The sequence below is a fragment of the Crocodylus siamensis genome, chromosome 10 (assembly GCF_052110815.1).
Source record: "Crocodylus siamensis isolate JL-2025a chromosome 10, ASM5211081v1, whole genome shotgun sequence".
Lineage (NCBI taxonomy): Eukaryota > Metazoa > Chordata > Crocodylia > Crocodylidae > Crocodylus > Crocodylus siamensis.
Window position 1 is genome coordinate 53,608,179 of NC_143404.1, and position 71,337 is coordinate 53,679,515.

Here is a 71,337-nt window from a genome sequence, read left to right on the forward strand (position 1 = left end):
GCTTCCTTGCATCCAAGGCCAGGCCCCGCACATGCTGATTTGCCTCAGGCCCTGCACCCTATTCAGGTCATCTCTACTGCCAGGCACTGGAGCAGGACCCTGGGGGACTTGTCATCCTTCTTCTTCTTCACTTCGAAAGACTGTCAGTATCACTCCAGGTTGATGTCCAATTGGTACATCCTTCTTTACCCTGTCATAGTCCAATGCATCCAGGCAGGACATGGCCCTGTAGATGGCCTGGGAAGTTATCTTAGGTACCTTCCTACGGAATTGCTGTCTGTAAAGAAAAGAGAGAGAAGAAAAAAACAAAAAGGAAATAGGACTTTAATTGGAGCATGGCCACTTATCTCACAGCCAGCTCATTCCCCAGTGTAGCTTCCAGCTGGCTCTGGCCATTTCTCCACCCTGGGTTTGAAGCTAGCATTTTTCTGGCTTACCAGGGCTACTCTGAGCTTCCTCACAGGGAATCATCAATCTGTCCATTCGGCAGCTCTTTTCCTCCAGCATCTCGGCGCTCCCACATCACTGCTCCCCCATGGAACAGGCCCCACCCATCTCCTGCTCTTGATGGGAAGCCAGAAATACTGTACAGCTGCAGGGTGATTCAATCTGGACTGAACAGCTGCTAATAAAGCACAGCTCCCACAGCATCCCTCTGTCTCCTGTCATTGCTGGCTCCAGTTAGGCAGGTAAGTTTCTTTCTCCAGCTGCTGCAGGTTTGAATAGGACTTTTCTCCTCTCTTCACACACTGCCCACATGCATTTGTATTAGTGAGACAGAGCAGAAGCCTGAATCTGTTTTGATCCTAAATATTCATCTCAATAAAGCCAGTAGTGGCTGCTACTGCTGCCTAGTAGACCAAAGGGGCCAACCTTTTTACCCTCTACCCTCCCAGGGTGCGTCCGGATGAGCCCACATGTGCCTCTTGCAGCATCTCAAACCCCTTTGAGATGCTGCAAGAGGCACATGCAGGAATGAGAAAGTGTTCCCTGCACTGCAAATTTGCAGTGCAGGAGCAAAATTAAACCCCTGGATATCCAGGGGTCAAAAAACCCTGCAGAGAAAAAAAGCAAGGCAGGACATGGTCTCAGACTGTGCCCTGAGACAACCTGAGGCTGGGTCCTCCATCGATGCTTTGGTTGCCAGAGCATCTCTGTGGTTGGCCCCCATCCTGGTGCTGAAGCACAGTGCCTGCCCATGCACGGCAGGCAGTGTGCCAGCAGCAGGGAGCTACACCCAAGCTCCATTGCCAGTAAGTAAGGGGTAAGAGCCCTGCTGCCCCCCCACTACCCTGTGCTGCCTGGGGGGGCTCTGCCAGGAGGCCCTGGAGCACCGCCAGCCCCTGCTATGGTGAGTAGAGGCTTCTTTTTTTTTTAAGTGCCGGAGGCTGGGGTTGGGGGAGCAGTCATAGGGGGCTTGGGGTACAAGTAGGGGATGGGGATGGGCGGGGCGGGACAGCCATTGGGGAGGGCTGCAGGAGCCAGCAGGGCATGGGACCAGGTGGGGCAGCAATTCAGGGGGCTGAGGGAGCAAGTAGGGGTAGGCAGGGCATGTGGCCCCAATGGGAGGGCAGCAAAACATATATTCATGTATTCATGAAACGTATTTAGGATTCACTTTATTATTATGCTAGAGACACTGGTGGTCTTCCAAGTTGCTTTAACACCATAGTTATTTCAATAAAACATTGCCCAACCGATTGATATCTCCCTGTCTCACTCTCTCCCTACAGTGATCTTTTGTTTTAATTTTGGAGATCACGGATTTTGGGGTATTTTACAGAGTGGCTTTGGGATTTATTTTTTTTTTAAATCAGAGATTTTTCACTTTTCCAATCAGGAACACCAGCATTCCTGCTAGGGAGGCCAGTGACAGGACCCTGCCTACTCAGAGCTGGCACCTTGAACCCAGCTGGCTGTGGCTAACCTCCTGGCCAGTTGGGGCCAGGAGGACATGCTTTGACAGTTCAAATCAGGCCACCACACTGAGAACATCTTCCAGGGGATAGCTGCCCAGATGGCCAGGCAGGGGGCATACACGGCAGTAGTGCCACACAAAGGCCAACTCTGCAGCCACAGCCCACTGCCAGCTGGCCCAGAGATACAGATGCCTCATCCAGGTCTGCCAGGTGCACAGCAGGTCACAGCCAAGCAGCAGGCCCCACTGCCAGACTGCTGAAGTGAGTAAAGGGTGCAGGGAACTCTCAGCAGTCCAGCTGGCATAAGGGGTAGTGTCCCCAGGTACCAACTGGCTGGGCCTCAGAAGCTCCTATCTATTTGTAACATTCAAAATACTGTGGGCCCTAAGGCCTACCTGGCTAACGAGTAGCCCCTATTATATGGGGGATAATGGGTGAATGTTACAACAAAATGCTTGGTACAACTAATGAAAAAAAAAACCAGAATAGGAGTGTCATGTGGGTCAGAGGATCAAAACATGAAAATAAGTGCACCTGAGGGAGCCTGCTGGTCCTGGGACATACTCCTCCTGGTCCTGGGGCTCAGCCACCGTGTGAACCCCCCAGTCCACTAAGACCCTAGACTCCGGTTGGGATTGGGAAAGCTTTGCAGCTTCTTGGGACAGGGATGAGGATAAGGGGTGGGGTGGGGTTCTTTCACAAGATGGTAGGGTAGAGCAGGAGCCCTACGGGGTACAGCTGGATCTGGGCTCTGTGCAGGGTCCCCAACAAGATCAGCCTGTTGATTAGGAGACCCCACTGTGACCCCCTCTGGGGAGGGACTATGGAACAGGCTGGAGGTGAGGTTTTTCTGGGAAGCGGAAGAAAGATACCCATCAGGCACAAGGGTGGCTTTGACATCTGCCTCAGTGTCCTGGGAAAGGGTACCTCCTCCCTTAGGGCTCACCAGGGCCTCTGTATCCCCCCGATCTTCAGAGGGAGAAGGCTCCAGTGCCAGGCCTTTGGGTAGGCCAAGGCCTCAGCCTCGGCACCCATGGTCTCATGGGGTCAACCCTGGTCAGCAGAATGAACTGCTTCTTCCATGGGCTCCTGTTTGGGGCTGTCTAGCAGCCCCAAAACTTCTTCCACGTGGATCACCCATTTGATCTTTCCTGGTGGTGGGATGTCAGGCACAGTTGGGGAGGCTCCCAGAGGCTGAGCCGCTCCTTCCCCACCATGTGGTCTTGGGAGGAAGAGAGGAATCCTCCACATCAGAGGGCCCCAGCTGCACCCAGGCCTTTTTCCTTCCCTTGCACCCAGAGGAGACCTGCACACACTCATCCATGGGGTGGTCCTCAGGTGTACAGGCTCCAGTAGGAGAAGGTGAGGGTCTGCGGGGTGGGGCAGCTATGACAGGGGCATGACTAGGGGCAGGGAAACCCTGCTCCCTCTCTCCCCCCAGTTGCTGCTGTCCTCCCTGGGACTCCACCAAACTTGGTTGGGGGCGGAGTCCCTTAAGCTCATGGAGGGGCTTGTATTTGTGGCTGGGGTGTCAGGGGGGACTGAGGAGGGAGGGGTGCTGGTGGTAGGGGCACCCCTCTTCCCAGTGGGACCCATGGATGCCCTTCCCACCTGGCCCATGGGGTACTCATGGTGCATGTGCCCCAGGGCATGGCACCAGAAGCACCACAGGTCCCCCAGTGTAAACAAAATCCTCACCAGGGCCCCCTGATAAGGAATTACCAGGTACCCCTCAGCCTCCAGCTGTGCTTCCACCACCAGCTCGATCATAATCTGGCAACGGAAAGAGCGCACGTTGTAGAGGCCAGGGTCTTGGACCCCCAGTGAGAGGGCCACCACCGGGGAGATAACTGTCCCCAGGGTTTGGAGCTGAGGGAACAGGGCCAAATTGGAGATATAGGGAGGGATGGAGCTGAGGTCCCTCCGAGGGGGCATGTTAGTGGGGCCTGAGCTAAGGTCAGAGACAGGCTAAGTGGGTGTGCTGGCTGTGCACCTGGTCCCCTCAGGCACTGATGGTCTAGGCCTGGGGGCAGGGCCCTTGCCCTTCCCACCCCCAGCTGTGGAGGAGGCTGAAGAGAAGCCCTTCACACTGCCCTTGCCCTTGGGCCCCAATGATGGGAGAGGGGGCTTGGGAACCCCTCCGGGGCAGGGCCTGGTGAGGGATGACTCCCTGGCCCTGCTGTCTCCCTACCGGAGTTCCACCTGTCCCTGTAGCGGAGGTTGCAGGTTTCTCGACCCCTGGAGGAGGTTGGTTGTACTCTGCCTCTGGGGTGGAGGCTGCAGGGGCATGCATCCCCTTGGGGGCTTGGCTGGGATGCACCCCCATAATGGGGGCTGCAGGAAGTTCTGTGGGGGCATCTGCCCCCCCCGCAAAGGTTCCTGCCCTGCCACTGTTTCACATGAGGGCAGGAAAGACAGTAAAGAAAAACAAAGTATCCCATGGGGCTGGTGAATCTAGTAAGTGCAGGCTGGGGGTGGGGGGCAGAATAGGGATAGGGAAGAGGGGAGGAAGGGGGTTGAAGCTCACTGAGCCACAGCCCCAAAGGAAAAAAAAAAACTGGGAGGCCTATGCTTTGAAAACATTGGGGGAGGGGGAAAACAAAAAACAAAAAGAAACACAAACACACAAGGGCTGAAGAAACTTGAGCTGGTTTACCCAGCCACACAATGAACACCAGGTCAGGGGAAGTGGACCACATGACTTTTATTAGTAGATGTTTTGGTTGGGGAATCCAGGAAAAAGATGACAATGTTAAGATGGAAATACAAAGCGCCCAAGCGAGGGACTAACAATCCAGGGTGGGGGAGAGGAGTGGAACGCGACTAGGTTACATACCATACAATGTTAGCCAACTAAGCCTGGGGGTGGGGGGGTGTGGAAGGGGGAGGGGGGAGGGGGGGATTGCGACGCTGAGAGGGAAAGAAGATAGATACACACATACCCGTTACAGTGGTCCGCGATGTTGAAGGAAGTGGCTCGGAGTGAGCGTCTCAGTCCATAAAGTCCGATCGCGGGGGTCCTCTTCGGGTGGGGCGGGGTCGTCCGTGGCGGCGAAGTCCTCTCGACGCGAAGCGAAGCGGTGGGGGGGCGGTTCAGGCGGCGGCGTCCTCCGGGTCCGGTCCGGCGGCGGCTGGTCTGGAGGGGTCGATGTACTGGCGGTGGTCCATGATGTGCTCCACGTAGATGTCGCAGGACCAGCGGATGGTGTCGGACACCATGAGGCAGCGCATCAGCTTGGCGTAGCGGCGGGAAACGCGGCAGGCGCGGAGGACGCTCTCGTTGTTGGGGTCCCAGGCTCCGAGCGTCCCCACGATGAGCGCGTCCACCGTCATGTCGTAGCCGCGGCTCCTCAGGGTGTCGGCCAGCGGGGCGTACTTCTCCCGCTTGCAAGCCCGGGCCTCGGTGAAGGCTTGGCGCCAGTTCTCGAAGGGGATGGTGACATCCACCATCACGATCTTCTTGGCCTCGTGGTCCGTGACGACGATGTTGGGGCGCAGCTGGCTCTCGCAGCCCGGGACGGTGCGGTTCACGGAGATCTCCCCCGCCCCGGCCGGGATGGCCCGCACCAGGCGGTCCTGGACAGCGTTGTGGCGCAGCTGCCAGGCTCTGGCGTGCGGCCTGCAGCTGCACAGCACGTGGGGGAGGGTCTCCACCGCGTAGCCGCACCGTCGGTACCTCTTGTCCCGGTGGCCGAAGCGCACGGCCCCATTCGGAGGCAGGCAGTTGAGGCGGGCGCAGTGGAGGAAGCGCCAGTCCGCAAAGCGCGTGAAGCTCCCGCTGGGCATGAAGTGGTTGCTAGCGTCCCACTTCGAGGTGACGTCGAAGACCTTGCCCTGGTCGGGTTTGGCCCTCAGGTCGCCGGCGTACTACACAAGGGCAAAGACACACAAGGAAGGCTGCTGAGGCAGATGTAAAAGATGTCTGGAACAGTGAAGGAGACTTTGTTTGTGGAAGATCTATCCAGAAGCCCCTCAGGGCTCCAGCCAGTCACTCAGCAGCAGAGCAGTCGGCAGGAAGACAAACCAGATGCAGTGAGGTAGCTGTGGGGGAGGGTAGGAGCAGTCAGTCCATTAGGAAGTGATCCAGTGCAGGTGTGGTGTCAGGTGGTGCAGCAGGGAATCTGCCTCTCTCCTGAGGGGGCATCCAGTTCAGCCACTCAGGGTGTGCTTCTGGTGAAAGTGGAGGTGAAGGTGGGGGTGGCCTGCCAAGGAAGCTGGGGCAGGCAAAGTTCCTTTAGGCTTTGGCAGTGGTGATGGGGGAGGGGCCCACAGGCAGTGCAGGCTCCCTCCCCAGGCTGTCCCCCAACCACGGCTTGGCGACAGGCTGGGCAGCAGACCGGAACACGGGTGCAGAAGCTGGGGTATGGTGCAGTGCATTGGGCCCCTTCCTGAGGGGGGTAGCAGTGTGCAGCAGAAGACCCACCCCCGGGGGGGGCAGTAACAGCAGCAGCAGCTGCTGCCCAAGGCAAGGAGGGGTACAGCCAACTTACTCCAAAAGCTCTGAGACCAAGCCAGCAGCTAATAGCAACCAGAGCCAGGAAAGGGTCTGGCCATCTTGTCCCCGGAAGCTCCTGAGACCAAGCTTGCAACAACCAGCCACAGCAGCAGCAGCCTAGAACAGGAAGGGGCATGGCCAACTTCCTCCTAGAAGCTCCTGAGAACAAGTAGCCCTGAGCTGCTTCCCGGCAGTTTTTTGTTCAGAGGGGGATAGCACAGGTGCTGGCCTCAGGCTCTAGCTCCCCCTGGCTGCATATCCAGGAGGAGCCAGGCAAGGTTATTTTGCCCCAAGTGGCACAATTTGCTCCACAACAAAGTGCACACTAGACCACATGCACTAAGGCAAAAAGCCCCAACTCAAATTTGCACCGCTGCTATTTGAGCTGCTGCAAGGGTACATGCTTGCATGTGTGGACGTGCCTGAAAAGTGATACTCCAGTCCCTTTCCCTTGTCTCCTCTGCTGCTCCACTTTCTGCTCCCTGCCCTCTCCTCAGTCTGCTGCATGCCACACACCAAGGCTGCTCATGCCACTTATACATGTAGGTTGGCCACTCTTGCAATAGACAATGATATAAAACAGAAGAAAGATAATCTCCCCACTGCTGAGGATATGCAATTTAAAAGACATGAAACAGACAAATGAAGACAGACAGGGGTATAACATACAAGTAAATCAATACAGTGAAGAATTGGCAAAGCACTCTAAGCTAAAAACACCTTTCACATACCCGTAGCTGTAATCTTGCTATAACCTGTTATAGGCATGTACAATTAATGGAAATGAATATAAACAAAATAATAATGAAAGGAACTTCTTTGAAAATCCAATTTGCTCCAAAGGTACATTATCCATTTATTAGGTTCTGACTCAGGAACAGGCTACTGATAGCAGTCTGATGTATTCTGACTGCTCTCCTCCAAGTCATTTATACTTAAAAGTGATCTTAAAAACAGTCCTTGAAAATGTATAATACATTTAAAACACATATATGATCAGTGTTTTTGTGGCTTTTGAAACAACCCTAAAGGATGGAGCCAGTTGGTAATCATTCCCACACAATGCAACTCAATGTTGCAGCACACAGAATGCAAAACATAGGACCTATAATAAACCTGACTTCAGATATTTCCACGTTCTAAGCAGACAGGGATGCAAAAAGTAAACAGAAAAAATCAAGAGACCAAAATATTAAAAATATTTTACTTTAAATGTTTAGGATTTCATAAAACTGAGTTCTGCTTTGATATTCAAAATCTGGCTTAATCCTGAATCAGTGAAAGAATCAAAACATTTGAAATTTTCTAAGCAGGAATATTCTGAAAAAAATAATTTAAGACAGTCAAAGTGCTTCTTTTTTCTATTCTGCCTTTTAACGTTGTATCGTTACCAAATAGAAATACTTTATTTAAAAAATGTCAAAAAGGCATGTTTTGAGATTGTTGAGAGTTTTCTGAAATTAAATTACGGAGAAATTTACCTGATTTTTCAAAGCATTTTATTTTCTGCAGAATTGCATATTCTGATGCAATATGGTTCCATCAGAAATTTTCTAGCCTACAGTGTAGGATTGTTGGTTGTAGCTGTGTTGGTCTGAAGGCAAGGGCAGACAAAGTTCTTTGGGTAAATGCGATATCTTTTATTAGACCAACTAAATAGTTGGAAAATTGTTCTTTGCAAGCCTTTGGGCACAAACACCCTTCTCCAGGCATAGGGAGAGTCCAGCTAAATCTAGACGCTTTATAAAAGGGATTGGATTTATTTAAAGAAAACATGTTTAAACTTGAGTGCCACTCTACATCCAAAACCTTTGTGTTCTTTTTAAATATGTTTTATTGTATTACTATTAACAGAAAACTGAGCATTTTCTTTCTAGGATAGTATTGCCAAAGACGTTTCACTTAATATGCAACTGCACTATTTCCAATGGCCACATGATGGCAATGCAGAAAAACATTTGCAGGGCTCTTCATGGGAATAAGCAATAAGAACAGGGGTGGGCTGGACGTATTTCTAAGAGTCACAGTGTAAAGTGTTCTCAAGTATTGTTATTTCTTTTAGCAGAAAAGAAAAATCTCTAATAGTGACAGTGTTCTCTGAATCAAAAGCAGACATAAAAAATGTGTAAGGTGCTGCATAGCCTCCTCTTGCATTTAATCCCTTGCTAGATTAAACCAAAGAGCCTTAGAAGACCACTTTCTATAGTGGCAATGGCAAATTAAATATCCCTAAAAGATGGGCCTCTGTGGATTTCTCACCTGGCAGTATCACTATACAAAGTAAATTATATTTAGAAGAAACAAATTGACAGTCACTGAATTCCAAAGATATGTACATGCCATTGAAGTCAAAGGGGTGGCTCTTATTAGCAATGTCAACCATGCACATGTCACAGGAATCCATAGTAACTGACCACCCTATGCTATTCAGGTTACTGAAGGCAGCTTGGGGTGAAGTTGTTTCCAGAATGATGAAAATAGGGAAGGGACCTGGTTGGATGAGTCTTTATAAGACTGATTGATTCAAAGCTCCTGGAGTTGCACCGTAATGATGATCGAGTAGAGTCTTTGAATGGGGGTCTTTTTGTTACAGAAATTGAAGTAAATAAATTAGTCTTACCGCATCCAGTATTCCTCCTCTCCTAATTTTCTCTTCCTGCATCTTCTACAGCCCCTAGTTGTGGTACCAACTCTGGAGTTAGCCTGCAAGCTCTTTAGAGCCTATTGTCTCTGCTGTGAAGGGCTTAGCACGTGTGGACCCTTGAAAGATAATAATGGATAATCAGCATAATTTGTGTTTTTAATCATCCTGCCACTGGGGGGTTAACAGCCAGGATGGAGAAATCAGACCAAAGAAAACAACAGGTTTGGTTGTCTGCCTTTTAATATCAGCTTGGATAGTTGAGTAAAGCTTCCTTCTGGATCTTTCCAAATGACTTGGATCTTTCTGCAGCCTGTTCGTTCAATGCTTTGCTCCCACTATTCACCTCAGAAGTGCAATAGCTTAGCTTTAATCTTGTTAACTGTCTCTCAACCAATACCACTTCCTTAAATATGGTACTTGGGCACATGACTTTTCAGTGCTAGAAATAATGATTAGCTGGCATTCCAGAAGCACAGGTAGGATGGCTGTGACAATGCTGCCAGATAAAGCTATAGTGTGTTCATAAACCCTTGGGTGCCTGCTTTGCTATGGACATACTGAGTGCATCTACATGAGATGCTAAATGCACAGTACACTAATTCTACTGTCCATTAGCATGTCCCAGCAAAAGCTGTGCTATTGCACTTAATGTGCAGTAGAATTAGTCTACCACTTTAGCTTCACTAAAAAGTTATACAGTATTACTACTGTGCAGTAGCACCTGTTACTGAGCATTCAGTTAGTACTTGTTATTACAGGTACTAAACTTAATGTGCAGTAACTACAGTGCATTAATGCACATGTAGACATGCCCACTGAAATGTAGACGTGGTTGGTGCCCACTGCTCAACATCAAAACTGTTGAGTAGATAGTATGAGCTGTCTGATTTGAGTTCCTCACACTTATGATTTTTATGCAAAGCCTATTTTATTAGAATCCTGCAGTAGATCACAGGTTCCTTTCCCTTGCTGTTGAACAAAAAGTGTCTATTTAGTATTCTCTCAGCTCCTCAATGCATGAAAAGTATTGACCATTTTATGATTAAATGAATTCTTTAACCCTAGATGCATTCCATAGTTCTGCCCTCATCTGATGTGCTGGAGGGCTGTAAGACGAGAGGGATATGGAAAGCTGGTCTTCCACATCTGCTCAAACTCACTCAGAGTCCTATATGGAAATACTACAAATCAGGAATGACGTAGAAATTTACTAACAAAATCATAAATAATAGTGTAGCAGGCTCAGTGCTTCAAAGACAGGCTGATAAGACGCAGGCCTCGTCGCCTTGAAGTCTGAAGCAGAGATACAGCCCCCCCCACCCCATTAGTTAACACGCAGCCAAAAACCAGTTTTGAAACAATTAAGAGTTTTCCCACACTGACCTAACATCTTGTTTTCCTTCACAGTGGAAAATTCCCACCTGCGCACGCATCTTGTCTGTAAACTATAAATCGCCTCTAACAGTTTTATTCGGGGCCTCTGAGTTCGCTCGGTGCCCAGCATGCTGAATAAATGTTGAGACTGACAGCGACTCTGTGTCTTTGGGAATAGCTCCGCAAGGGGTCACGAACTCCTCAACAATGACACATAAGGTGGTTGGTCTTGTGTTCTTCCATGATTTCATTTACTCATCACTAGGAACATGGAGAATCAAGGTATAAAGCAGACAGGGAAGTTTTTTAATTTTAAGCTAGGTTTCAGTAAAAACATTCAAAATAAGTTAATATTCTTCAGGAGAATCCCAGACCCAGGGCCAGCAAGACAACCAACAAAATACAACTCAAACAGACGCCATTACAGTCTGTTAAAAAGAGAAAAGGGCCTTGTGCACAGTGGGTTGGGAACGGGAGACAGGTCACCCCACACAGTCCAGATAGGCACTGTCACTCTCACCACATTACCAAGGTTCTCCACAGTACAAATTGGGCTCAGCCTCCCCCTGACATCACTGCATGATCTGAATGTACAATACACAATGAAGAACCATAACACAGCAAAAACACCTGCAGGGTAAATGCCAGAACTGGGCTTTACCTCTGGCATAGGGAATCTGCTCCACTGGCCCACAAAGCAGAAGTAAGGAGTGTGGGTTGACTGCTTTCCCAACATGCAGGAAAGTCACCAGAATTGTTTAAATCTTGCAGATCAGGGGTGCCAGTCTCAGGGTTCCTTCTTGCAGACAGCCTGCTGTCCTCCTATGTTGGGGGAAGAGCATATTGAAGAGCAGCTTGTTCTCTAGGTTTAAACATTGCTAAGCAAAATTTTAACCAGGGCTACCATTGCAACAGTAGCATGCAGCTCCTTGCAACCTCAAATTACATATACAGGTTTCCCTCCATTTATGTGGGCTCTTTATATGCAAATTCGCTCTTATGCAATGCGCATATTTAGACCCATAATTTGTTATATACAAGGTAAAATCGCTCTTATATGATCAGCATAAATGCCTCCTCCACCCCAGCCCAAGCAAGTAAGTCTCTGGGGGGAGGGGAAAGGGCCATGGCCCCATTCACCCTAGCCTTGGCTACAGTGGCCTTGGGAGCAGCCAGTGCCAGCAGCCAAGGGCTGCTCCAGCATGGGTTGGGGTGAGTGCAAAGAAGCAGAGCCCTGGGGGTACAGGGTAAGGCATTCACCCTGGCCCTGGAAGCAGCTGCCTGTAGCAGCTAGGCTGCACTGTGCCCCAAACCCCCAGGGCTCTGCCTGTCCCCACTGACCCCTTCCTGTGCTGGAGCAGAGAGCAACACCAGTGGGCTGCAGCGGCTAGGCTGCACTGTGCTCTGGCACAGGCAGCTGTTGTCAGCTGCTCCCAGGCCACTCTAGCATGAGCTGGGATGAGTGTGGATAGGTGGAGCCTTGGGCAGTGCAGGTCATGGCAGTCACCCCAGCCCTGGCTGCAGTGGGTGGGGTGAGTGGGGAGGGGTGACTAGCAGAACCCCAGGCAGTTTGGGGCACGGTGCATCCCAGCTGCTACCAAGGCCAGGGTGAGTACCACATCCCTGGGGCTCTACTTGTCTGCACTTAACCAAACCCATGCTTAGCTGCACCAGGAGCAGCTGACACCAGCTGCCTGGACCAGGGCAGCAGCCCAGCTGCTACAGGCAGCTGGTGTCTGCCACTTCCAGGGCTGCTGCACCAGGACTGGGCAAGTGCTGCTGTTCCCTCTGGTTTGCTGCCTTGTTTAGCCCAGGGAGTGGCACCCCTCCCCCCATCCCCTACCTAGTCCCAGCCTCACTCCCACCCTCACGCTCATGGGAACCTGCCCCTATTAGTTACATTATAAAGTGGATTTGCTTTATGTGAATTCAATCTGTGTGCCAATCCCTGGGAACGCATGCATCGCATAAATAGAGGGAAACCTGTGCTTATATTTCCCTTGTAAAATGCTACACCAGTGTCATTGCAATGCACAAATACAGGCTTCAGTCTTTTAAGGTATCTGCCAGCAACGAGCTGAGAACTTTAAACAGCTGTTTATAAATTAGGCCTTATAGCTAGCTGTTCCATGAGGTAGGGAGATATCCACATTTTACAAGTGGAGAAACTAAGTTATAGAAAGTTAAGGTGATTTTTTCAAAAACTGCCAATCACTCATTGCTTGGTCTGAGATCAGCTGGAGTTGTAGGTATTCAATGATTCTGAAATTCAGGACTGGTTCTGCAGTCTACATCACAGTTTGCAACTGTTCTGAGTATTTGTTTTCTGGCCATTCCTCCCAGAAGAAGCCAACAGTTTGTTTGGGTAAGCATTCCTAGAGAATCTGGCCTTTCCCTTAGCCTATATGATTTTTGTATGCATTATAGCACTTGCATCTAGGCAGAGGATTCCTCCTCTGAATCCCTTTTTATTCCACAGTCTAATGACCAGAGAAGCTAGACATGCATTGTACTTTAACTCTGCATTGTGTTCTGGTACTTCAGCATAAAATGTCTTTATGTTCTTGCTGCACACTTCTATGATGCTAATCAGGTTTTCTGCACAGTCTTTCTTTAATGCGTTGCCTCCTCCCTGCCTGAATAGCAGGTAGTCATTCTTCATCCAGCAGATGTGTCCTATCAGTTGGTACTTCCTGCACGTTGCCACACCAATGACTTCTCCCTTTCATACAGATCCGTTCTCCTTCTCTGAGTTCCCCGATATAATTCAAAAGAAGAACAGTCAAGGAGGGAATGGTTGTTACTTAGTTTAATAACCAGGCTGCAGTTTAGAAGTTACAGATTCCACTGTTGGGCCTACCACAGACCTCCTGAGCAAAAGCTACTGGTATTAGGTATGAAATTGCTTTGATTTGAGTTGAAATCACCATCCTGGATGGAAAGTGAACTTGTTGATTTGAAACTGAAAACTATGGGAGTTTGATGACTGAATTCCTGGCCCTTCATCTCTGTATGGCTCAGTTCCCATCTGTCAAAATCAGAACAATAATCTTTCCTTCTAAGCTCTTCAGGACAAGAGCTATCTCCTGCCATATATATGTACATTCTCTGGTGTACTGGAGCCCCAATCTAAGGTATTCTAGGCAAATGTTGCATTTTTAACTACTTCCAGTTTACCTCTATGTCTGCAATAATTCTTTCCTTCAACATTAGTTCTACAGTGTTGCTTGTTCTAAAAGTCAGATTTCTGTAGTTGCCCAGGTCACTCTTTTCCTTCTTCTTTTCTCCACTCACATGATACGCTGCCTGATATAACAGATTTATTAAAATTCCTTGCTACTAGACTGGCATTTTCCTTTGTTGGGTCTTTCAGAACTCTGAGATGGCCACAAGTAATGTTAAAAGGCTGACGGAAGGCTACTAATTGATTTCATCAAGGATCATTTTTGAAATCAGTCTTGTTTTATGTTTTCACTAATGACCCTGGCACAAAAGGGTGGAGTATGTGATGAAATGTGAAGAGGAAGGCAAAGTATAAGACAGTTATTTAATGGGAAATGGGAGTAAATGACAGATAATGCTAAGAAGGGTGAAATACAAGTAAATTATTTGCTTCACTCTTCACAAAAAGGGAGGAGAGGGGAATCAAGCTATAACCAGGAATTTTAAAAAAAAAAATTTGAACAAGATAGGATCATAGGCCAAAGACAATTTAAAAAAAAAACAGATTAAAGCATATTTAGATAGGTTAGATATATTCAAGTTAGCAAAGTCTGAAGAAATTGAACAGAATACTTCACTGATAATGGTTCATCTATTACTTTATCTAATTTATCTTGAAGAAGTCATGGTAGGATAAGGGATACTCCACAGGGCTGCCAAAATGGAAACAATGCACCTATCTTCAAAAAGCCAAAAAATGAAGACCTGGGAAATTATATATGTCACCCTAGCTTTGACATGGAAAGATACTAGAATGAATAAAACCATGTCAGAACAATCTAAGTTCTCTTTGCACTGGCCTACTGGATAAGGGGAAACCAGGAAATGAGATTCAGTCTGACTGCAGTAAGATTCATGACATTGTCACAGGACATTCTCATAAAGGAAGGAAAAACGGTCTACATGACATCACCATGAGATGTGTGTACTCTCTGTCAAATTGGGAGGGTATTCAAGGTGGGTTTTGCTTTGGACTTGGTTGAAACAGTATTTTCATTCATCAGCTAAATAATGAACTACAGGGCACTTACAAATTTGTGGATGACACTACTGGTACGGGTTGAAAGCACTCTGGAGGACAGATTCAGAATTCAAAATGATCTTAAACTGGAGAAATTGCCCACAGTCAGTAAGATGAAATTCAAAAAAGACAAGTGCAAAAAAGCTACACTTAAGGAGGAGACATCAAATACAAGTTATAAAATGGTAAATAACTGGCTAGGCAACTGCTACAGAGCTAATGGATCACAAACTGAAAATGAGTCAACAATATGTTGCTGCAAAAAAAGGGCAAATCTCATTCTGGGACCTATAAGCAGGAGTGTCATATGTATGACACAGAAGGTAATTATGCTGCTCTAATGAGTGATAGTGAGCTAAATTACTCTGTCTCGTTTTGGGTATCACACTTAAGGTGTTCACAAATGGGAAATAGTTCAGACAAAAGCAACAAAAAATGACAAAAGAAAACATGGCCTGTGAGGAAAGCTTGACAACACTAGGTTTGTGCAGAAAAGAGAAAGTGTTAGAAGACTGTTATCATATATTGAAAGTTGCAACGCAAAGGATGGTTCTAACTTCTTAATTCATCTCCATATGCACTGAGGGGCTGGACAAGAATAAACTGGCTAAATCTGTAGTAGATTTAGTTTAGGTATTTGGGGAAACTATAATTATAAGGCTAGTAAAGAATGAGAAATGCTATCATGGGATATTATGAAATCTCCCTCACCAGAGGTTTTTAAGAACAAGTAGGACAAACATTTCTTGGGGCATGACTGAGTACTTATCTTACTCAAAGCAGGAGCATGATGAGATAACCTTTTGGAGTCTCCTTCTAGGTCTACAGTTTTACAATTCCAAGAATCCCAAAGACCTCTCTTAGCCCTCAATAATATTGTCCCTGTCCAAAAATCTGAAAAAATAACTTCAATTAGCTTTCTTTTTAGGACTTCTATGGCCCACATTCCCTATGCTCCTGCACATCATATTTCATCAGACTGTTTGCCTCAGAGAGAATGGCATAGCTATACTGTACAAAATAGCACATGCTGTAAGAAACAAGGGGCATAGAGGAAAACAGGAAGGCTGGGAATTTGACATGATACAAAAAATTGCCTTTTTGCTCACTAAAAGTTCAGAACCTATTGCCACAAGATTTCTTTGAGACCACAAAGGAGAATACCCACTGATATTAGAAGGGTTTAAAACTAAGCTTGCAAATGGTTTAGTCTACAGCATAAACTAACCTTTAACTACTAGGAGGAACTTTCCCAGGGCAGCAGTTATCTCCTTACTACTTTTCATGGGGTGGCATGAATCTACCTTTGAAACAGCTAGTCTTTCCAGAGACAGGATTTAAACTAAATGGCCCATTTTTCTTATTCACTGAAGATATCCCTGTATTTTTTTTTCCTGATTCACTGAAGATATCCCTATATGTTTTATACCATGTGAGAGCTGAACCTCTCACCCCTGAGCCCCTACCTCCATGTTAACAAAAAAAAATAAACTCACTTTTATCACTGCACCTAAAATCATTTTGGATTTGATTTCATAATGCTTGAAAAGTTGAATCTTTTTGCCAGATGATGGTTTCTATTCCCTTTCTAAAAAGAGCTCCACCAAATCCTATTTCCCAAGGTGGAAACACATAGCACAGGAGTATTGCCTAGGTGCAGTTTTACAAAGTTTTCATGATTTTTTTGGCTGTAGAGCAGTAGTATAAGCATAACAAATACATGAACAATTCATGAATACAAGCCCTTAAGTACAAACACACCAACCACACTTCTATCAACCACAACAAGGATGCATGGCAGGGATTCCCCCTGACAAATTCTTTAAGAGCCAAAGGGACTCAGCCACCCACAAGTCCAACCATCTTCCCAGATATCTTTGCCTACAATCCGTACCAGCTACTAAACCTTAGGTATGTCCCAGCACACTCCTCTTACAGCAGGGCTGGAATGGACTCTAATCACCCACAGCTGGTTCAGCCTTGCTGTCTTGCAAATCCCAGCTCTTATTGTAGGCTACTGTGTTTCCAGCACTAAGGCTGGGAGAGAAGGATTAACTCCTTCCTTGACAAACTATAGCTAAGGTCTATACATGCTGCCACAGGGAGCCAGCATCAATTGTTTTTAGAGCCCAGTTCTTAATGGATTATAACACCACAGCCTTTCTATTTCAGAGGCAATGTATTATATAACAGTGAGTATCCAGAGACCATCTGCACTTTGAGGAGGTCCTAAATGGTGTTCTATCAATGCTAACAACATATTAATTGCTGTAAAATTTAGTGTGTGAATTTTGACAGCCTGTTATGTACAAAGTCAGTACCTAGTGTGATATTTGTCTCTTTGGTTTTAGGAATATATCAGTCCATATGTAATTCCTTCCTGGACCAGTCAAGATATTTGGTTAAAAAGGCTTACTTTCTTTTCTTCCACTAATTTACTTCCAATGTGAAGCCTCATCAGCTGTCTAATCAAAGGTGTTATAAAAAAGTACCTCACAGTCAGCCAATTGCTAGCTAATTCCATATTGTCCCTGTGTAGTTTGGTGGCAGATCCTATCTATGTACTTACATGGCCTTCACCTGCAAGGCAAGGAAGTACTATTGTCTTCACTTGATAGATAGGACAGATGGGGAAAGGCAGAGTGACCTAGCCAAGGTCACAAAAAAGTTTGTGATGGAGCTTGGACTGGAACTCAGGTCTTAAACTACTGCCTTAACCCTGGTCCATTGTTTTCTTCTAGGTGGTCAAGCAAATCAGAACTACCTTCTCCCCCTATGCATTGCTAGGGGGTGATAGCAACTGCATAAGAATATGAGTAGAACTTGATGAAGTAGGAAAGGGGAGTAGTGTGTTGCCATTGTTCATTCTGTACCTGCTGTGGGAAATGTACAGATTTTGGTCCCCAAGATTTTCACCAAGTGCAAAGGAGAGCTTTGCAAAAAGGACCCAAGTGATTTAGGAACACAGGCACCATTGACTTTTACAAGGATTAATGTTCCTAACTCACAAAGGTACATTTGAAAATTCCACCCTAAATTATTGTTGCATTTAAAAGACCTGTAAAACCAACTGCCTGGTACCACCTTGTGGCAGAGTCAAAAATTTAGCCCTAGACCCTGTGTATCTACAGTTCCCATAAAGACTTAATTGAAGGATGATCCTATTTATAGGACTATTATTTGCAGCTACAGATGCTAAAAGTTGATGGGTCTTGTCACATGAGAGTAGTTTGCCATATGCTCTGATTATTTCAACTATGAATGAGAAACAAAACTGCGAAGCCACATTTCTTGCTTTAGAAAAACAGCTGTGCTTCCTGTGTTATCTAAATGGAGCCAACACCTGTGAGGCAGAGTTATTTCTGCAGAAGTACAGGGACACACAGAGAAAGGAAAGAAATGTTGTCACCCCTGGTCAGGGATTGTTGCAGTACTCCCGGATGGTGCCTTGACTGCAATGTCCTCTATGGGGAAACACATGGGCACAGAATGACAAAAGTACCATCTGCCCAGGTATGCTCCTTCCTACTCCTGCTCTGCTCATCAGACACCACAACACCTCTTGGTCAACTTCAGATGGAGCCAGCTCCTTATCTGAAATATGAATTGCTTATACTAGGGATACCTGGGGGAGGACGAGGGGGAGCGTGGAGATATTTCAGCTGTCCAGACTTCCCTTTACACCAACCTTATTCATGCAAAGGGCTGGAATGTAATGGTCAGTTGTGTTTTATATCTCTAAAGAAAAAATAAAGATATCCCCAGGTGGCCTATCAGCCCATGTAGCTATCTATCTGAACAGCCCAGATTTGTGAACCCTTAGTCTTGGAAAAGAGAGAAAGAATCACAGAAAGTTAGCACTGGAAAGGACCTCAAGAGGTCTAGTCCAAGCCCCTGCTCAAAGCAGGACCAGCCCCAACTAGATCATCCTAACCAAAGCTTTGTCTAGCTAGGTTTTGAAAACCCCCAAGGATGGAGCTTCCACACCTCTTTGGGTAGCCTGTTCCAGTGTTTTATTACCCTTCTAGAGAGCAAATTCTTCCTAATATCTAACCTATACTTCCCTTGCTGCAACTTGAGACTGTTGCTCCTTGTTCTGTCATCTGCCACCACTGAGAATAGCCCAGCTCCATCCTTTTTCAAACCCCCCTTTGGGTAGTTGAACACTGCTATTAAGTATCCTCTCAGTCTCCTCTTCTCCAAACTAAATAAACCCAATTCCCCCAGTCTTTTCTCATAAGTCATGTCCCCCACCCCCCTCACTAGTTCCGTGACCCTCTGCTGGACTCCCTCAAATTTTTCTGCATCCTTTTTGTAGCGGGGGGCCCAAAACTTAACACAGTACTGCAGATGTGGCCTTACTAATGCTGAATAGAAGGCCATTATTACTTCCCTTAACCTACTGGCAACACACCTACCAACACAGCCCAGTATGCTGTTAGACGTCTTGGCATCTAGGCCAAACTGCTGACCCATATTCAGCTTGTAACTCCCAGGTCCTTTTCTGCAGAAAGAGGGAGAGTATGTCTACGTCAGGTATGTGGGTGGGTGTACATGAAAAAGAAGAGATGGGTTGGGGTGCATCAGAACATGTGGGAGAACCTGGAGGAGCAGGTATAAAAGGTAATGCAATTTTTAAAAGAAAACTCAGACTTGCAGAAAAATCAATATTTTCTGTAACAATCACAGCAAAAAAAACCCCACACAACTAAAAAATTGCAAAGCAATTACACTAAAAAAAATGCTCGAGTCATTAAGACAGTGTAACTGATCACTCCTCCAGCCAAGGTAGGCCCAGAATTATTGACTCCAAATCTATGAGCAAAACTCAGTGTCATAACTGTATGTTAGTCCAGCTCGCCAGTGTTGGCCATCTTTTATCAGGCAGTCTAACCCTGCACTGATTTTGGTCTGTCCTATAGTTCACACAGATGCTACCACTGGCAGAACTGCAATCCAGAGGTGTAACAAGGCAGACTGCGGGACTTGTAGGGGCAAGGTTGACTTCCAGTTGCTGCCATGTCACTGGCACAATCATGTAGCTGTGACCAGAGCCACCCCTACGGGTGTGTGGGGCCTGGGGCATATCACCCTGTGTGGGGCTGTTGGAGGAGGGGACAGTGGTGAGCAGCTGGAGCATGAAGTCAGAAGCACACAGCAGCAGCACATGCCAATGCCACTGTTTGCGGAGCCCCCCAAAGCGTGGGGCCCAAGTTGGTTACCCCGATTTCTCCCCCCTCCCCCCAAGGGACAGTTCTGACTGTGACAGCAGATGTTAGTTCCCATCCACCTGCCCAAATATGGCACCCTGGGGCTGCTACCCCAGTTGCCCTGCAGTAGTGATGCTATTGCTGAAATCAGAGTGGATTATTATTATTTATTACTATTATGTATGTATCTGTATGACTTGACTGCCAAGGAGCCAACAAAGAACAGGACCTCATTGTTTTTGCCATAATACAAAGATAAAATAATCAGGCCCGATTATTTTCCCCAAGATTAGGCAAGACTCTTTGTGCCATTCATTCTCAGAATGAAACATTTTAAAGTATTGCAGTGACACCTACCAGATCTGTAAACAAAGGATTACTAGAAGAGAGATATTATCTGTTGTGTAACAGTTTTCCAGACAGATTTTGATCTGGCTCAGTTCATACATACTATGCATTTGGTGTTCATGTTTATCATCACATTCTATTTTCTGCTCAACAGCTGCACATTTCTAGCAAAATGGGGTGCTCATGTCCTTCCACTAGCATCAACCCAGCGTGGAAATGCTTTCATTACAGCTACCTAGACACTGCACTGCCTACGTGCATTTAAAGTCCAAGTCTAAAAGGCTGAAGACAGAGCACATACAATCATACTCATTTTAGCCACTGACAAGTCTGGAGGACAAGTTCTGACTCAAGAGTCTTTGCTGATCATTTCAACTCACATAACATGCTCATTTCCTAAGAAATGCACTGGATGCAGCGCAGCCATGAGTGCTCACAGATGGTACAAACAAAATACAAAAGAAAAATGTTTGAGAACAGCTGACTGCAAAATAAGGCCCATTTTGAGCCTTCTGAATTGGCTCTGACCATGGTTGAAAAACACTAAAGGCCAGATTCATTCCAGCTGGCCGAAAGGAACATTATGATCCTTTTGGTCCAGCCAGGCCTTGCAGTGTCCCCCTTCTTTTCCCTCCCCCTTCCCTACCTGTTGTATTCTGAACACTGTTTTCTATTTAGAAGCTGAGCTTCCTGCAGTCCCTTCATAGCATTTCATGAAGTAAGTGTAAATGCTTATGCACCTCTGATTGAGTTAGTGTATAAGGTGCAAGTTTACCTCCCCGCCTTCTGCCTGGTATAAAGTGGTTACTGTTCAGCAATATGTTCCTAGCACAGGATGCCAATCTATCAGTCATGCTCCACCTCCACAGAAACCTGCCTTCCCATTTTTCTGCAAGAGGTATTCCAGGCTGAAAGGGAAAAATAGTGAAGTCGGTAACATAGGTAGCATTTTCATGCATACTGGGAATGCTGTAACCAATTATAGAAGAAGTACCAATTAATGCAAAAAAAGGGGAGGACACATTTCTTCTCCTCTGTCCTTGAGTTGGTGCAAACACTAATGCTTGCAAGTCAATGGGTGCCAGTGGCTCCCAAGTTCTGGAAGTGAGCTGTGTTTTGTCCTTTAACTATACCTGTTCTGGTATAATCTGGACCCATCATCCCATCTGGGGAAGTTTCTATGATGGAAACTGAAGTATAGATGATAAGGAGGCACTATGATCTTATTTGACTGGTTTGGGCTCCATCCAGTGTATTTTCCCCTTCAAGATTGACCAGAGAGGAGCAGAGAGGGCCTGACTAGTCTTATCTCTTCCTTGCTTTCCTACCTTTCACATTAAAGACTCAGTGTCCTGTTACAATCCAAAATATCTTCCAAAACATGAACTACCTTGTTTTACAAGAAAAATCATTCCCAAATTGTACCTGATATTTATAAAAATCAGAGACTTAAATGATTTCCAGTGTCTCCCCTACCCCCAAACCAGTGAGTCTTCAGGTTCTGAAAGAGATAAAGGCAACAGAGAAAGGGATTAATAAGCATTCACTACATCCCCTGGCACAGTCAGTTCCCCAGCACCCCCACATGCAGCAATGTATGCCAGGAAGCTGAAGCTGCCACCGAAGTGAGGCAGCTATCTCAGGTGTCTGCTACAGTCTCCTATGATTTGAAAGGGAATCTACAGAAAAAGACATTTATATCATTTATAGAAGCAAAGGCTTAGCTCTCTCCCCACACCCTACCAACAGCCCAGCTCTTGCCTCATCGAAACCCAATGTGTTGTGTCAGGATCAGTGTATCCCTGGCAGCTGGATGCGGAGCAGTGTACCCCCAGTGGCTGGACACGGAGTAGGGGAGGACGAGGTGCAGCTGGGATGCACAGCCAAACGCGGAGAGGTGGCAGCCACCGCATGTGAGCTTCCCCTGCCCCCCGTGTCTGGGCAGGGAGGTGGCACCTGCACAGCAGTACGGGATGGTGCCTGGCAGCACTCTGTCCCCGCCTGCCCATGTGTACTCCCTAGGGCCTTCTCAAGTACCCTTGGGGGTACATGTACCCCTGGCTGACAAGCCCTGTGTTACATCATCTCACTGACAATCATGACAATTTTATGTGCTGAAAAGCCCTTGCTACAGGAGGTGAAGAAGGGAGATACAGGCAGTGGCTAAGTCTCCCGGGAGTCTGGCCCGATCTTCCTTTCAGAGCCCAGCCCAGACCAATCGCATGCCAGGGTCCAAAGAAAAAAAAAGGGCGTATTTTATGTCAGCAAAGGAACCACAAGAATAACAAAATAAATCAAGGAAGGAAACAGCTGTGCTTGAATATTTCAGTCATAAAAAGAATCACAGTAATAGAAATCTAAATTCCTTACCAACAGGAGTGGTGCCACCCATAGGATCATCCCAGGCTCCTGGTGCAGTGGTTTGGGGTGGGGGAGGAAAATCCAAGTGCTTCTCCAACACCTCAGCCATAGTGCAGCTGCGGGGTGTGTCCTCTTGCTCTTCAGGATGCATCACAGGACTTCGAGCAGTGTACATCGGAACAAAGCAGACACCTAAGCAGCGGCCTTAATAAGTGTCAGGAGGGACCAGGCTTCTGGGAAAATAGGAAGAGCAGTGCAGAGAATCATGGGATGGGAGAAACAATCCACAGGCACCCCAGGGTGCGGGGCGTGGGCACGCATTGCGTGAAAGCGAATGTGCAAGCACCGCCGTGCAACACACGGGCAGGAAGTGGAAGGAGGGAGGGGGCCACACTGTCTGCAGGGCGGGCTGTGGCCCAGGCTGCCTAACCCCACTTCACGTGTGGAAGACGAGGCCAGGCCCCCACGCGGGGCGTGTCGGGGGAGCAGTCCACAGGAGCCACCTCTCTTGAGAAAACGGGTGGGGCAACAAGCCAGGTGAAGCGGCTCATGCCGTGTCCGAGGCAGAGGCCTCGCAGGCCTGAGCTCTGCCGAGGGCCCTGGACGCGGCGCAATCGCCTGCGCTGTGTGCGGACTCGGCGGCGGCGGCGGCGGGGACCGGGCTGCTTGTTGCCCTGCTCTGCGCGACCTGGCTCCGGCCTGCGTGCCCCAGGCGCCCCGGGCCGGCCCCGGCCGCTCCCCGGCGCCGGGCGGCCGCAGCCCGCGGGCAGGACGGCGGGGGCTGCCCCGCCCGCGGGCCCGCGCCGGGCACCAGCGCCCGGGGAAGGCACAGGCGAGGGCGATCGCCTCTCCTGCGCTGAAGGGGCACTCGGTTTCTCCTCGTTATTTTGCAAAGCAAGCCCGGCTCTGCTCTGATCTCCCCGGGGGCCGAGCGGGGGTGGGGTGAACGGAACTGCTGCCCTGGACGCCCCGGTTTTGCACAGCTTTCTGAGCGGATCTGGCCGGCCCGCCGGCGCTCCTCTCCCCCGCTTTACCGCATTGCAGAGCTCGCTGGGAACGCATTACCTTGCGAGGAGCATTCAGAGAGCCCGGCCTGCCCCTCCAGACAGCGGCAGCCCAGAAATGCCACGACAAATGTGCGCAGGTGGGAGCTGTTATCCGCCGACACCATCATCTGTTCCTTTCCCGGGTGCCTGCTGCATTTAGTGCTCTCCCGTTTTGAAAATAGAAATCTGGGGGTCGCTGGGAACGATTCCCCGCTCGCTCCTGGCTGCGAAGCTGCCGTGCATTTCCAAAGCCTCTCACCGACTGCAGGTCAATCGAGGAAAGCATGGTGTAAAGGCAATTCCTTCCTTCCTTCTTTCCAGTTAAGGAAGCTGTTTTGGCCCGTTATCCTGAATGTCTCCCTTTATACCACAACTAGCACTGGAAAGCTTGTCCGTGTTTGGGAGAGTGCCCGTTTCACGAACCTCTCTGAATCCCGTGACAAATCCCGACCATTTCCTGTTGTCACCGGGCATTTTTTCTCCCCTTGCGAGAACAAAAGAAGATATCTGCGCCAATCCCTGTTTCAATATCATAGGTTGTACTCGGGCAGGATTCCCGGGAACATTAACCCGGGTTTGAGGGCGAGGATCCGGTCACACAGTACTCTAAAGCATTAAAATAATTAATTACTGTGCGAGGCGTTTAGCTTCCACAGTGAGCTGTCACCTGTTACAAATAGTTGCCTTAGATGATTGCTACTTATTTAACGTGGCCAGCCTGGTTATTCATATTATTGATGTTCCTACCAATACTATTTATAGCATGCAAAATAGATAGTCCAGGTATAAGGCACACGAAATGCACGTTGTCAGTAGCTGATAGGAATTAAATCTCTCCTCTCTCTCTTAACATTCATTTGAACGGTCAGTTTAACGAAAGGTGAAGAAGGCAAGAAAATATTTTTAAACCTTGCCCCTGTGCCCAGAGATCTCGTCCTGATCAAGGTGTTTGCATTCAGGACTCAGGAGCAAGGCTCGTTGTGGGCTTCAGGAATCGCTTGTTAAGAAAAAAAAAAAAAACTCCATCAGTACAGACGTCCCTTTAAAGGCGCATTAGAGCCCCCGGAGCACAGGACCTGTCTCTGGGCTCCAGGTGAGGACGGGCTGGAGCGGGGAGCGCTGTGCTGGCACGGATCATCCTCTTCCAGGGTCTCCCTCGGGCAATGAGACCCAGACTGGGCACGAATCTATCTTTAGAGCCGAGAGGAAACGAGAGCTTCCCCCAGGTAGCTTTTCTCGGGGATCATAATGAGAGTGGGGTCCTCCTAGTCCGGCTGCAGGAGTCGTGTCACAAGCAGGAGCCGGGTCGTTCAGAGGTGAGGTCGATCGTTTGGGTCCCTGCCACCCCACTGTGTCGGGGCTAAAAATAATAATAATAAAATAAAGTTACATCAGAGAGTGTTTGAGGGGCCCTGGAGGCGTGGGGTGGGCGGAGGGGGCTTTAGTCTAGGGCACTGCTGTGTTGCACAGCTGGGTGCAACCTGGGCTGGGATGTCCCGGGAGCAAGGAGTCCCGGAGGTGTGAATCCGTTTCCAACAAGGGCTGTATCTTCACCCCGGCATGCTAGTCACAGCTGCCGTGTGCCCGGGCACTAGCATTTCCGAAGGGATCCACCCGTTGCGAAGTGCCCGTTCAGCCCCACCTCGCACTGGCCCGGCTTTCCGCCGACCAAGGGCGGGAGGCTGGCGTGGGATGGCCCTCCACAGCAGAGGGAAGACGGGGGAAAAGAGAAAAAAAGATTGAAACCCTGTCCCCAAAGATCTCAGTCCTGACTCAGGACTCTGGATCAAGGCTTGGTGTGGCAGCGTTTGTTCCGGATTAGCATTGCTGCCGGGGTGGGAGGCGGAGGTTGCTGTGCTGGACTTTCTCTCTCTTCGTCGACTCTTTCATTCCTTCTCTTGCTCCCTGCAGAAGCCCAGAAAAGGAGGCATCTTCCCTTCCGCCGCTCCTCCCTGCCCCTGCCCCTGCCCCTGCCCCTGCCCCTGCAAACTCGCTGTCACTCCCTCCCTGGAACAAACCAGGCCAGCCGCGTTCATTATGGTTTCTCTTTATTGTTTGATATATTTATGTACCACGTTATATGTTAAAGATAGATTTTCTGATATACATTTTTCATCTGATTTACCACAAGTACACCACACAGACATTTGAAACAGCTCCACAGATCTGGTAGATTGCACAGAATGAGTTGTGTCTTGTCTTGTTTCTGTAGCCCGAACACTTTCAAATCCAACACACCTTTTTTTTCTTCTTAATTTGGACATTATGACTAGCAAACAAAACCAAAAAGAAAGCCCGAGAACTGAACTCCGAGTCTGTGGCTTCAGCTGGAGGCAGCGGTCTTAGTGGAAGGGAAGCTCCTACCGGCTGTGCGGGTTGGAAGAAAGAAGCGGTCCTGCTCGCGCTCTCGCTACCGTGTAAACGGTACGGGCGCTGGGGTCCTCGGTGCCTGCCGCTGGTACCGCTTTGGCTTGCGGGGCTGTTGTACAACCTAACGCTTGTCTGCAGCCATGCCTCACATTGCATATAATAAGGGAACCTCACTGTCCACCCCTCTCCCCACTACTCATTTATTTGCTTCTAATTTTAAGCACAATAACCCAAATCCATTGGATTGGCAGCTGTGTTTCAGCTCTTGAAACACCGAATGGCATAGGATTTGCAAAAATATTGAGAATCGTGATTGTTTCCAAATAGGGTATTTTCCTATCATAAAAGATATATATGTGTATATATAGAGAGAGAGGACTATTGTTTAGGGGGTAAAGGGCCTCGGATATTTTCCTTCAAATTTGCTAAATAAGAAAAAATATATTTAAATCTTAGCTTATTAAAAAAAACTGTAGGGGAAACACTTTATTTTTTTATTGTCGTAGCTTCTTTTTAGCCTCTTTTTAGTTTCTATGACATATAATTCGTTGGATGCATGTAACTAAAATAATGAATCTTTTCTTTAAAAGGATGCATAATTATTTGGCTATGCGGATGTTCAACATAATTCTCTTTTCAAAGCAACCAGCTCCGACCACTCTTTACTCGTCAGAATTGGTTCTAAAAGCCTCTATGAGACCTTCTAAAGAATGGATGAACCCAGACACGCTGCAGATACCACCTATAACGAAAATAGCGACATCAAAGAAGACATGGTGCCACAAGAGCTTCCTCCACAAGAGTTTGAGGTGGAAGAGACTTGGGAGCAGGAAACAGAGACCTGCCCCCGTGAGGCTCCCAGTAAGACCCATCAGGAGGGCAAAGTGAGGGACATAGATAGCCATGAGCAAGGTGAAGACTACCAGGCCACATCTGAGGGTGAGTCCCCAAGACTTGAGCCTCCCATCACCCCCATAGCAGTTGGGAAAAAATGCCCTGTTTCCATCTTGGAAAAGGGATCTCTCCAGCACTTCCACAGCGGCAAAGAAGGGCAAGGGGTAGGAAAGCAAGGCTTTGGCCACCAAGAAAATGTTGACTACTGCCCTAATGGTGGATGGCAAGTTGTCTGTGATGACTTCTTTAGTCTCATCAGCCCAGGTCAGATAGGCTACCAAGGCAAAGAGTCCCTTGAGGATGCAAGCTGCTATGTGAGTCCAGTTCATCATGCAATGAAACTCCTTAGGATTCTGCATATTCCCCTCTAAGGAAGGCAGAAAAATTTGGGAAGTGTAGCTAAAGACGATTATGCCAATGGAGATGGGAAACTTCTTCACATCAATGTAAAACTTGACTTTGTCCCAAGCCCAGTCACGCGCTCTGGAGAGACAGTAGGCAATCACTAAAATGTTGATAACAAAGTGGGCCAAGGTGCAGAGCAAGCTGAACTTCGAGACAGCCTTGAGGTTCTTCAAGAAAGCACAGGGCAGGAGCACTGCTGTGGCAATGATGGACCAAGACTTCTGGGAGACAGGCAAGTTTGGGAAGCTGTTGTACATCAGGTTTCCACTGACCACCACATAGAGAATGCAGGTCATGACCAGCTCAATGATCTGAGCCACGTTCACAATCCTCCCTCCAAGCTTGGGAAACCTGGGAGCGCAGCAAGCGTTGGCGATGTCCACGTAGGAGTCTCTCACCCTGACTATCTCCCCATCTTCGTTCTCCTCGTAAAGACAGCCAATAAGGATTTTCCCAGTGTAGCAGCAAACCACTGCAGCGAAAATAATTAAAAAGAGTCCTAGGTATCCACCATGAAGGATAGCATAGGGCAGGCCAAGAACAAACATCCCCTAGAAAGAGACAAAATGGATACTGTGTTGCTCATTTTAGCGAGAGGACTGCACGCCCCTGTGCCCACCCCGTACCCCCTCCCGCCCCCAGCAGCGGGGGAGCTCAATGCAGGTGAATCAGAGAAGCCGGCAGTGGGACTCCGCTGCCCCCGGGGCACAGCAACGATCAAAAGGGAAATGCCACCGTTTTTCGGCGTTGTGTCCATCGCTTTCTAACGTCTTCACACACACACACGCACGCACGCACACACGCACGCGCGCGCCTCAGCTGGAGCCACACTGCAATTTAAAGTAAAAGCACATTCGCGCAGACTTTTTAAAACTGTATTCAATGGGGAAAAAAGGGAAGAAGAAGAAGATTGGTAGGAAAGAAAAGCCTCGTCTTTCCAGAACTGGGAAAGGAAGGGACCAGCTGGACCAGCTCCTTGGAAGCCTTCACTCTTTTATCCCCATATTCTTGTCACTAGCAGGGTTTGCCTCCAGCGATTTCATGAGCACAGCTCCGTTTAACTCCCATCTCGCGGGGACTTGCGCCCCGGTCCTGTCTGGGCAGAGCCCGTGCGGCTCAGGGAAAGGGGCATCGCCGAATTAAACCCCCCATCCCTGCCGAGCTGACTCGGCCGTCCGGGCTCTGCTCTGGGACCTGCCAGTGTCAGTGGCACCTTTCAGCAGCCCCTCCGCCCTCCCCAAAGCCCAGGGTCCCCGTCAGGGAGCTGTCGGGCTCTGCAGAGGGCTGTGCTGCAGGAGGGAAAGCCTCGACGCCCTCCTCTGCCCGGGCAGACTGCGGAGGTGCAATGTGCTTGAGTTTCTAACCGCTGGCCCGGGAGGGGAACATCTGGGCAGCGCAGCTGCGGGAACCAAGGGCGGGGCGGGGCTGCAGGCAAAGCCCCCAGCCCGGCACCGGGAGGCTTGCTCCTTTACCCTGAGGAGCCGCGTCCACGTCCCTCGTGCAGGGGGGCGACGGTGCAAGCCCCGACCGCCCTCCTTCCGAGGCCGGGCGGGGGCCGGGCCTTCGCAGGGCCGTGGGAAGGGCTCGGCGCTCTTCCGCGGCCGCTCCGCCAGGCCGGGCCCGGCGGGGAAGCGCAGCGCCGAGCTCAGCCCGGCGGCTCCGCCTCCCCCGTGCAGACGTGGGGCCGGGACTGCGTCTCCGCGGCTCAGGGGCGGCCCCGGGCAGCAGGAGGGTGTGCGGCGCCCGGCCGCAATGCCCCAGCTCGCACAGCCGCGGCCGGGCGCCTCGCTCTCGGCTCCGCCCCGGCCCTGCCCAGTGCCCCCCGCTGCAGGCGGGTGGCCCCGGCCTTGTGCCCGTTACCTGGATGGCATTGGTGACGTTCCAGCCCGCCTCCCAGGCCGTGATCTTGGGCTTGCCTTGGCCGGACAGCTCCGAGCACACGCCCTCGTCCTTGGAGGCGGACGAGGGCAGGGGCCCGGTGCCGTCCCGCTGGTAGTGGATGTCCCCTTCCACGGGGGGCTCGGCTCCCTCGTCGCTGGCGTCAGACTTCAAGATGTCCATTTGCAGCCCCTGCCTGTGCTCCAGGTCCAGGTCATCGCAGTGAGCAAACCCCACGGCCTCTTCGTCGGTGGCCGCCTGGAAGCCCATCCTCGCGAACATGCCGCTCACCTTCGCCTGGGACTTGTTGGAAACCGAGGTGGCGACGTTGGAAATCTTGCTCCGGATTAGCGTGGCCATGGCGCTGCGCTGCCTCGCTCGGGCTCGGGGAAGGACGGGCCGAAGCTGGGCGCCGGGCGAGACGCCGGTGCTGCGGGCTGGGCAAAGCCGCTAGCTCCACTCCCTATTGCAACTGCACCTGCTGCCCCTTCGTGCCCCTTGGAGCATGACACCGCTCAGTGGCAGCTCCTGGGCACCTCCATGGGGACTGCGCGCCCTCCGGCTTGTGCATATAGCCCGGGGAGCCCGGGGAGGTCCAGGGGGCTCTGGCGCGGGGACGCAGCGGGGAGGGCTGTCTGGATGCCCGGCGTCGGCTCTCGAGACTCCCCGTCCCCTTGCTGAGCAGCTGGTTGTCTCCGGCCTCACTGATGCCAGTGCAGTGCAGAGCAGCCGGAGGGGAGAGAGGCAGGGGGACGTGTGCTGATCACCAGATTGCCAACGCAAGCCTTTTGCTGTGCACACCACGTCTCCATCCCATTGCGTCCATCTAGCAGAGGAAGGGGAGAGGGGAGAGGATTGCTGCATTTCTGGGGGAGGTCCTACAGTCCCCACCAAAGCCCTGCTCCCCCTCCCTCCGCACACGGCAACACCCCCACCGCCTGGCCTGGCCCGCGAGCACTGCAGACTGGGCGGGGGGGCAGGTTCCCCTCCCTAATGAAATATCTACAGGGACGGATCGAGATCTAGCTCCGGGTTCACCTTCCCAAAGCAGCAGCCCAGCCCCGATCTAGGAAAGGGATTCTCGATGACAAAGCAGGGACCCCAAAGAAAACCCCTGGTGGGGGCAGGAAGGTTTCGTTTCTCTGCGTTTGGTTTCCCGAACGATTTTTCAAATGCATTTCATTTGACTCGAAATCTGTAGGCCACGTTTGGCCACGTTTGGCCAGCTCAGCCGTGCCATCCCCCCCCTCCCCTCCCCTCCTACCACCTGCAGTACGGGAGACGCAGCCCCCCGCCCGCGGGGGCCTGCAAGTCTTCCTCCCCTTGGGTGTGCACCGGAGACCTGCGGCTTTCTGCCCTGCTCGCTATTGTCTCTATGTGGTACAGCCCGGATGGGGTTATTCACTATCGACATGCAGATGCAGAAGCTTCCCTATTGTCCTCGTATTTGCAGCCAGACATAGTTGCAGATTCCTCGTCAGGAGTCCACATCTGCGTATTCTGGGGTATTGCCATTAATTTGTGTTAATTTGTGTATCTACAGATTTACAGCTCTTGAATAAAGGCAGAGGTGCGATATGCTTGGGGTTTTGATTCCAGTCGTTTGCGTTTATTTTTAAACACAAAAGCCTTAACATTATTCGTTGCTTTTATTTCATTCGTTTCCCTGGTTCCGCTACTGCAGTCAGGATCTGTCCCTGTCTTACTGCATGTCCACGCGTGCTCCCCCGGGGAAATCTAGCCCGTTTCAGGGGCGATATGTGATTTTAAAGCGACGTTTTCAAGGGGTGCCATTTCCCCCTCTCCTTCCACAATAGGAAATCACCTTGAATAGTGCTTGAAATTATATTTCTAAAACGCGTTCGATAGATAAAAATATGTATATCTATATAGAGAGCTATATATACAGAGAGCGAGATAAATATGTCTCTATATAAATAGAGACAATATATAAATATATATAAATATATATATCTAGAGAGAGGCAGAGATTATCTATCTATCTATTTATCTATCTATCTATCTATCTATCTATCTATCTATCAGTCTATCTATCTCATTTGCTGCTTTAACAAACGATTTGATTTCCCGTTAAAAATATTTCTTTTGGTCTCTAACTTTTTTATGGAGGACAAACAGAGCTATTGACACTATGGTATCAGAAATTAGATTCTTGTTTAGAAAACCGGAAGGCAGGGACACTGACACAAATCTGAATAAGGGGGACGATGTGGAGCGAAACTGCCAAACGCCCCGAAGGGGGAAATGCGTCTTTTTAGGGGATGCTTTTAGGAACCAGTTGGCTCATCGAAACAAGAAGCGGCAGCAGGCCCCGGGACCTTCAGGGGTCTGGTATTGTTGCTGCTGCTCTCATCTGCAGGGTCGCTGGGGCCAGGTTCCGTGCTGGAAAGGCTCCTGGTTGCTCTTCCTTTCTGCAGAGCTAAGGGTCAAAGCCAACCCCGTCCAACCAAAAAAATTATGCTTATTTATAGCCCGCGATTCTCTGCAAGAGGAGGAAGAGAGAGCGGCGCATTAGCAAAACAGGCTCCTCTCTGCCTCTGCTTTGGAGAAGGCATTATTACATATCAGTGCACAAATAGGTCGAGAAAGGCAAGCCCTGCACACTTTTGCTCCATATTTAGAAACAGCCAGCCTGCACTGACATGAGCGAGCCTCCCTGGGTTTTAACGACCATTTAAAGAACAATCCCCCGGAACGTGAAAAAAAAAATCGGATAGTAAATTTCCTTTTATTTTGTCGTCTTAATATCAGTGAATCTCCGTTACCTCCCTCGATGCTACTGCAATACTGCTAGGAAACGGAGCGTGGTCTTTCTGGTCATTTTACGAGATTTTGCTTTGGACTAACATAGCAATGATGGTAACGATAACGATGACGGTGACGATGATGACGGTGGGTGTAACAGCACTGCGGTCAACGCGAGGTGGAAAAGGCAAAGCCGCGGGGCTCAAAAGCCATGTACCAGCGCGGAGCGGTGATCCACTCATACCGCTGGTTTGCACGCAGTGTTTCCTGCACCCGTCCCTCCAAGGCACGAGCGAGCCAAAGCCTCAACCCATCTCGCAAAGCTTAAACCTCTCCTTAGTCAAATCCGGAAAGCGGCCGGCAAAGGCTGAGCCCCCCCCCAGCGCCACAACGAAACGCCCGAGAGGCAGAGGCAACCCCGGGCGGCGTGGAGGGAGGCGAAGGGGACCCCCGCCGTGGCTGCCGGCGCCCCGACCCTCGTGCGGCGGAGCCGCGCCGTGCGGCGCCTTCCGGGGACCGGCCCGGCCTCGCCGACCCAGGGGCAGCTCCGGCCGGCGGAGCGCCCCCCCTCCCGTCTCTGGGGCCCGTGGCCTGGGCCCCCCAGCCAGGACCAGCCCTTCCCCGCGAGTGCTCTGCGCTGCCCGGTGCCGGCACGAGCCGCAGCACCCTCCCGCCCCGCCCCCCCCCCGGGCCGCGCGGGGCCGCGCCTGGCTCCGGCGCCCCTGCCCGGCTCAGGCGTTGCGGCGGCTGACCAACAAGCCGGCCAGGCGACGCGAGGCGCCCTTCAAGTTGGAGCCCAAACTTGCAGCGAGCTCAGCGGGGCAGGACGTCCCAGCACAGCCCCGGGGCACCAGGGAGCACGGGGCAGCCGGAGCCGCCATCCCAGCTCAGCGCCTGCCCGGGAGTCGGAAACGCCCCGCGTCCCCGCACGCGGCGAGGGGCAAAAACGCAGCACGGATCCTGAAGCAATAATCATGGTGGTGGTGCTGCTGAGGATGATGATGAGCGCCCCCTCCCCCCCCGCCAACAGTGAAGCTAGCAGTCTAACCTGCACTCCCTAACTCCGCTCCTTCTGGGGAAAAATCCTTGTAAGTTAACTCCGGCGGAAGCCACCAGCCAGCCCGTCTTTTACACGCTCGCGTGCGGCCGAGCTCCAGCTCCCATGTCTACAGCACGGTAAGTGAAGACAGGCAACCGAAGCAGCGAAGGCAGCCCCGGCCCCCGGGCCCGGCAGAGGCAGCAGCACTGACATTTGAGCCCGGAGTGAAACGTGAAAGCAAGCAAAGCCCAGCCAAGGGGGCGGAGGGACAGACCCCGGCTGGCTAGAAGTCGAGGCGGAAACTGGTTCCCCCTTCCACCGCCCCATCTCACGCACGTGCCAGCTCTGCCACTACAGGAAACTTTCCCCTGCTCGTTTCCTGGGCAGGCTGGAGGGGAAAGAGCCCTGGCATCCGCTCCCAGGTCAGGAAAACCCGGACTAAACTTTGCCGCGGTCTAAAGCGATGGCATTGCAGGAGAGAGAGAAGCAAGCGCGCCCGCGTGTACCTGCGCCTCCCGCGGCAGCGTCGCCAGCACCCGCTATTCCGCGAGAAAGGGCGGCTGGCGGAGGACGGGGGGCAGCAGGACGCGTGAGGATGGGAAGAGCCACGTCACTCCTGGTCCCCCCCACCCCGCAGCCACCCCCACGCAGGGGGTGCTCCAGCCAGGCACGCTCCAAAGCTTAGCAGGGCTCTGGGGCGCATGTGATCTGCAAATAATTGCGGAGTGGAGCAATTCCTAAGGCTCTGCTTCGCAGCTGCAGCAAGGCTCTGCTTTATTCTTCGAGTCTGCCTGTCCAAAGTAAGAAAAAAGGGGCATGTTCCTTTATTATTTACATAGTATTTTGTGTAGCCCAAATTATACTGGGACCTGAGTGAAATGGTTGCCCCGCCCATCCTCTCCATGCCCCACTGTGCTTAAACGAAGTGCTCCCCGTCTGAAAACTTGGGAAAGGGAGTCTCTCTGAGCACGTCCCTGCTTCTACTGTGAAGTCCGGCGGAGGCTTGACAGCATGTCAGCAAACTGAAAGGGAATTCAACTGCCTTGCAAGCTCTTCCTTTCAAGGGTTAAATAGATTTACCCTTATCTCCACAGGCCAGGCTTGGCGTGATTTGAAGTTGCAGCTCCCGACTTAAACTGGGGGGAAAGCTATTTAATGACTAAAAACCTCGGGAAAGAGAGGAAGGGAGGGTGGAGCAGAGGAGCCCAGCACAAAGCCGGATGGCTTCCTCCAGCGCCCTGTGCACCGCTGCTGCGACAGGAGCTGTCCAGAGACACCGCAGGGCCCAGCTGCATTGCCTTAGAACTGAGATCTTTCCTGAAAGCCGACTTTTAATCAGGAATGGCTACCGGCAAGGCACAAGGCTTGAGGCAAGCTCAAAAGGGGTAATTCTATTGGTTCAATGGGGTTTGGGATCAGGCCCCTGCTGTTGCCATATTATAGTGCAAAGTTTTTTTAAAAATGCATAGTTATGAAGAGAAATTAAACAAGTCCGCTTTACACTGCCTCAGTTTATACCTCTGGAAAATGGGTGCCAGAAATACCAACCAAACTCCAAAGGGTTCTGTAAATCTGAACCTAAATTTGTAAAATACTCTAACCCAGATTCACAGAAGGACTTGGGTTTCTAAATTGGGAAACTGGTTCAATGTAGGTGCCTAAACTGTGAGGCTCAACATCCGTCCCCTCCACCCACCACCCCAGGTACCTCAACTCAAGATATCCAGCATGCTTCTAGGCATGCCCAGAACTGCCACTTCTTGGTGGGGCTGAGCAGCTCAGCCCCTCTGCCGTGCCTAAGTCCCTACAGGAGTCTCAAAGGAGTCATTTCCCTTGCCTGTCTCCCCTGAGAGGTCCACTCCAGTAAGTCATTTCCTAGCGCACACAACTCATACCTGCAGGAGTCAGATCTTTACAAAACAGACACCACAGCCACTCTCACTGAAGGCATTAATGATGCTACTGCCCATCTTTCCTATAAAAAGCCTAGTGATTAGAGCAATTCTATCAGGAACTAGAAGATGGGGTTTACTTTTTTGCCTCCATCTGAGAGGCTTAAATTCACACGTCCCAAGAAAGGGCCTTAGCCACCAGGTGTAGATTCTTCCTCTTCTGGTGGGGAAGCATTCTCCATTCTTCTTCTGGAAGCTGTCACTGTGCAGGAAAGAATTCAAGATATATTGCAACAGAGAAAGCAAGACTCTGCATGCTTTTCTAAATGACTGATTAGTATGCTCACCTGGGAGGGAGAGAGACTGGAGTATCTGTCCCTGCTCCAAGGATTATTCATGGTCTCATACTCTGCACACCCTCAGTGACATGAACCAAACATCTGGGTGCACAAACAGTGCAAGATCAAGTTCCAGAGGCATGCATATATTGAACATCAAAAGGATGGATTCTGTTTCACTTTATGTTAGCTAGCTGATGCACTAGATAGGTGGGAGACTGCAAGAGATTAGCGAGGAATACTGGCTACTCAATAAGCTGACAGCATATATGTGTAATGAAAATGCCAACTATCTTGCGAAATGAGTATTTATTCTCCATTTAGACATAGGAATGCATGAGATTTTTTTGTAGGTAAATGAATTAAATGCATACAGTCAATATAGCTACTGTCAGCAATATTTCTTAATTCTAAACATAAGGGAAAATATTATTAGGAGATAACAGTTAAGTTTAAGGCTTACCACTCTGATCATTATAATTATATCAATACATATATCTTTATAAATACATTAGAAGCCAGAGGTGGCAACCTAGTGATAAAAGTAATGCCCATATATGGTACTGCATATAGCTGTCCCTCTGGTATTGTGAACATGTGCTTTCTTGTTCTAGGCTTGGAAACATGAGTGGCTGTACAGTACAGAAATTCATTCCAGCTCTTCCATTCCTTCCCCCTCCCTCCACAGAAGCCTTGCAGGGGAATTCTGACAGGATAATAAAGAGTTGCACAATACACTATAAAAAGGCAATTAGGTAAACTGCTGGATTGGGACAAGCCTTGGTGACCTGGTTAATAGCTTTGAACAGAGCTGGGAATTTCAAGAGGGTAGGGAATGAACACACACTGATATACCAACATGCTGTGGAGGTGTGTGTAGAGGGTCACAGATGATCACAGAATGCCACATCTGCTTCATGTCTGTACAGTGTGTATCAGCAGTCTCTTTATTTTGGGAAAGCAGCCCCATGACATTCTGCTGTGTATCCCTTCATTGAACTAGATCTATGGTTACCTGGTCCTTTTCCAAACCCTGCTGGCAAGTTATATAATGTAACCAAGGGTGCCTGTATGTATAGTATAAGTTGCTGTTTTATGCACTTTTCAGGTAACAGGAGAGAAGTTCGCGAGTGAAAAACGGTTTCAGTCAGAACACCCCACAACTGAAACTCTTCCAAAGAAGGGGCTATTGATTCCCCATATGCATAGTACTATAACACACTGAAATGATTAATACTTACTAATGTGATAAACTCAAGCTTGTCTTATTATTATGAATGAATGAATGAATCTCCATTTTCTTAATATTAACAAGCAATTAATTCAGAGCTGGTACAGTTACTATTCCATGAGCAGTTAAAGAGATGGCACTAGAAGAAAATTCACTCTAGCTGCATCTACACATGTGCATTTACTGCGCAGTAATTGAAATTACTGTGCAGTACAGGCCTGCATCTAAATGTGCACACCCATACTGTGCAGTAAATATAGCGATTTACATCCAGTTAGTTACTGTGCAGTAATGCACGTGTAGACACCTGACTGCCCAGTGACACGGTGTGGAGACTGGCTTGGGAGTAACTTTAGTCTCAAGTCAGTCCCCACACAGTGTTAATGCATCTTAATGCCTGCATGTGCGGACACTAGCCTATTTCCACTTACTGCACAGTAATTTACTACACAGTAAATTTAAGCAGGTGTAAATGCATGTGTAGACATGCCCTCTGTTATGGTTTTCCAGACACAAATTATAGACATGTAAATGCAGTCAGAATTACCATTATTTTACATTAAGACAATAACAATGCAAATAGAAAAGTAAAAGGCTTTCATGAGAAAGTGTGTAAGATGCATAACTCCCTCATCATTAACAGTCTGAACTAAACTGAATGCAAAATGTCTACCTGACTTTGTAGAAAGAAACCTTAAGGTTTGGTGGTCCAGTATGTAGATAAAATAAAGACAAAGACAGAACAGATACGTAGCTAAACGCACAGCTTCAGCTCAGCATGTCCTGGGATCTGGCCCTTTGGAATTTTGCTGAAGTAAGGTACTATGGAGTAAAACTTGACCAAGAACTGTCAGATTTGACCTCACTTTAAAAAAACCAAAAACTTTTCACTGTTTCTCCCTCCCCATGAGCTAAAAAGAATTCTCTCAAGATTGATTACATTTAACAGTGACTTTGGCTTTCTCATTGAAAAGAAGTGCTGGTCATTAGTATTAGTGAGTCTGAATTTCCAGCTCACCAAGAAAATGGCATTGTTCCCATGGGCTTGATTCATGTTAATAAGGTTTTCATTGAGAAATATATATAAAGATTTATCACTGTCAGATTAAATGAAATATTCACATTTCTCCCCTGAGCATTTCCAAGGAAACCATTATAGTGTCAGTTTGAGTGTAGGGAGAAAAGGCATAGCATATATATGCTCAATAAGATCTAAACCTTTCAAAATTCAAATTAAAAACTCTATTCCATTTATCTTCCACTAGGATTCTGTAATCTGATCGATATAGTTCCATTAATTATCAAAATCATCAGAAGAGGATGAGCTCTTTTCCTTCTTCATGAAGCTGAATTATGACAAAATTCTGGTCAACTTGTAAACAAACAGCTGAAAAAAGTTAATTATTAAATTTTACCATATCCTGGTCAGTAATGATCTAAGAAACAGCTCTTTTGCAATTTCTTACAAGGCCGGACAGGTTATTCATGTGCAGAGCAAGAATAACCTACACGGGGACTGAGTGTGAATGTTTAGTTGTTCTTGTCAGGTCAAGGAGCAAATCCTTCTAGGCTACACATTTCTGACTCGAAGGCCCTACTGCAGGCTGTCACTACACAACTCTTTGCATAGATACAAAGAAGAATAACAAAGTGCCATACAGAGCAGTGGTCCACTTAGTTTTGTGTCATGTCTAACGGTAACTGGTACCCAATGCTTCAGGAGACAGTGGGCACATCTACACCAAACACTTAATGCCCAGTAGACTGATTGACTGTGCATTACAGAATCACAGCAGAAACCGTGCTATTAGGTTAATGCGTAGTAGTATTAGTTTACTGCCCATTAACCACCATGAAAAAGGTGTGTGATCACGCTAATGCAGAGTAGGGCAGTCTACTGAGCATTTTTTAGTACTTCCTTTGGCAAATACCAAATTTAATGCACAGTAGGCATTGTGCATTAACAAACGTGTAGGCATACCCAGTGTAAAACATGCCATCGTAGACAATTATGGAATAGCAACCCCATAGGTGAAGATTCTTCCTAAGTAGATAATGGTTAGATCAGGCCCTGAAATGTATGTGTTTTCTTTGTTTTGTCTCCCTAGGAAGTCCAAGAAATAGTCTCTTTGTTGGCACTGGAGGGAGTCAGAACTGAGATGGAAAATTGCTGGTTTTTTTCCTTTGTTTTTTTGTGGTAAAATTTATACCAGCTATGCCCAAAAGCCAAATAATAACAACCAAGGGAGAAGAAAGATCTGAATTGTACCTGGGCAGTGCTTCTGGCAATACATTCATGGCTAATATGGAAAACAGTTTACAGATGTCCTTCTAGAAAAATAATATACCACAGCCTAATTACTTACAGTTATTGGGCATGAGATTGAGAATGTAGCCTGGCAGGTCTAAACAACCTCAAATTAGCCTATAATTTTGCATCTCTTCTTTTAGACATACAATTGATTTCTCATGCAAAGATTGGTATTCCCTTCTCCCTCCCACCCCTAAATTTTGCACATGCATTAAATTGGGCAGTTGGTCACAAAGACTCCTAATATGTATGAACAGATGACTGCACATGAATGGAGAGCTGGCAAAAAGTGGGAGTGCAAAACTGGAGACAAGTGCTGTAAATTTGGCCCTGAAGGTTTGAAACCTTGGGTGTAGAAACAATAGGGATAAAGATTAGAAAGGGAATGTGAAGAAATGTTCACAGGACTATTGCTGGACCATGTTGCTAAAACAATATGGTTTCAAATTTTACGTTGTGTATTAAAAGATAACGGCACATGCTAGAACTACAGGAGGGCAACCAGGAAGGATATTTCTGGTCAGATGCATTCACTCCCACACATACATCATTTCTCTTAATGTAATTTTAGTTTTCAAAGACATTCTATAATTGATCTATGTCAGAACAATTGGTTATAGAGGGACAAAGATGAAAATTCACAAAGAAATACATACCAGCCAGCTTTGTTGATTAGCTTATACAAATATGGCATGTACAAAAGAATTTGGAGTGAATGGCTAGCTGATGCCCATTAATCTGAAATTACTGCTTCTGCCTTAACACATATATGTACACACTCCTCCAGGATAACTGAATAGTGTATACCCATGGCTTAACACAAAGTTCACTGAAGTTCATGGCAATCTTTCAGTTGACTTCAGTGGGCTTTGGATCAGGCTCGTAATGAAAAGAAAATTGTAACATTATACATACAAGTATTATTTTTAGCATGGTATTTTGGAATAAAGATACTAGTGGTTCAGGTACAGAATCCTAGTCCTATTGATATCCTTCAGAAAGCATCCTTATCCTCTTGCTGGGAATCATCTGAATGTGAGACTCATGTAAAGATGTTGCTATTTATAGAGACAGATCCTGACAATCCAATCTCTGATTTTAGTTTGCAATTTTTAGGCATTTCCATCTTCAGTTCTTTGTGCCTATAAAATCGTGGGCACAAACAATAGAGACCTTGTGAAATCAGGTCCTTCAGATACACTAAATATAGCTATTAACTGGTAACAGGCTTATCATGAGAAGCCAAAGACTTGGGATCAGCATGGCAGAGCGAGGAATCTGTCACTAGCATTCATTGTCTAATTTAAAAATGCAGCTGGCAGCCCATGGCAACACTTTAAATGTTGTTGCTGCTTCCTCCTGCCAGGTTGGAAGAAACAGAAAAATACAAAGCCATCCTGGTGTTTGTTAATCCTCTCTCTCTCCACTACTAATTATTGATGGCACCAGTGCTTGTGGGGGAGCACTGTGGATCAAGTGGGAAAAAAAGTTTGTTTTCCAGAAAGTATTTGTTCTCCAGCAATCCTAAATTCTGTAAGCAAAGGGAAAAACTATACAAATCAGGGATCCTAAGCCTCTAAGTCTGAGTCTTAAAAGCATTCTGTGTTCGGAGGGAGCCACTAAGATGTGGGGGGATGTGGGTATGCTAGAAGGGAGGAATAGGCTGCAATCAGACCTAGACAGGTTACAAGCCAATCTCGTAGAATGAGTCTGATTGTGGCCAAGTATTAGGGCTGTGCGAAGCTTCAGTTCGATTTGATTCGGTGAAGATTCAGCCCGATTTGGTGGCCAAATCTCCGAATCCAAATCAAATCACAGGACCCTTTAATCTCTCCAGATCAAATCGGAACCCTCCAAATTGATTCAGGAATATTCAGAGATTAGGACATAGAGACAGCTTTAAATGTTTTTTCTACATACCTCTAGATAGCAGGGGCTTGCGAGTGCTGCGATGCTGGGGCACATGGAGTGTCCCACAGAACACTCAGCAGCAGACCTAAAAGTGGACCAGAAGTCCACTACTTCCAGGAGTCCAGGCACCAGGTAATGTGCAGTGCCTCCTGGGTCTGGGTGGGCACCTGGGGTCCCCGTGTGGCAGATTGCTGAGCCCTGGGGGCACAGGGGGGGCCCAGCGCACTCCATGGCAGACCCAGAAGTGGACTGAAACACTTCCAGTCCACTTCCAGGTTCGCAGCCGAGCACATGGAAGGCCCCCCACCCTGCACTCCTGTGGGATGCTCCATGTGCCCCAGCATTGCAGCAATCACAAGCCATGCCTGCTACCTCAAGGTATGTAGAAAAAACTTTTAAAGCTGTGTCTATATCTGAATCACAGAATCTACGAATCAGCTTCGAATCTTCAGATTTGGATTCAGCCCTAATTCGGCACACTCAGACCTAGGGCCAGTGAGGACCTAGTCAGGGAACTTCTGGAGGCACTGGACATCTTTAAATCAGCTGGTCCTGATGATCTCCACCCCAGAGTGCTGAGGGAATTAGCAGAAGTCATTGCAGGACTCCTGGCAAGGCTTTAAAAGCACTCATGGTGCTCTGGTGTGGTGCCAGAGGACTGGAAAAGGGCCAATGTGGTTCCCATTTTAAAAAAGAGAGGAAGGAGGACCCAGGAAACTATAGGCCAGTTAGTCTTACCTCGATCCTGGGTAAGCTTTTTGAGAGAATTATCCTGGTGCATGTCAGTGAGGGGCCAGCAGGGGAGATTATGCTTAGGGGCAATCAACATGGGTTCTTTAGAGGCAGGTCCTGTCAGACCAACCTGGTGGCCTTCTATGACCAGATCACCAAATCCTTAGATGCAGGGGTAGCAGTGGACATAGCCTTTCTGGACTTTAGGAAGGCCTTCGACACTGTCTCTCACCCTGTTCTCGTTAAAGAACTAGGGGACTGTGGCATCGACACCTACACAGCCAAATGGGTCACTAACTGGCTGGAGGGCCGCACCCAGAGAGTGGCAGTCGATGGGTCATTTTCGGCCTGGAGGGATGTGGGCAGTGGGGTACCCCAGGGCTCACCCATTCAACATCTTCATCGGTGACTTGGATGAGGGGGTAAAAAGCACCCTGTTCAAATTTGTAGATGACGCTAAGATGTGGGGGGATGTGGGCACACTAGAAGGGAGGAATAGGCTGCAATCAAACCTAGACAGGTTACAAGGGTGGGTGGATGAGAATAGGATGGATTTCAAGACTGAAAAGTGCAAAGTGATGCACTTGGGGAGGAAGAACCAGCACCATACCTACAGGTTGGGGAACTCCCTTCTCATCAGCACAGAGGCAGAAAGGGATCTTGGTGTCATTATTGATGCCAAAATGAACATGGGCTGACAGTGTGGGGACGTGGTCAGGAAGGCCAACCGCACCTTGTCATGCATCCACAGTTTCATCTCAAGCAGGTCCAAGGAGGTGATACTCCCCCTCTATGCGGCACTGGTCAGGCCGCAGCTGGAGTACTGCGTCCAGTTCTGGGCGCCACACTTCAGGAGGGACGTGGACAACATGGAGAGGGTCCAGAGGAGGACCACTCGTATGATCAGGGGTCAGCAGGGCAGGCCCTACAAGGAGAGGCTCAGGGAGCTGAACCTGTTCAGCCTCCATGAGAGAAGGCTATGGGGGGATCTGGTGGCCATTTATAACTAGTCAGGGGGGACCAGCAGGCATTAGGGGAGTCCCTGTTCCCCCGAGCACTGCCAGGGGTGTCTAGAAATAATGGTCACAAGCTGGAAGACGGTAGATTCAGACTAAATATCAGGAGGCGCTACTTCACTGAAGTGGTGCTGGCTTCTACCTTGGGGGTCTTTAAGAAGAGGCTGGATGAACACCTTGCTGGGGTTGTTTGACCCCAGTACTCTTTCCTGCCATGGCAGGGGGTTGGACTTGATGATCTGCTCAGGTCCCTTCCAACCCTACCAACTATGAAACTATGAAACGATGAATCAGGGACATTGATCTGCATCAGCAAATCAAATCACTGTCCCTGATTCAGGCTGAATCAGAATCTGAACTGAATAGGGCCTGCTTTGCACACCCCTACCAAGTATATTCTACTTAGTATAATTAAGCAGTAAATTGCCTCAGTCTGCAGTCAGATCCCTAAACCTCTTGGAAATGGCACATCTTATCACTATACTTTAACATTTTGGTACAAGTTAATTGAATAAAACAATACAGAAAGTCATTCCCATCCACTGACCCTGATGATATAGTCTGGGTTAAGTGGAATCCAGTTTATGGAATCAACTAATGGAAAAAAATGCTGATCCTGTGGTTGTGATGCTGCAAAGGAATCTATGATAAGAATAGCTGGCATGTCTACATGAGCTGCATTACAGCACAGTAGACTAATTTACTGAGCAGTGGGTGTGTCTATACAAGACACTTTACTGCAAAGTAGTGTTTACTGCTCAGCAAGCATGCACGTCTATACATGTTCATGCTTACTAGGCAGTAAATGATGATACCCATGAGCAAATTTGCTACCTATGCAAGTAGCAAATTTACTCACAAGTACTTATGGCGTAGTAATGGATGTGTAGATGCCACCTGGGAGCAGATTAGTTCCTGGTCAGCCCTGCCAGTAGGAGGCCAGCTTGAAGCTAGCCCCAGGAGGGTTGGGAGCTTCTCCTGCCCCAGGGCTGGGTTAGCTCTATACCTGCCCAAGCCTCAGACCCTTAAAAACCTGGAGGCAGTTTGAGCTCTGGAGCCCATGCAGGTAGCCTGAGGCCATTCCAGGCCCCTGTGCTCCCCTGCATAGGCTACAGGCTTGCTGTACCAACCTGCCTGCACTCCAGCACCACTGCCGAGAATCTCAATGCCATACACCTGCCAGTACCACACCATTCAGGCCTGAAAGCTGTTCCTGGCTCCTGCCAGGCCTGCCAACACCCAGGCCCAGCTGCCGGAAGATCCTGGCCACTGGGTCGAGCTCTAGCTGCCCACAGTGCTGCAACAGCATCTTGCTCAGAGCTAGCAGGTGCTGGCATAGCCTTGCCACATGGCTGTCGTTCCTCTGTCATGTCTCTGTGCTGGGTGCTGCAGGCAACTGCCAAGGTCTGGCAGCACATGGAGAACTGCATGGAGGCTCAGAGAGCTGGTGCAAGAGCCCAAATGGCCTTTTCACTGGTGATGTCAGTGTCCACCACTCAGGGCCCCAACTGGTCCATGGAAGAGAATGGAAACCTCATGGCACTGTAGGGCAAGGTGAAGGTGCAGTGTCAGGCACTGAACACTCATGTCTATGAGGGGCTGTCAAGCCAGATGCAGGAGTGCAGGCATGACTGATCAATGCAGCAATGCCACATAAAATTCAACAGCTTGGGAAGCCCAGGCCAATACCTGCCTTGACAGCTCCAAATCCCCAGCCATGCCATGTCACACTGATGACCACCAGAAATGCCAGCTCCTCCCCAGGGGAGGGCCCTATCCGGGAACCCACACCATGTGTCTTGCCATCCGACAAGTCCACCCAGAGCTGCATGCCATCACTGCCAGCCAGGACCAAGCAGAGCTGCCAGCCATGCAAGCCTCAGCCATGTGGGAAGGGATAGGCCTCCTTGCCCCAGCCCCTGCCCCTGTCCCCCAGCCCCCACTCCCTGCTCAGTCCAGCCACATTACTCTGGCCCTTGGGTTCCCCCCACAGAATTCAGGAAGGCAGGAAACTTCATTGAGCATCCTGTGCCCCAGCAGCTAGGTGATCACAGGCTTCTCACGTGCTGAGGAATGTGTCAGTTTTGGCAGCAGTGTCCTCCTTGGTTGCGGGGGCAAGGACGTATAGCACAGTATCGAGTAGCCCTCCGGATGGCAGCAGCGGTTTCAGGGAAGCCCAGGTTTCTCTCCCCCTTCTCCTCCCTGTCGAACTCCAGGTCCCATGACAAGTGCGCAGGTTTGCCCAGGGCACCATGGCGATCAGCAGCATCAGGGGATAGTGGGTTGGGTACCCCTCAGTCCGTGCAAGCAGCTCATTGTGCAGTACCCAGGACACATGCAGCGGGGCATGCTTGGGGCACTGCAGGGAGGGTGGGGCACAGGCAACTCTTCATCCCAGTCATCCAGGAGCCCTGCACACCCCAAGCTCAGCCACCCACAGCTCCTCTGGCCCACAGACCACTACCCCATGCTCCTTATTCACGTGGGCAGCAATGACACGGCTTGGAGCACCCCCAGCCAGGTCATGAGGTGCTACAGGGAGTTGGGAGCGGGGCTTAGGGGTCTGGGAGCTCAGGTGGTGTTTTCATCAATCCTCCCAGTCTCAGGCTATGGGCTGAGGAGGGAGAGGAGGATCCACGCAGTGAACCAAAGACTGCGGAGCTGTTGTCATCGGGAAGGCTTTGGCTTCCATGACCACAGCCCGCTCTTTGGCGAGAGAGGCAGCGAGCTGCTGGGAAGAGATGGCCTCCACCTCTCTCCCCTGGGGAGGAGGCTCTTCTCAGCCAGGCTGGCTGACCTGCTCCACCAGGCTTTAAACTAAGCCCATTGGGGGATGGGGGGACTACTGCCACTGCTGGCCCGCTGAGCGACCCTTGCAAAGCCAGCAGACCAAGGCACTTAAGGGAGCCCATCCCTGCCTCAGCCCTGGCACAATCTGTGGGCAAGGCAAGAGCCCCTAAGGGCACATTTGCCTGCCTGTACACTAATGCCAGAAGCCTGGGTAACAAGCAGGAGGAGCTTGTCCTCCTGCTCAGTGCAAAGAATTATGACGTCATTGGGATAACGGAGACCTGGTGGGACTCCACCCATGACTGGACCACGGGTATAGAGGGCTATACCCTGTACAGAAGGGATCGTGTTGACAAAAAGGACGGGGGTGTAGCTCTCTATGTGAAGGAAAGCTACATGTCCCTGCAAGCTGATGTTGGCAACCGGCATGGACAGCTAGAGACCCTCTGGGTAAAAATTTGTGGGAAAAATGGCACAGGGGACACAACGGTGGGAGTCTACTACAGACCTCCCACTCAAAGTCCTGAGCTTGACCAGGAGTTCGCCCAGGAACTCACTGAGGCCGCTTGCTCCAGGACCTTGGTTGTCATGGGTGACTTCAATTACCCGGACATCTCCTGGGAAGATCACTCAGCAAAATCCGAGCGGTCGCAAAGCTTTCTCTCATGCGTGGATGACCTCTACCTGACTCAAGAAGTCTATGGGCCAATGAGAGGCAAAGCACTGCTCGACCTGGTACTGGCTACAGGGGATGAACTAATCGGCGATCTAGTGATCGATGGGAAACTGGGTGACAGCGACCATGAGCTGATCACCTTCACCATCCGCCGTAAAGCTGGCAAGTCAGTCAGCAACACAGAAGTCCTTGACTTCAGAAAAGCCGACTTTGACAAGCTCAAGAGGCTAATCAGTCAGGCCCTGAGGGACCATGACCCCAGGGAGATGGGAGTTCAAGAAGAGTGGTTGCTTCTCAAGGAAGCGATCCTCAATGCACAAGCTAAATCTATTCCAACACGGAGGAAAGGCAGCAAGAAGGCACAGCAGCCCTCCTGGCTCTCTAGGGACCTAGCGGACCTCCTGCGGCTAAAAAGGAAAGCCTACAAAGGATGGAGGATTGGATTCACCTCCAAGTAGGATTATTCTGCACTGGTCCGGTCCTGCAGGGAGCAAACCAGGAAAGCCAAGGCTGCAACTGAACTCCAACTAACTTCAAGCATCAAGGACAACAAAAAGTCCTTTTTCAGATATGTGGGGAGCCGGAGGAAAAGCAAGGGCAATGTTGGACCCCTGCTAAACCAGATGGGGCAACTGACAACTGACGCCCAGGAAAAAGCCAACTTATTAAATAGGTACTTTGCATCAGTCTTTCATCAGTCCCACGGGACGCCCATGCCTGCTATGGGACAGGGAGATCCGGGTGATGGGGATCCCCTACCCTCCATAAATGCTGACCTCGTGAAGGAACACCTTGAGAAGCTGGATACCTTCAAGTCAGCTGGCCCTGACAACCTGCACCTCAGGGTACTCAAGGAGCTGGCAAGCGTCATAGCCCAGCCTCTGGCACGGATCTTTGAAAACTCCTGGCACTCTGGTGTAGTGCCCGAGGACTGGAAGAAGGTCAATGTGGTGCCGATCTTCAAGAAAGGGAGGAGAGTGGATCCGGCTAACTACAGACCCATTAGCCTGACTTCTATCCGGGGGAAGATCTTAGAAAAGTTTATTAAGGAGGCCATCCTTGATGGACTGGCCCAGGCTAACATTCTAAGGGATAGCCAGCATGGGTAGGTCTTGTTTGACCAATCTCATTTCCTTCTATGACCAGGTGATCTATCACCTGGACAAGGGAGAACAGATTGATGTCATATATCTTGACTTCAAAAAAGCCTTTGATCTGGTATCCCACGATCACCTCTTGGCCAAACTGGCCAGTTGTGGCCTTGGCTCCACCACGATCCGCTGGCTGGGAAACTGGCTCCGTGGTTGGACCCAGAGGGTTGTAATCGATGGCAGTCACTCATCATGGTGCCCTGTGACCAGTGGGGTCCCTCAAGGCTCTGTCCTTGGACCCATCCTGTTCAACATCTTCATTAATGATGTGGACATTGGAGTCAGGAGTGGACTGGCCGAGTTTGCCGATGACACCAAACTTTGGGGCAAAGCATCCATGCCAGAAGATAGGCGGGTGATCCAGGCTGACCTGGACAAGCTCAGCAAATGGCCGGACGAGAACCTCATGGTGTTTAACACCGAAAAATGCAAGGTTCTCCACCTTGGGAAGAAAAACCTGCAGCATCCTTATAGGCTCAGCAGTGCTATGTTGGATAGCACTACAGAAGAAAAAGACTTGGGGGTCATCATTGACCACAAGATGAACATGAGCCTCCAATGCGATGCTGCAGCTAGTAAAGCGACCAAAATGCTGGCTTGCATCCATAGATGCTTCTCGAGCAAATCCCGGGACGTCATTCTCCCCTTGTACTCGGCCTTGGAGTACTGCATCCAGTTTTGGGCTCCACAATTCAAAAAGGATGTGGAGAAACTTGAGAGAGTCCAGAGGAGAGCCACGTGCATGATCAGAGGTCAGGAAAACAGATCTTACAATGACAGGCTGAGAGCCATGGGACTCTTTAGCCTGGAAAAGCGCAGGCTCAGGGGTGATCTGATGGCCACCTATAAGTTTATTAGGGGTGACCACCAGGATCTGGGGGAATGTTTGTTCACCAGAGCGCCCCAAGGGATGACGAGGTCGAACGGTCACAAACTCCTGCAAGACCGTTTCAGGCTGGACATAAGGAAGAATTTCTTTACTGTCTGAGCCCCCAAGGTCTGGAACAGTCTGCCAGCGGAGGTGGTTCAAGCACCTACATTGAACACCTTCAAGAGTAAATTGGATGCTTATCTTGCTGGGATCCTATGACCCCAGCTGACTTCCTGCCCTTTGGGCAGGGGGCTGGACTCGATGATCTCCCGAGGTCCCTTCCAGCCCTAATGTCTATGAAATCTATGAAACCATTGGCTTGGTAGCAGCACAGGTGACTAGTGGGCCTGCAGAAGCAGGGGCCAGGGCATCAGGATCTGGAACCATGGCAGCAGGTGCTGCCAGGACCCTGTCCTGCCACACCCTGGGAACAGGGCGGGGGAGGTAGGCTACCTGTGGCCAAGATCCAGCAGCCCATGTGGCCCTGAGAAATGAGCGGGGATGGAGGGTTCAGCCTACAGCCACCTAGGCCTAGGCCTGTCTACCTGACTTACCATGGTTCCTTGCCACCCATGCACAGCCAACCCTTTATCTGAGGCCAGGCAAACACATGGTCCCTAGTACAAAGCATCTTACCTCAGAAATGTTGCATACTCTCACAAACAGCTTCCTTCTCATGACTCTGCAGGCCCTACAGCTGCATGTGGGGGAGGGGCTGCGGTTGGTAGCTGGGAAACAGCCTCAGGGTCACCACCGCCACAGCCAGGGGCCTGGGAATGTGCCAGCTCCACCAGAGGAGGATCCAGGACAGGACCCTCCTGGACCAGCTGGTGATGGTGTCGGAAGACTGTCTTGCAGATGCATAGGCCTGGCAGGTGGAGGACATGGCCTATCAGGACAGGTGGTATGTGAAGGATGTATCCCGCAAGGGTGCATAGGACCTGTGCAAGGAGGTGCGGGACTGGTGCAAGGAAACATAGGACCGGACATACCAGAAATTCCTGGTGCAGCTCATGGGCCTGGAGCACAAGCAGGTGGAGGCCCTGTGGGAGCAGAACACAGTCCTGGGCAGGGCAGTGCAGGCCATGGAGGATGATTGCCAGGTGCTGGACCCCATCCTGGCCCTGGCAGTAGCTTTCTTGCCACCAGCTGCCCAGCCCCTGACCCTAGCTCCACCTTTCCCCTGTCAGCTACTTGCATCCCCCACCTCCACATATGGGCTTCAATGGATGTCCAGCACCACCTCCACCAGTCAGGAGCCCCTACCCTGAACCCCGTCTTGTGTCCCCCACCCAACCCCTCCTGCTTGGGCCCAGTCCTGCCACTCACCCCAGCTCCATGCCAGTGTAGAGCTGGACCTACCTGCAGCAGTCCCAGGACTATATGCGGCCCTGATGGTCCTGGACACCAACTGCGGGAAGGGGAGCCACCCATAGTGGCCAAGCACTGGCCACTTTCACCCCTGGGAAGACATTGTTTTATTATTGGTGGGTGGGGTGGATGGTGGAGTTGCTCTGTTGTTGGGGGTGGAGGGGGACTGTTTGTTGGGGAGGCACAGGAGAGGGGGTCTGTTTGATGTGAAGGAAACAAAACCTGCTGTTCTTCTGAGACATGTCTGCAGTGGGCATGGTGCTGATGATGGAGGGTTGGGGGTATCCATGGGCAGCTGTACAGGCAGGCTACAGTGGGGAGTGCAGGAGGAGGTAGTTGGCCAGTGCCTCTTACACCAGGTGCCCTGGCCCCCAGGGGCAGGTGTGCAGCTCACCTGGGACCTCAGTTTGGTGGGGGGGGGCATTGCTGTTACTGCTGCCACAGCTGGTGCTCCCACTGCCAGGCGTCCTTTGCCCACCATGTCTTCTCTGCCCTGGCCTCATGAAACAGCTCCCCCAGGCATTGTAGATGTTATACAGCATGCAGGCTGTGATGGTGACCCAGCGGATGTTGGACTTCGTAAACTTGAGGTGGGCAGTAAGGGTGTGCCAGTATCCCTTGGGGTGGCTGAAGACACACTCCACTAGAGCATGGGTTCAGCTCAGGCACCAGTTGAAGTGCAGTCCAGCTGGCTGGTGTAAGGCCACATGAGCCAGGGCAGGAGCAGGTAGGCAGGGTCCCTGATGAGGAGGGGCAGGACCACCATGGTGCCCAGCTGAAGGCCTGGTACCCCTGTGCAAAGCACCTGCTCTGAGTCATGGCTGGCAAGGCATAGTTGCAAAATGCATGGGTGTCATGGGCACTGCCCACCCAGCTGGTGGTCATGTTCATGAAAGTGCCACAGTGGTCGATGATGACCTGGAGTGCCATGGAGTAAAAGCCCCTCCAGCTGTAGTAGCGGTAGTCATCATGGACGGGCAGATGATGGGGATGTGGGTCCCAGCCAGGGCCTCAGTGCTCTGGGGTAATCCCAGGGCATGGAACCCCACCACCACTGCCAAGGGGTCATGCACATGGAGCACTGTGTCCCCCAGCACATCCTGGAGGGCACCACAAACCTCCAGGATGGCCTCCCTGGCAGTGGCTTTGTCCATCCCAAACAAATGGCCCACATAGTGGAGGCTGATGAGCATTGCCATCTTGAGCATGGAGAGGGCCAGCCAGGTGTCTGCAGGAAGGAGAGGCTGCATGGTGGTGTCCTCCTGCTCCAGGTCTGGACAGAGCTTCTCCAGGAGGTCCCAAAAGGTGTCCTGGGTCATCTGGAATGCCTCCAGCCACTGCTCATAATCCCAGGTCTGCTGAAAGACATGCAGCCACGAGTCCTGGCTGGCCCAGAAGGCCCAGAGGCAATGGGGCTGGAGGCCAGGAGGGCAAGGGTGGCCCTGGCAGTGGCCTCCAGCAGCCCATCATTTTTGTCCCTGCTGGGGTCCAGCCAGTTGGATGGGATCTAGGTGGCAGGTGTGCAGCAACAATGGCCCTGGGACCAGCATGATAGGCCAGCAGGGCCAGTGCAGTAGCCAGCAGGAGCCTGAGGCACTGATCATCACTGCCAGGGGCACAGCCTGGAGAAGCCATGGTACAGGGAGGCAGAGGTGGCAAGAAGAGACCTACCGCATGCTACCCCTTCACTGTTCATGCTGCTCCTGGCCAGGGAAGTAGGTAGCCAGGGAGCAAAGAGCGGGGCTGACTATTAAAGATAGCTTCTGCCTGCTGGAAGCTGCAGATCAAACCTAAAGCTTCTTTTGGGTGGCAGGGGCCCATTGCAGGGCCACAGGCAATGGCAGCAGTTTGCCGCTAAGAGCAGTAAATCTGCTGCCACATCCCTGCCCATGTAGATGCCTGCCCAGGAGCATTTATTCACAAGTAGTGTACTTGCAAGTAAACTGATCTCAGATCAAATGTACATGTAGATACACTCACTAAAGCATCACTGTTTACATGTGCAGATGCTTACTGTGCAGTAAATTAGTCTATTCTGCAGTTAATTTTCTACCTGCAAATGCAGTCGTGCACATATAGATGCCAACTGGAAGCAAATTTGCTCCCAGTCAGCCTCACCACCAGGGGACCACCCACAGGCTAGCCCCTGGGGCCACATGGCTTGGAGCTTCCCAGACCTGGGGCTGAGGTGGCGCTCTGCCTTCTCCAGCCTGGCCCTTAAAATGCTGCAGTTACTTTGGGGCCCTGGACCACCTGCAGCCAGCCTCTGGCCACTGGGTCCCACACCAGTAACCCCAAGCTACTGCACCCTGCCTGGACCCCAGCGCTGGCTCCCAGCACAACTCCACCACCTGCCTGCCTGTCCCACACTGTGCGCCCACTCTGGGCACTGCAGGCACCTGCCCAGGTCTACCAGCACCCAGACTGTCACACACAATCCCTGAGGGATGTCAAGGGAGCCACACTGGCATCATCCCCAATGTCACATACTGCCTCCCAGGGACAGCACCAGTGCCAGGAGGAGACTGCAGACCTCATGGTACTGTGGGGTGAGACCCAGGTCCTGAGCCAGATCACCCAGAATTGGCAATCCAATGGTCATGTCTATGAAGGCGTGTCAGGCCACATGGAGAAGCACGGGCATGACCAGTCATTGTGCCAGTGCCACATAAAGGACGAGGCCTTGTGGGCACAGTGGATCAGCATCACCAACCACAACCATCAGTAGGGAGCCGCTTTCAAGTTCATGGTCTTTATGTGGCACCTAGACCAGATTCTCACACCACAGGACCCTGACCAGAGCCGTGCCATGTATTCTAGCATGGGTGGCCTGCCTGAGTTTCCACTGCAGCCTGGCAGCTACAATGAAGCTTCACTGTGGGAGGGCACCTCAGGGTGCCAGGAGCCCATCCCACCATGGTCCCTGTCCCCAGCATTGTGCAGCAGCTCCAGCAATCTGGGCCAGAGCCTGCCCTACCAGCTCCAGGTGCACAGCCCCACCCAGGAGGCCAGCCCAGCAATGGAACCACCAGGCCTCAGCACCTCCAGCTCCTCCACAGAGTGGGGCCATGTCCAGACAGCCAGGCACCAGACCTCTGCACCCCAGGACATGGCCAGAAGCTGCGTATCATTGCCACCAGAGACAGACTTGGGGCACTGGGCATGCCTGCCACACCCATCTGGTAAGCCCCAGGGCCCTCCCCTCCTCAGCCCCTGCCCCTGGCCCCCCATCCCACCCAGCCTAACCATGCTCACCCTGGTCCCCAGAACTCCTCCCCCTACAGCATGCAGGGAGGCAGGAAGCAGTGCAACACTTTATTGAGCAGCCTGTGCCCTCTCTGCTAGGCAAACAGAGGCTTCTTTCACACATGGAGAAATGTATTGATGCCAGTGGTGATGTCATCCTTGGCTGCAGGCAGCAGGGGCATATAGCATAGGCACAAGTACCCCTCCAGGTGGCGGTAAATGTTGCGGGGCAGCACGGGCTTATGCACCACATGGTTGAAGCTCGGGGTCCTGCACCAGGTTTTCAGGTACACATGGGGTACCATGGCAAACAGCAGCAGCAAGGCATATTGGGTTGGTCTGTGCAAACAGCTGTTTGCAGCATGCCCAGGACACTATCAGCAGGGGCACACTCAAGGTGCAGGGCAGTTGCGTGGGGGCGGTCCTGGGGTGTCTCTTTGGAGAGGCCCCCTGGGGAGAGGGCAGAGGCACCACCAACTCTGCGCCCCAGTCAGCCGGGAGCCCCTTGCCCTACAAGCCATGGTGGCAACCATGGACCTGGTGGAAATGAAGGAGATGGCCTGGCCTGCAGCAGGGCTGCAGGAGAAGAAGCCCCCATGGCTCACCAAAAGCACCCGGGAATGTCTCCTAGGTAAAAGGGAGGTGCACACCCAATGGAAGGGAGGGGCGCCATCACCAGGGAGGACTATACTGTGGTTGCTCGGGGATGCAGGGTGGCCGTCAGGAAGGCCAAGGCGGAGATGGAACTGGGACTAGCCACCCCGGATCAAGGACAACAAGAAGTCCTTTTTTAAATACCTAGGGGGCAAAAAGAAGGTACCAGGTAACGTGGGGCCCCTGCAAGACACGCTAGGAAATCTGGTAGTCACACCAGACCACAAAGCTAACCTATTTAACGACTTCTTTGCCTCCATTTCCCTGACCAGGGACCAGATCAGCCCCCCCCACCAGGCCCCCTTCAGGCCCCAGGGGAGGCGCACCTAGGCCAAGGGTCAGGGAGGATCTAGTCAGGGAACTTCTGGAGGGACTGGATGTATTTAAATCATCTGGTCCAGACCATCTCCACCCCAGAGTGCTGAGGGAATTAGCTGAGGTCATTGCAGGACCCCTGGCACGGCTTTACGAGCACTCATGGTGCTCTGGTATGGTGCCAGAGGACTGGAAGAGAGCCAATGTGGTTCCCATCTTCAAAAAGGGGAGGATGGAGGACCTGGGAAACTATAGGCCAGTTAGTCTTACCTCGATCCTGGGTAAGCTTTTTGAGAGAATTATTCTGGCCCATGTCCACGAGGGGCCAGCAGGGGAGATTATGCTTAGGGGCAACCAACACGGGTTCATTAGAGGCAGGTCCTGTCAGACCAACCTGGTGGCCTTCTATGACCAGGTCACCAAATCCTTAAATGCAGGGGTAACAGTGGACGTAGTCTTTCTGGACTTTAGGAAGGCCTTCAATACTTACTGTCTCTCACCCTGTTCTCATTAAGAAACTGGGGGGCTGTGGTGTCGACACCCACACAGTCAAATGGGTCTCCAACTGGCTGGAGGGCCGCACCCAGAGAGTGGTGGTGGATGGATCATTTTCGACCTGGAGGGATGTGGGCAGTGGGGGTCCTGCAGGGCTCGGTCCTCGGGCCCGCACTGTTCAACTTCTTCATCAGTGACTTGGACTAGGGGGTAAAAAGCACCCTGTTCAAATTTGCTGATGACACTAAGATGTGGGGGGATGTGGGCACGCTAGAAGGGAGGAATAGGCTGCAATCGGATCTAGACAGGTTACAGGGGTGGGCGGATGAAAATAGGATGGATTTCAACACTGACAAGTGCAAGGTACTGCACCTGGGGAGGAAGAACCAGCACCACACCTACAGGCTGGGGAACTCCCTTCTTGTCAGTGCAGAGGCAGAAAAGGATCTTGGAGTCATTATTGATGCCAAGATGAACATGGGCCGGCAGTGTGGGGAGGCACTCAGGAAGGCCAACCGCACCTTGTCATGCATCCACAGATGCATCTTAAGCAGGTCCAAGGAGGTGATCCTCCCCCTCTATGCAGCACTGGTCAGGCCGCAGCTGGAGTACTGCGTCCAGTTCTGGGCGCTGCGCTTCAGGAGGGATGTGGACAACATGGAGAGGGTCCAGAGGAGGGCCACTCGCATGATCAGGGGGCAGCAGGGCAGGCCATATGAGGGGAGGCTCAGGGACCTGAACCTGTTCAGCCTCCACAAGAGCAGGTTGAGGGGGGGATCTAGTGGCCTGTTACAACCTAGTCAGGGGGGACCAGCAGGCACTGGGGAAGTCCCTGTTTCCCCGAGCACTGCCAGGAGTGACTAGAAATAATGGTCACAAGCTGGCAGAGGGTAAATTCAGATTAGGCATCAGGAGGCGCTACTTCACTGTTAGGGTGGCTAAGATCTGGAACCAACTTCCAGGAGAAGTGGTGCTGGCTCCTACCTTGGGGGTCTTTAAGACAAGGCTAGACAAACACCTTGCTGGGGTTGTTTGACCCCAGTTCTCTTTCCTGACAAGGCAGGGGGTCGGACTTGGTGATCTGCTCAGGTTCCTTCCGACCTTACTAACTGTGAAGCTATAAGCGGTTGGGGTGGGGTGAGTACAGAGCCACAACAGAAGGTGCTGCCAGAAGCCAGTCCTATGCTGGCCTGGGAAGGGGGTGGGGAAAGCAGACTGCCTGCAGTAAGCACCCAGTGGCCCACCTGCCTCTGCAGAGAAAGCAGGGATGGAGGCTTGGCTAGCAGCTGCCTGTGCCAGGGCCTGCCCAGCCAACTTACCATTGTCCCTGGGCACCTGTGTGCACACAACCCCCAGTCTGAAGCCAGGCAGCACACAGACCCCTGGTATAGTGCATGTTATGTCAGAAATGTTGCAAACTCACAAACAGTCTCTTCCTCTTGGCTCTGCAGGTCCAGCAATTGCATGGAGGGGAGAGGCACCAGCTGCACATGGGGATGTGCTGTCAGGGTCACCACCAGTCTCGCCCAGGACCCTCCATATGCACTGGCTCTAGCAGCAGCAGATGCAGGACATTGCACAGAAGCAGGAGGGGGACCAGGAATGGGACTGAGTAGACCAGGAGGTCCGGGACAGGCTCCAGGGCCCTGAGGAGAGGCACCTGGAGCCTCAGGAGTGGCAGGCTGCCATGGTGGCCAGGGCAGAAAAGGCCACGGAGGAGGACTGCCAGGTAGTGGACACCATCCTGGCCCTGGTAGTCACCTATGTACTGGCCACTGCCCAGTCACCAGCTGCATTCCTACCTACCCCCTGGCAGCCACCTCCTACACAGCTGCAAGTCCCTGATTGGGCTTGGGCTAAGATATAGCAGCACCTCCAGCAGCCAGGTCCCCCTGCCCCAGCATTACCAGCCAGCCACACCACCACCCAGGGTTCCCCACCAGCCAGTCCCCCTGCCTGGGCCCTGCCCTGCCACTTGCCCCAACTCCATGCAGCTCCAGAGCAGGAGCTACCTGCAGCGTCACATGCAGGACCTACTGATACAGCCCCGTGGATGCAGGAGGGGGAGCTGGCCATGCTGGCAGAGCAGCAACCACCCTCGCCCCCAGGTGTACTCCCCTCCCGCCAGCCTCACTGTGGTGTGCACACCCGCAGTAATGTGGCCAGAGGCGGGGGTGCTGGGTGCATGCGTGCACATGCTCAGCACCCCCAAATAATTTTTTCTCCCTCTGCCTATGGCTGGAGGTCATCTGTTTAGCTTTTAGACGCAAGGTTTTCCCCAGGGCAAGAATGTAGATATTGGTTGTCTGTTTAGCCTTTTGGTACAACTGAGGTAGGTCCTTTAATAGTTCCCAAGGTCTGACCATGGATGTAGGTCATTTTGGACCTTGAGAAAGGGATACCTCAGACACCTGGAAATTATAGTATCTAGTCATTCTTGATGACTAGAGTTACAACTTGTTGCCAAGAATGACCACCCCTAGACCAGTATCCTCCTACTGGGGAGGACCAGACACCGGTAGACAAATGGACCCTTTTAGAGTAATGGGTTCAAGAAAAAGGTACCTGTCCCTGGAGTTTGAGTGCCTTCCAGGGACATGACACCTTAAAGCAGGCTCCTAAGGCATTCAGTGTTTTGGTTACTGCCACCAAACCAAAAGTAACTATGGAGAAAAAGACAGCAGGAGCCAGATAGATGATTTGGTATGGGAAAGCTAGCAGGTTAAGAAAAAAGTTAATAAATATAGAGGTCAGTTCTGTGGTGCAAAAGCATTACAGGCTGCTACAGCCTTATGAGGCACAGCAGCAGTAAATCTGCTGAGAGAAGGAAACCACTATATTGTGGGTGATTTGGTTAATTTGTGTCAAGAACATATGAATCCAAAAGATTTTGCAGCACTTCCCCCTAAAGTAAAGGATAGATCAGTGACACTCGCAGTGTTAAGACTGTTCTTCCCCAGAAAAGTGCGGTTTCATAAGAAAAGACAGCAGCCACAGAAAATTATGCAGGGAGCTAAAGACTATAAAGAGTAACTAGAAGGGGAAGCAAGGCAAATCCTTGACTACCCTGTGGAAAAAACAAGCTTGTCTGCTAACCCTTGTTGTCACTGGTGCCCATTAAGTATAACAGCTAAACTGTTTCTGTGTAGTTCAAAATTTGACACAAAGGCAAACAATGTTAATTGATATGGGTGCCTCATTTTTAATTGTAAGTAATGAAAAAAAGAACAACTTGGATAAATGCGGCTTACACAAATAAATTTGATTAGCTTACAGCAAGATGATAAGAAAGTAATTCAGTTTAATAAAAAGAGCTTCTCAGACATTTGAAATTAAAAATCCGCAGAGCTCGGGACAAGTGAAATAGGCAAACCACACTTTAAAAATGGCTCTAAGAAAAGTAATAAGCCAATGAGGCAGAGATTGAAACATAAAATAGCCTTTGATTCTTAGGGCTTTGTGAAAAGTAACAGTTGCCCATGAAATTACTCTCTGCTAAGCCATGATGAGCAGAGAAAAATGCAGATGCCTGAGCTTTAAAGGTAAAATGGATACCAGACATCAGATGAACAGGTGTTTTGGGCCCCTTGAAAAACCTGTCAAATGAGAAGTTGGTGACCTGGTCATGTACCAGGCTTACTGGGAAAAAACAACCCTGTGCTCCATCAGAGCTAGACTTACCAGAATTAGAAATAAAGCTAGTCCTACTGTATATCAAATTAAAATGCAGTCAAAGGAAAAGGAAATCGAATTAAAATAGGTCCACTCGTCACAATCAAAAGCTTGAAAAAGGGGCAAGACCCCTAAAAACAATAACCAGATGTTTAGCAAGGCATCTGCCTTGGCAGTTTCTTAATTTTGTTTTACAACTTAAAAATGCCTTCCCCATGAAACATTCAGCAAAAGGAAAACTTCCATGGGTGTCCAGCAATTGAGTCAGTAAAATGTTTGTTACAATATGAAAAGGGAAAAAAATAAACACCTGAGCAAGATATGTTAGTAAATACAGGTGTTTCTTTTCCTATAATAAGTAGAGTTGTCCCCTTTCCAATTCTGGAAAGCAAATATGGTAAAGTCCCTTAAAGCATTGAATGAAAAGCAAACTAAAACTCCTTTACCACACCAAAAACAATATTTCTTTTTTAAAAAGCAGGAAAAAATAATCTACAGGTAATTCCTCAGAGGCACCAGCATGCAGCTTTTAAAACAAATCAGGTTTTGAAGTTGCCTCTGGACCAAGCAGAGAATGATAAAAAAAATTAGCCAGCCAGCACCTGAAGGTATGGGCTAAAAATAAACTGAAATATGGAAACAGTTACTTGATCAATCCAAACTGCAGTTATATCCTATGTAAGTGATATTTTAATTCATGGACCCATGTAAGAATTTATAAAGTTACCAATGAAATATAAATTATTCAAGATATTGGATTTAAAGTGAATAGACAAAAAGCTCAACTAGGACAGCAGGAGGTGAAATATTTGTAAATCATTTTAGGCCAGTACAGCCAAACTCCAGATGCCCAGAGGGTGGAAGTAATTGAAAAACTACTGGCTCCCACTGATGCTTATTCATTAAGGGCCACTATAAGTCAACCAGAAGCTATCCATCCTATTATGTTATAACAAAAAGTAAAATTATTAAAGAAATATCTTTAATGAAAGGCTATCAATAACTTCCCCATCCAAGTGGGGAGATCTTTGTTTTATGTTTCTTTATAGGAAGCCGAATGAACTGCGAAGCCTCAGAACCACCAATAGAGTCAACAGCATCTTCCTTACATAAGCCAGGGTTTTTCTATAACAACAGAAACTTTCTTGTCTGTTTTGTGTTGTTCATCTTGTTGTTTGGTTGCTTGGTTTATTTAAGTTGTTAAGAGTTTAAATGCATATGAATATCATGTAGGTGTAATAGGAATTGTTGGGGATACATCATCTGAAAATTAAACTTGTCTGTGGATCCCAGACCAGGACACTTCCGTCCAGTTTGGACTGGAAAGATGTCCTAATATTTGGAGTAAAAAGTGATAGTTAATATGGGAATTCCAGATTAAAGGCACCATTTGTTTGGCAAAGCAGCATTTACAGGGTGGTAATGTGTGTACTGTTTATGCACCTGGCAGAAGTGTGTGTGTGTGTGTGTGTACAGCAAAAGCTCTGTTAACTGACATCCATGGGGAATGCCAGTTAATCAAATATGCCAGTTAATCAAATGTGCTACATCCGCTGCACCAGGGCTTTCATTCCCTGGTGCCAGTGTGCCAGGGGACAGAGAGGAGGGTCCCATGCAGGCTGCTTTGCCCCAGGCCATGGTCCACAAGAAAGAAATGGGACTTGGCTCATGGCGGCGAAACCAGAAGTGTGCCTTCTGTTTCGCTTTTGCCGTGTCCCTCAGAAGGAAGATTTGTATTGACAGATGCCAGTTAGTGGAGCATTCCAGTTGGGAAAGTGCCGGGTAACACAGCACACACACACACACGTGTGTGTGTGTGTGTGTGTGTGTGTGTGTTATTTTCCAGAAAATCCCTTTGGTATTAACATGTAGTATATAATGCTAACTTACCAGGTTGTGTGTGGAAAATCTCATTAACCAATTGTTTTAAAGGAAACAGGAATATGCAGTCTTAACTTCCCTAAACTTGGAACCCGTATACCAAGAGGACGGCTGAAAACAAAATTAAATTTGGCTCAACCATGGTGCACGGCTGTATGGGCAGCTGCAGCAGACTGGAAGGTAGGTCTGCCCTTCGCTATTTGAATTGTCAAAGGATTTATCAATTATAAATTGGCAGGTACCTGGGAAAGAACCCCCTTAGTGGTACATACCCCATCTAAAGAGGCATGTAGGTTCTATGGCAAATGTCACACACAATCTTGGTGGTGGCAGATTGTGGACCTATGGGACATTTGGTAGTTTGGAGAGAAGCCTGCTCATAGGGAATCAAGCAAAGTAAAATTAAGTCATTTTTGTCAGAGCCATGTAACTTTGATGGGTGAAGATGGGAGTTATATCACTGTTGAGTTCTACTTGACTTTGGAAGTAACTGGAAGTAGTTCACCTCCTTTCCATAAGGGCGAGTTATTGTGGTCAGTAGTGTTAGTGCATACTTTTAGCTGGGTCCCACAGGTAAAGGTAATAAAGTGCATTATGATGGGACTTTGGGAGGCTAGGTTGATTTCCCTATTCAAAGATGTTCCTATCCAAGTGTCTGCTTTGGATGGAAAGATTTCCTCTGCCCCATTAGGCTGCACTCACCAGTCTTGGATATTTGACACTTTCCTAGTAAATAATTCAGGTGCATATAAAGAGTAGGTACATGTTACAATTAACATGAAGGGGTACCTAACTCATGAAGATGTGGGATATATGTGTGAAGATCATAATGTACAAATACATGATGATTGTCTATATAAGCAGTATGATGGGCAACAGTTTGTTTTTGACATAATTAGTAAAAATCATTCTGCAGTAGGTTACACTGGAAAAGGCTTCATTTGTGTACAAACAGACTGCCTCTATGTAACGTTTGAACAAAGTCAATTGTACCTAATAGCGTTTCTATTAATCTGTGTTTTTCTAATATTTCATCTATCAAAGGCTGTGATTTTGAGGACTGTGTGCCTTGCCGGATGACTCGGAGTATCTAAACTAGACCATGGGTTTATAAAAATATTACTCCAATTCAGTTAGGTTTAAATTTGCCAATGTTAAAACAAGTTTTGTCTCATCTGGATGTGAGTGCCATGGAAAATTCTATTAAACAGCACAATTGTGAAACCATGGTATGGATTAAACATAATAATAAAAGAAGTTTTGCAGGTATTGGAAAAAGGCAAAAGGATGGTGAATCATTCTTCGTGGGAGATTTTGCTCGGATGGAGCCCTGCTACCCAAGAAGTTTTAAATGTAATGCTTCACCCCACTGTGGTGATAACCATAGCAATTTGGATGCCAGTTATCTTTGTTGTTGTTTTAATAGGCCGGACATATCGCCAAGTTTATCAGTTGCACAGGGGTTTTGTTAACCTCTATGAGATCCCCACTACAAGTCCTTATATTTAAGGAACAAAGAGGTATACACTCCAAGAAGATGAGGTACGTTGGCATGATAACCCCTCCACAACTTAGTTATCAAAGGGGCAAGTTGTTGGGACCCAGAGGCCTTTTGGCCTGGGTTTGACCTTTGTGCTTAACTCAAGCTGCATATTTAGCTTGAATTGTGGTCAAGATATACACCCAGTGACAGGAACAGATAGACAAATACTATTCCTGACTTAAAACAAATTTAGAAGTTGGCTAACTAAATTGAATATATATAACCTGGGCAAAAGAGGAACAATCAGTGTAACAAGGTAACAGTTGGGCCCAGTCACCATGCCATCCCACCTCCCTGCCTGGGCAGTCTGCCCACCTACACTGTCCTATACTCTCCTGCCACGCCTTGATGTAAGCAATAAGTTGTTTGTTTTTAGACAGGAGGCTGCCCATTTTTAAAGCTCAGTGCCAAGGATGTTTTACACAGCTGTGAACCTTCACTTACACCATGACCCATGCCTTGCAGATGGCATCTAAATTTTCCACTACTCCCCTAGCCCCTTTCTGGGCTGCTCTGGTCTCTGGCCTAAACTAGACCTCAAGCATCCTCACACATGCCTCCGTCTTTAACTCATGCTCCACACTGGGCCTCTGTTCCAACTATACTGGTCAGGGTCAGCTTCTGTGCAGCCCTTCAGACTGTCTTCAGGCCCTACTCTGGGCCTCAGGCATCTGTCAACTTACCTGGACCCTTCTGGCTCCATACTTGCTCCATACTTGCCCTTCACAAGGGAGGCACAGGTGTGGCATTTCCTGGAAGCTGCCCTGCCAGAAGCAGCTCCACCACACCATCCAACCCCAGCAGGGTGTAGTTTTAGGTCATTCCCCAGGACCAGGAAGGAACCTCCTGCCATCCCCAATAGTACCAAAAAGCCTTTGATCTGGTATCCCACAATGTTCTCATGGGAAAACTGGAGGATTGTGGGCTTAACAGCACGACAGTCAGGTGGGTAGGAAGCTGGCTGCCGGGTAGGACCCAGAGAGTTCTAATGAACGGATCCGTGTTGTCCTGGCGAGAAGTGGACATTGGTGTCCCACAGGGGTCTGTGTTTGGTCCAGTGCTTTTCAACATCTTCATCAATGATTTGGATGTGGGGGTGAAGAGCTCACTGGCCATGTTCATGGCTGACACCAAGTTATGGGGGAGCATGGTCAAGCTTGAAGATAGGCTGCAGATACAGGCAGACCTAGACAGGCTGGCAAATTGGGCAGATCAGAACCAGATGAAGTTCGTCATCAAGAAATGTAAAGTTCTCCATCTGGGGATGAACAATCCCCAACATACCTACAGGCTCAGTGGCACCAAATGATCAGCACCACAACTAAAAGGGACCTAGGGGTAATAACAGACCACAGTATGAATATGAGCTGTCAGTGCAATACTGGAGGCAGCGGGGCAAATACTCTGGCATACATCAATCGATGCATCTCAAGCAAACCCTAGAAATCTTCAAGAGGAGACTGGAAGATTACTGGCATCACATGACCCCCAGTTGTCTTTCCTGCCTAGTACAGGGGGGCTGGACCCAATGATCTTGCAAGATCCCTTCCAGCCCCTTACGATCTATGAATCTATGAACTTACCCTGTCTTCTGGGTGTTCCTGAGCAGCAGCTCCAATGGGGCGATGTTCTGCCTCCGGCTGCCTGCAGAAACTGCTGCTGGTTTTCCTGCTCAAGCCTGCTCTTATGGCTAGCAGCTGAGCTCTCTTCCACAATCAGGCAATCTCCTGCCAGCCAGGTGACCTCTGACTGGGAGTGCAGCCACCTTCAGGCTGCCTCTGCTGCCTACTCAGGCCCTTTGAATGGCATTACAGGCAGGTACCCAAAGGTGCACTGCTGCAGTCGGAGCAAAACCTACTCCCACCTAAGAATGAAAAGATTACCTCAGAATAGAAAATTTCAGTTAAAAGTAACCATATTTGGCAAACAGAAGCAAGATTATTAATATAAATTAGGAGGCAGGCTTAAGTTAATTTTATGTATTAAGAAATGCAAGCTATATGGTATATAAAAAGAGGGAAGAGTGTGTACCCTTTGGAACACTCCTGAAGAAAGCCTTCAGAGATCCCGTCACCAGTCCAAGATCCTGTCTTGACATCAGACAGGAGCCCTGGACAAGACTTCACAACCTGATCAACCAGTGAAGTTGTATTTGCAATATTATGGGGTGGTGAGCATTTGCTTTGACTAGCTACAAATCTAAAATTTTTAACTGCTAATGATGCTGCAAGTCTAATTAGAATTGTATCTGTTAGAGTTCAATAAACTTACTTTTAGTTTAGGAAACCATGACTTAGCGCAGGCTGGTAAGCATGGCCAGTTTAAGCAGGGTGATCGTCAGCTGGGTGGACACAGGGAGGGATCACCACATGGTGGTGTCCTGCCACTCCAGGTGCGGGTGGAGCTGCTCAAGAAGCTCCTGGAAGGTGACCTGGGTCACCCAGAATGATTCCAGCCACTGCTCAACATCCCAGGTATTCTAAATGACAACAGACACCAGTCCTGGTAAGCCAGGTGAGCCCACAGGTGGCAGAGGCCCAGGAATACATGGATGGCCCTGGTGGTGGTGCCCAGATGCATGTCATCAGCATCCCTGCTGGGGTCCAGGCAGCAGCGAAGTGGATGGGGCCTCAGATGCTACAGTGAGCTTGGCCATGCGGCTGTGCAGCAAGAGGGGGCTGGCAGGGGTGAGACTGACCTGGACCAGGCAGTGGTCACTGCTGCTGTGAAGCATGGTGAGTAGGGTGTCCAGCAGGAGCCCAGGACACAGGCTGTCATTTCCAGGGCCTGGGGGTGAAGCAGCCATCTCCCAGTGGGCACAGGCTCTGGCAACAGAGTTGCAGAATACTGTGCCAGCACAATGCAGGTTACTCCAGGCCAGGAAAGCGGGTGGCTGGAGAGCGGTGCACAGGGATAGCTTTTAAAAATGACCCCGGACAGCGGGCAGCTGTGGCTGGAACCTCCAGCTCTCTCTGGCTGCTGCAGGGGGTCAGTGCAGGGTGGCAAGGGGCAGGAGCAGGCTACTGCCAGGAGCAGCAAATCTGCTCCCAAATGGGTGCATTTGTAAATGACTGCCCAGGGTGAGTTGACTCCATAGTAAATTACTATGGAGGAAACCCATATAACACTGATTGCATATGTAGACATGCCTGCTGTGAATTGTGATATCACAAAATAACTATTATGACTTTCCTGCAGGATCAGTGGTAAGAATGGACTATACAGGAGGGCTTTCAAATGTTTGCACAGCCCTGATCCTCAGTAGTGTTGAGTACCCACAGACCATTTGGACTTCTTTGGTGAGACTGCTAATATTAAGTATCACCGAAACTGAGGCCCAAGGGCCCATATCCTTAAAGGAACTTAGGTTTCTATCTCCTGCAGAAATCAAAGGGAATTAAGAACTTAAATTCTGCCAAGGACCTAGGCCCATAGTCCTCTTCTAATAACACATAAAAACTAGTAGTGTAACTAAGGCAGCATTGGTGATGTGTAGGGGCTGAACATGGATGCACGTGCACCCCATGAGATTGGCCGCTGCTGCTGCAGCTGGCAGCATTTGCGGGCAGTTGCTGCTGCCTGCAGGCAGTCCCCTCTTGCTGCCACCATGCCCCCACCGCTGACACCGTTGCCACCACCTGCAGGTGCTTCGTGCGCCCCCGCAGCCTCAGGAGGCACAAGGCATTCATGTAGGGCAAGGAATTCAGCAAGATCACAAGAGGTCAGAAATATTTTTCACACTATGGATTCCTATTTGAAATCTCTGGGTTTATCTTGTGAATCATATGTAGGGGTGTGCACACCTAATATTGTATGGTACCCCATGACACCTTTAGAAAGATCTTATGGCACCCTGGGTGGGAACTCCAGCTCTATCATGAAAATCCCTATGTTGTTGTTGCAGTAGCAGTGCTTTTTGTGTCATCTTTTCTTTCCTTTGCCCCTATATCTGGTCCTGCTAAAGCCCAAGACCACATGCAGCTAACCTAAGCAGGGATGGCAGAGGACATTGTGTATTTTTTCTGTGCACCAGGCCAACATTTTTTTCTCACATCCCCCATTTTAGCTAGCAAACACATGGCTGCTGTAAATAACATTGCTGCCTGAGGCTCAGAAAGGCTCAGCTGTATGTTTGCTACTGCTGATCCATCTGTTGAACAATCTAACATGGGATGCAAGGGAAAATCCATTAAAGAATGAAAATCATTCTGTAAGGAAGATCAATGTATTTAAGGGGTTTTTTGTCCCCCTCCTTGCTCCTCTACTTCCATCCTATTCCCTTCTCAGTTTCAGGGAAATGTCTAATAGCATCTTGCTTCTCTGATTTATTTCCACTTTCTGTTCATCCTCTGACTTTATCTCAGCTCTCTTCTCCTGGATGGCTTGACAAAGAAACAAAGAAAGATACTATTATGTAACTATGTAGTACTTTGAAATAGCGTGTTTTCCTTTTAAGCAGCTTATCAGCCCTCTGACATATTCACTGTGTGTGTTGGGGGTTTTTTAGCACCACCCAACATTAGACAGAACAGCAGTGGGCACATCTACATATGTAATGCACAGCAATAAACTCTGGGGTTTATTGCTCCAGAGTTTATTGCTCCCTGGTGTACCATTTGAATGTGCACCCAGGACCATAACATGCTGAGCCAAGTCAGAGCAGGCCAAGCTGGCAGGGGTCCAGGGGGTCAGCCTGTCAGCCCAGGGCTGCTCCAACCCAGCTCAATGTGCTGTGGAGGGGCTGCCTGGGGCACAAGGGTACTCTAGTGCAGGGCTAGATGGCAGGCAGCCCCCACACTGAAGCACCCTCATGCCCCAGCCAGTTGCATCAGTGTCTACACGTGTGGTGCTATGGAGTAAAAAACTCCACAGGAGGGTAGTATTTGTATTTACAAACACAGTAAAAACTCCATTAACCAGCACCTTATAAGCCAGCATGTTCTATTAACTGGCATGCTGGCTTATAAGGTAAAGTGAAACCGAAAGTGCACACTGTGGCACTTCCGGTTTCTCCAAGCCCCCACGGCCTGGGGCAAAGCAGCCTGCGCTGCTGAGCCCCCATAGCCCAGGGCATAGCGGGCTGTGTGGGGCCCACGTCCCTGTCCCTCAGGGCCCGTGGGGACTGTGGGAGGGTTGGCGATGCCGCAGGAGGGGCGGCGATGCCACGGGAGGAATGGCAATGCTTCAGATGCGGCGGGAGAAGTGGCGACTGTTTGGGCCTCTCAATTAACCAGCATATTTTGTTATCCTGCACCCCCCATTCCCTATAGGTATACAAAGCTTTTACTGTACTACCCTGCTGCAGAAATTATTTGTTTCCTGTGGCATGATAGGGCTGCATGTGTAGATGCTGAGACATTTACTGTGGAGTGAAGTAGGCAACTCTACAATAAACAACTCGTGTAGACAGACACCCCTGGTATGTACAAAGTTAGGCCTTTCATGTTTGTAGATGGTTAGCAACCAGGGTTGTTTGGGAGCCAGCTGTGGCCCTGTGGATTCTTCCTGTGATCGTTGTGTATAAAGCAATAGATCCATGAGATGAATATGGCATATTAGAGCTAAATAAGGCCCAAATCCAATCAAAGCACACATTATCCTGGATTGACATGCGTGCTGCTTAATCTACTCTGGTCCATGAAAACTTTCATATAATACAATATTTTTTGTAGAAGCATCGATAAGCCAAAATGTTACCACTGTAACAGCATTTTTCAATCACAGACCAAAATGCTGGTCCTGACCCTAAACTACTTCCATTGTACAGATTAATCCTACATTGGTGATGCCCAGTCCCAGAGTCACTTCTGCTAATAAACAATCCGATTTTGTCGTGGCTTGGTCAGTTTCTCATCATTATAACATACCTACAACATAAATATCTACACCGAAATAGCAATCAACTTAGCACATGCTATGATTGTCATGAAAATGAACTGTTTTTTCAGTAGACATATTATATAGAAAGCTCAGTCTAGGAGAGTAAGCAAGAGAAGGGGAATCAGGACTCCTGAATACTGTTCTTGGCTTTCTTAGTGACTTCCATGAGATCCTTACCCAGTTTATTAGCCTGCGTTTCAGCCATATACAAACCGACTTTTTCCTCACCTATACCTCCATTTGCCACTTTTTAACACAAGTGAAATAGTTATTTCACAGTGGAGTAACAAGGCTTAAATACATATTGAGTAAAATACTTTAAAATCATTGGAGAAAAAAGGATAGTACATACATTCAAAATATTCTTATTAATCAATTTTCTTCTCATGATAAATGTGTCATCATCTTAATAGGATCTTCTTCAAAATGGAAAACTCTTTTTCCATTTTTTCTGGACTTTTTAACAGTAGATATGAAATATTTTCCCCTAAGTTTTCTTAAAATTCAAAAAAAGAATGTGGAAGTTAATTGAAAGTGATTACCACCCCCCCAACCCCACACACCCCCACCCCACCCCACCCCCAATTATGGATAGTATGGCTTAGGAGCAACTTCCTCCCAGAATCTCGTGGAGGACAGAATGGAAAAGGAATTAGAATATGGGAAAAAGAAGAAGATTGCTCTGAGCACAGTACTGGGATCCAGGAAGTCCTCTTCTCTGCTCCAGTAATGGTTCATTGTCTGGTCTGGAGCCAAGTTATGGCATGTAACATTTTCAAAAGCACCCAAGTGTCTTGAGGACTCAGTGAAAATAAATAGCATTTTGTTTCCAAAAGCACAAATCCTCAAATACATTTAGTCTTCTACTTCTCACTGAAATCAACATGAGTTAGGAACATAAATGTTTTTGACAACCAGGGCCCTAAAAGATTCAGGAACTTCTGAAAATTTTACACCTACGCTTTTTTTCCTTCAGTTCAACCTCTGTTAAATAGAGATGGTAATAGTTAAGTGCCTCATGGGTTTAATTAGTTACCCAAGTGCTTCAACGATTTAAAAGTGTTAACTTATTTTGTGTGTTGCTTCTCAGTTATGGAGGTGGCATGTCTTCCTGTGTCTGCTGGAAGTCATTTTCAATCAGAGCATATATTCTTGAGGTACAAGTAGCTTGTGGCTGATGCAATTAGATGCCTCTCCAAGAGGCTTTGCTGACTTTGTGACTCCCTTATGCTGCATGAGGAATGGCTTGCTAATGGGGAAGGGGCTCTCTGTCAACACAAACTTTCTACATGTGAGCTTGAGATTAGTAAATGTCTGGGAAGAGGGAGGGATTCAGAAGCTCTGGGTAACATTTCCAATTCTGCCACTGATACACTTTTTGTCCTTGGGTAAATCACTTGGCCTCTCTGTTACTGACTCTAAGAACAGGCATCACATTCATCCCAAAAGAGACCATATTTTCTTGGGACAAAGTGCAATCATTCAAATGCCCATGTCTGTTATCCCAGGACAAACCCGAAAAAGGTTCACAAGATAAGACATGCCAACTTTTTGTCCCAGGACATTGCAGTGTATGTCCTGGGAGTGCATCTTTGAATCAATGGCAGAAAACCAGCAGTGCATCCAGCCACTCACTAAACCCTGATTAGAAATACGATGTATGTACACGACCGTCCCAGGATTTTTCTGTTCCAAGGCAAACACAGGCACAACTGGTCCCAAGACAAATGCAATGTCTGTTTTTAGCCTGTATTCCCCAGTGCTAAAGTGAAGAAAATATTAATCTCTCTCACGCAGGTGTTGTGGAATATCGCTAAACCAAAGAGCTGCACGCTTTGTAGCTTCTCTAAGTTGAGCTCTTTGCATATAGCAGGGGCTCCCTTCATTCCTCTCTTTCCTCCCTCCCCCACCAATCTATTTTAGGCATCCCAGAATCGCACCTTTTATCCTCTACCTCATGCCACAGCCCATGTGTGTCTACCCTTCCCATGCCAGGGGAAGTATTAATCTGTTTATGCCCCAGTTCCCATCTCCTCCCTACCATTGCAATTTCTTCAACTTGTGTCTAGAGCACTAAGTAATTCAGGGTGTCATCATTTTCTAACTGTACTGGAACAGGAGGCAGAGCTGAGGGAGTGGAGGTAGTTATGCTGGGAGGTGTTGATGGTATCCATTAATTATTTCTTTGATCTAGTAATGGGCTCTTACTGAAGTGGTTGAAGTTGTCAGGTCTGACCTCCAAATACAAAGGGTATTCCTAGGTTTTCCCCTTCCATTTTTCCAGTTTCACCTAAATCAATTGGGGTCTACCCACTGATGCCTGAAATATCCCCTGAAATTTTGGACTTGAATGGATGTGGTATTCAAAATGACAGGCATGCAGAGAAAGGCCCTCAAAGTTAATGCAAGGCCATGCTTCACTGGGGCAAAAATGTTGGTAAAGTGCTTTGAGGTCCTTGGATGAAAAATGTGATAGGAGGGCACAGTGCAAGAAGTGCAGTGTTTTGGTTTCTGGCAGAACTTCCTGCTCCGCTGTCCTGTGGTGAGTTTCTTTGCCTGCATTGGAGGCTTGACCCAGCAATATACTGAATTCTTTGGCCCTGACAGACCAAAGCATTTAATCATAAGTTTAACTCCAAGCACCTCAGTAATCCCACAGAATCCAATTAAAATCTTTTCATCCCACAATTACAATGAAACTAAAGACTTCTTGCTTCTTTAAAACATACCTGAGCATACTTGGAAACTTATTTGGATTCCTACAATTTCTGTTAGTCATGCCCCCTGCTTGTGACACAAACTTGCTATCAACCCAAAGCACAAACTGTGGTTTACTAATTATTTTTCAATTGATTTATCCATTATTTGGAGTGTCGTTTATAGCATTCTTCCTCTTCCTCCCTGCAATGACAAAGAGACGTCTTAAGAAATTTTATGATAGCCAGCTCCCCAGAGCTCATCTGTCATAGCCTTTAAGGCTACGAGGTGGGTTTGCCGTACTGGTTGCTGTGTGGCAGCCATTTTGGAAAACTTAAAGAAGCTATGACAGATGAGAGCATCACCGTGAGAAGCCTGTGTAAAGCACTGCTCTCTCCTGAGCCATAAGGAATCATGGAATTCCTCCAGACCTCTGAGGCTGACCAGAGAGAGAGAAGATGACTATGGTTTGAAACCTAGGGGTAGGGAGAGGGAAAAGAAGATAGCAATTATATAATCAATAGTTTCTTTTTTTTTAATGAACTCATAGGACACAGATTTCTCCCCACTGCCCCTCCCTTTCCTGTTTTCCCATGGCTCATCTTTCACGTTGGCATGCAATTCCCTGCTGGCCAGATGCAGTCTGTTCCGTTCCCTTTTTCCATTACACACTCGACTGAGCTAAGGACGAAAGGGCCCCTAGATTCCAGCAAGAAGGTAATTAATTGACTTTCTGCTCTCGTTGCTATGCGGCAAAGGTGGAAGCCGCAGCGGCTACAGTTCATTTTTAATCCTGGAAGACTAGCCGTGAATGGTATCATTATGGAGATGATCATCTGTCCACAGCAATGACAGCAACTTTGGCATGGGGCAGTCTCAGGGAAAGGGAAAAGCTGTATGAAGAGACCTGGAGCCACGGGTGAAGCATGCACCATAAACCTGTCAGCCAGGTACTAGCATTTGTAGCTGTTTCCTTGCCACTCTTTCTCCTCCTTTTCCTGTTTGAATCTCTTCATAATTACAGGTTAAGATGGAGGGGGAAGAGACAAAAAGATCCCATCCACAAAGCTGCAAACTGTTCACTGTTCTGTACTTCCCTCAAAAAGGAACACTCCAACATGAAACAATCACTTTCACCAGCTGTAGGTAAAATAAATGGACATTCCTGCACCATATCCAGATCGGAGAAGTGCATTTGCTGTTCAGCGGGCTAGAATTCAAGTTTTCCAGCATATTCCTTTTCTTGCATTGCTTTGGTAAATACTTATCATCTCAGACTCATTTAGTTGCATTAAAATGTTTTTATTCTTAACTGGCCTGGTTTATGTGATTTAAAGCAGCAGTATTCATACCTAACTTAATGCCATTCCCTTCAAAGTTCACACGTGGTTAAAGTGAAACTTGCTGAAGTGGCTAACATGTAAGTCCCAGTAAAATTTACAGCTCAGAGATTATTTCTCAACTCAGAATAATAATAGTAATTCTATTGTAGCGAAGACAATGGAACTACTCAACTGGAGTGCACTGCACCTAGATCCATCTCCATGCTCACATAGTGCTACTCCTTCTAGCAGCACTGATGAGTAACCCTACAACAACAACACTGTTGTTTCTATGAAACTATGAAACTATAAATAAACCAGTGTGCATTCACATAATGGGAGAAAAGCTA

General features: G+C 49.0%; 1 protein-coding gene, 1 long non-coding RNA gene and 1 pseudogene across 4 annotated transcripts; 1 reads left to right on the plus strand and 2 right to left on the minus strand.

The window, feature by feature from the left end:
- Positions 1–10,315: 10,315 nt before the first annotated feature.
- LOC149856589 (uncharacterized) lies at positions 10,316–23,794 on the minus strand. Its single transcript, XR_016444469.1, has 4 exons — positions 23,660–23,794; positions 22,604–22,827; positions 11,094–11,254; positions 10,316–10,693 (listed from the first exon to the last, which is right to left on the minus strand). It is a non-coding gene; the product is annotated as an uncharacterized LOC149856589 (long non-coding RNA).
- A 1,883-nt stretch (positions 23,795–25,677) lies between these two features.
- On the minus strand, positions 25,678–36,447 carry SLC32A1 (solute carrier family 32 member 1). Of its 3 annotated transcripts, none has more exons than XM_090064966.1 (3): positions 33,499–36,447; positions 29,170–30,013; positions 25,678–27,860 (listed from the first exon to the last, which is right to left on the minus strand). In XM_090064966.1, exons 2-3 carry the CDS (start codon positions 29,545–29,547, stop codon positions 26,673–26,675), a joined length of 1,566 nt encoding a protein of 521 aa, XP_089921092.1. In that variant the 5' UTR covers positions 29,548–30,013; positions 33,499–36,447; the 3' UTR covers positions 25,678–26,672. The 3 variants fall into 3 exon arrangements, with proteins under 3 accessions (XP_089921092.1, XP_089921091.1, XP_089921093.1); XM_090064965.1 differs by lacking the exon at positions 33,499–36,447 and adding an exon at positions 33,002–33,438; XM_090064967.1 differs by lacking the exon at positions 33,499–36,447 and having other exon boundaries at positions 29,170–32,599.
- A 15,314-nt stretch (positions 36,448–51,761) lies between these two features.
- LOC149856591 (uncharacterized) lies at positions 51,762–64,781 on the plus strand (annotated as a pseudogene).
- Positions 64,782–71,337: the final 6,556 nt, after the last annotated feature.

What these genes read in the sequence shown, in the direction of transcription:
- SLC32A1 (XM_090064966.1), bottom strand. Translation starts at nt 29,547, where the DNA reads ATGGCCACGCTAATCCGGAGCAAGATTTCCAACGTCGCCACCTCGGTT. An exon ending in ACGTCACCAATGCCATCCAG is followed by an intron (nt 27,861 to 29,169) that starts GTAACGGGCACA and finishes GTCTCTTTCTAG; the next exon opens with GGGATGTTTGTTCTTGGCCT.